This window comes from Miscanthus floridulus, chromosome 2, assembly GCF_019320115.1.
Source record: "Miscanthus floridulus cultivar M001 chromosome 2, ASM1932011v1, whole genome shotgun sequence".
In the NCBI taxonomy this organism is placed as follows: Eukaryota; Viridiplantae; Streptophyta; class Magnoliopsida; order Poales; family Poaceae; genus Miscanthus; species Miscanthus floridulus.
The window spans coordinates 166730793-166801291 of record NC_089581.1 but is presented as its reverse complement, the minus strand read 5'-3'; the positions used below and the strand labels follow the sequence as shown (position 1 = coordinate 166801291).

The window sequence follows — 70499 nt, the reverse complement described above, 5'->3', positions numbered from 1 at the left end:
GTGGATCGCGGCTCCAACGGTCGGGACGACCGGACGCGTCCGATCAGGACGACCTCAGCATCCGGTCAGTAGCAGAAAAGTGAGATTTCGTCCCCAACGGCTACTTTCGCAGTGGGTCTTATAAATAGACCCCCCTACCGGCCATTTGAGTATGGTGGAGCTGAGGAAACATATCAAGGGTGTTGATACACTATTTTAGTGATCTCCACTTGCATAGTGCTTAGTGATTCATTAGGTGATTAGCGTAGGTGCTTTGCGAAGTGCTTAGGTTGATTAGACCACCGCTTATGCGCTTGCTCTAGGTTTAGGCCTAGTGTTTAGTGAGGTTTGCATACCTCTCACCACTCGGTGCTTGCGCGCATTATTGTTGTACATCGGAGGGGCTTGTAGTCTTGCGAGATCACACCAACCGTGTTTGTGGTATGGCTGCCACCGTGTACCGGAGGGAACAAGGTCCGCGGCGTTTCGGCCGGAAACTTGATAGTGAAGACGGCGGGGAGCATCCGCGAGAGGCTTGCCGGAAGGCACATCGGAGACCCACTTACGCGTGGGGGAAGGCCCGAGGCTATCCACCGAGTTACTCGATCGGAAGCTTGGCCCTTGCGAGGGGCTCCAACGAGGACTATGGGAAAGCTTGCGTGCTTCTCGATATCTCGGTAAAAATACTAGAGTCGTCGACGGAAGTTTACATATCTCTACCTTGCTCTTTAGCTTCCGTATTTATATTGACTGTATTACTCCTTTTGCGGTAGAGATAGCAACACACTAGCAAAACCGTAGTTGCATATTTAGATAGTTTATCTATTTATATAGGTTTTGCTAGGGTTAGAAAAAGAGGCCATAGTTTAGAGTTAGAATTTTAAGTTGCCTAATTCACCCCACTCTTAGGAATAAATAAATAAATTCAAATGAGCTCTAGAGATGAAGAAATTATATTATTGGAGGAGGCTAATCATGCTATTGGACTTGTTGACTTGCACCTAGCTGTGAGTCTAGAAATATTTGAGAAGGAAAATGAAGGAATCCTTGCAGGTTAGCTACCTCGGTCGATTATAGCTCGGAGAGGGAGATCGACAGGGCGAGCTGGAGCTCAGAGAGAGAGAGACACACACACTGGAGAGGCGAGAGGAGCGAGCAGCGGCGCAGGATGGCGGCGAGCTCGGTGTCGCCCTTTTTATAGGCGGGAGAAGCGAAAGCGCGACATCGACGCGTCGTAAGGTTAGTGGCTAACTAGCTTGCTTAAAGATAATAAAGCACTGCTTGTGCACGACGTGCTGCTCGGATGAACAATGTTTTCTACGGTGAACACTGTTTTCTATGGTGAATAGTGTTTGCTACAGTGGCCAGTGCGAGACGTGCAAGACACAGTGAACCGTGTTTACTTTGTGCTACAATATTCTGTGATGCTGCAGTGCTGACGCGTGGAAAGGGTGCCTGAGCTGCGTTTGCAGACCAGCGAACGGGCGCCGTGCTCAGCGGGCCGAGCTTGTGAGTGAGATTAATGCGTAGCGTGTGCGATGCTGTTGCTACGGTCGATCGTCGCTGTGCGCGTGCTGCGCGGGCTAAGCAGAGCAGTGTGCCTTGTGCGCGCTCTAGGAATTAGGAAGAAGATGAATAGCGAGAGATGGAGTTGGATCAGGATGACAATAGCGAGTTGAGTTGTGCTGGAGAGTATTTGGACAAGGAATAAATTAGAACTCAAATTGAGAATTAGTGTAATAAAATTTAATTTCTCATTTTACCACATGCAATAATACATAAACATGATGCTCATGATATGATTTTAGAAAAAAAAACTGTACAATATAACACTGATGGTGTTACAACCTACGCTGTACAATAGCAGCACATGTAGGCATACGAAATTACCAACAAAACATGGGCACTTCGAGTGACTTCAGATCACTAATTGCAGAATTTGGTTTATCTTGCTGCCGTCCAAACTCACTGTAAGGAAAATGGACCCTAGGCCCATTTACTTTGAATTTTAGTTTTTGATGACCAACACAACTAAATTGTACTAATGAATTTGTAAGTGGTTGTTTTATAGTTCAATAGGGTACAAGACGTGGCTTGGACGAAGGCGACGTGATGATCCGATGATCAACACCTTAAGCAAGACCTTAGAAGCACAAGGGAAGATCCAAGATATCAAGCAAAGTCTAAGTATGAAGATAGGAACCAAGCCGAACGTAAGATCGCGAAGAAACGAGCTCACAGAAGTGACCGGACGCTAGCAGAAAGTGACCGGACGCTCCGATCAAGAGGCTCGGTAAACAGGTGTCAGTAGCAACGACCGGACGCTGGCGATAAACCGACCGGACCTAGGACAACAGAGTCCGGTCGAGTACAGAAAGGTTCCAGAGCGGCGATACTGCGACCGGACACGTCCGGTGGTATGTGACCGGACGCTGGCAGCGTCCGATCAGTGGATCGCGGCTCCAATGGTCGGGACGACCAGACGCGTCCGATCAGGATGACCTCAGCATCCGGTTAGTAGCAGAAAAGCAGAATTTCGTCCTCAACGGCTACTTTCTCAGTGGAGCTTATAAATAGACCCCCAACCGGCCATTTGAGTATGGTGGAGCTGAGGAAACATATCAAGGGTGTTGATACACCATTTTAGTGATCTTCACTTGCATAGTGCTTAGTGATTCATTAGGTGATTAGCATAGGTGCTTTTTGTGAAGTGCTTAGGTTGATTAGACCACCGCTTATGCGCTTGCTCTAGGTTTAGGCCTAGTATTTAGTGAGGTTTACATACCTCTTACCACTCGGTGCTTGCGCGCACCATTGTTGTACATCAGAGGGGCTTGTAGTCTTGTGAGATCACACCAACCACGTTTGTGGTGTGGCCGCCACCGTGTATCGGAGGGAACAAGGCCCGCGGCGTTTCGACCAGAAGCTTGATAGTGAAGACGGCGGAGAGCATCCAGGAGAGGCTTGCCGGAAGGCACATCGGAGACCCACTTGCGCGTGGGGAAGGGCCGAGGCTATCCACGGAGTTACCTGACCGGGAGCTTGGCCCTTGCGAGGGATTCCTTGCGACGGGCTCCAACGAGGACTAGGGGGAAGCTTGCGTGCTTCTCGATACCTCGGTAAAAATACCGGAGTCGTCGACGACAATTTGTGTATCTCTACCTTGCTCTTTAGTTTCCGCATTTACATTGATTGTATTACTCCTTTTGTGGTAGAGATAGCAACACACTTACAAAACCGTAGTTACACATTTAGATAGTTTATCTATTTACATAGGTTTTGTTAGGGTTAGAAAAAGATGTCATAGTTTAGAGTTAGAATTTTAAGTTGCCTAATTCACCCCCCACTCTTAGGCGTCACGATCCCCCACACTCACCGACCAGTGTTAACCATCGATCATATGAAATCAAAGGTACTTCTTCCAGGTCACTAAATTCTTTTAGCGCTCCACATATGGTGACACAGGATTTGTGAGTGGTAAAGCAGTTGAAACCAATTCTGAAATATGTGGAACTCTGGAGAATACATGGAGTCTTTGTCCAGAAGGTTTTCCTAACTCTACTCTGTCAATCATCATCCTCACTCTTTGCATTCCTCTACCATCCTAGCCTTTGCATAAATGTTTGACAGTGTCATAGAATTTCCAGCATTCTGTGGCTCCGCCTGAACCGGATGCTCTAGTGCAATCCTTCTAGATTACACATTGTTATGCATCCTACTTACAGACACCAAAGCACCCCCAGACAACTGCATTTGGTCTCACTGACATCCGACAGATAAATTCCAAGGCCTCCACGAACCTCCTATCACGTTCAAGCAAATCCACAATGCGGGCACACTGTTCAGTAGTTATGACGAGACCAACAACTGACAGAAAGCGCTGCAATAGTTGAAGCCCTTCATCAACCAAGCGACAATGAAAGCATGCCATGAGAATAGCCGTGAATGTCAGAGTCAGGCTTCATAACACAGTGCAACATCATGTCCACAACTCTGCAAGTTGAACTATCCAAATTGAGCAGCACTCACTAGGTCCTAATGCACATGCGAAGGAGTCAATTCACCTAGCGACACTTAAATAACCATATTGAACTTCGAGTTCCCCTCTTAATGTTACAACAATCTATCCTAAATCCGATCGCGCACTCTATTCGTCTTGACCAGTAAAACAAACACTCTATCTTTACTATTGCCTTGAGCCCATAGGATTTTGTTTCTCTCTTTCTTCTTTTCCAAGATACGAGCACTTGATCACCATTTGTGACCATCACCATTTGTGTCGTCCTTGCTCAACCATGGATGTGGACATAACCTATCTCATCTACAACACTACTAGGATAGAGGTTAGTCACTTGGTTGTCTCAATTATCCAAAACCAAAAACATGGCTTTCAACCTTGGAACATTTAATTGTTCAAATATATTTTTTAGAGTAACAGGGCACTGCCCAAACATAATTTTTTTTTACAGAAGTAGCTAATTAGGTAGCTTTTTTTGTCATTGCATCCAGAAATGCGACACATAGCACCAAGGTAGCTTAGGTATGATGCCCTACCTAATAGATGACCTTGCAAGCCGAATGCTCAATCCTTACCTTGGTTTTTCCTAGCAGAAGGTGCGACAAATTTCGTAGCTAATCTTAAGCTCAATTAAAGAGAAAGGTCATGACTAATATGCGCTAAGCAAAGAAGGGGCGACGTGGCTGAATGAGGTGATAGATTTTGAGGATCAAATATGAACTCGGTTATCTAAAGACTCTGGTATCGAGAGTTTAGAAACCTTCATATGGTATAACTTTTCTGCTGATCATTTGAGATACATATGCAGGAGACCTTTTGCCACGCTCCATACTCATCACGGTTCTTGAGTTTAAGCTAACAAAACATAGCAGAGCGTTTAATGCAACATGCTTTCAGTTCCGGAATCCGATTGATACATAATTCATGTACTGTTACAGGATGGCATGCTCATCTGAGTTCTTTCCATGGTAATACATTTTCCTATAAGCAGGAGAAGATCCTTCAGTTGCACGTAGCAGAGAAAACTAGAATACTTGAGTCAACTCATCCATGAAAAATGTCAAGCCAACTCTTGCAGCAATTTCTCCAGTGCATCAGAAACAAGAGGAATGCGGAGACAATCTTGCCCATCAGAGTGCTTCCTGATCTTAACCAGATCATGATCTTTAAACTCAGTCAGGTGTGAATTCAATGTCACTTGACTGCTTACCAGAAAGCGCTCACGGCATTTTGTATACAAACTGCTGACTGGCATACCTGAGAAACAAAGTAAGTTTAGTCAGTATGCAACATTCCAACTCTTCAGGAAAACATATACACAACAAACTCACCTTCCTCCTTCTCATTTGCCAACTGATATTCAGCAAGAACTCTGAAAACACTTTGTGCATTCGGTGTCAGACTCTGCAGAACAACGAGAGCAGTTTTTGTGGTTTGGGCGTGACCACCACTAGCTAGGATCAATGGGTAGAACACGCCTTCGACTTTGTAATGCGCAAAAGTCGGGACATGGTACCAGCTCCACTTGAACTGTTTGTGCACCATCTTCTTGTCCCACACTACAGTAGTTTCAGTTTATTATATCTTTTACAGTAAATACACTAAAAAAAACGGGCGTACCCAGTGCAGAGAGCTCCCACTCTGTGCGGGGTCTGGGGAAGGGTGTTAGTGGCAAGCCTTACCCTCACCTGTGCAATGCGAGGAGACCGCAACTCGAACCCGGGACCTTCCGGTCACAGGCGGTAAGACTCTACCGCTTGCACCAGGCCCGCCCTTCTTACAGTAAATACACTAGGGAAGGATAAAGCTACATGTGCAAGGAACTTACATAAAGGGGCATTAACATGGTCTATTGATGCAACAACACGGACCTGTGGGCAGCAAGAAATTTGTGCTAGACACTGTTGTGATTCAGCATCACGCAAAGCAGGTCCGTCAACATTATGAATAAGAAGGCACACGCGATCATCCACATCATCTGATGTCTGTCTCATTAGGAATGAGATGATGTCCTCTGTTGATTGTGACGGAAACTGTTGTGACAACTGGGACCTTGTTCCTGGCTGTCTCTTGCGTTTAGCTTTTGTTTGATCCCAGAACATTTCAGCTATTGTTGCTAAGATCTGAAAATGCAATAGATTATGCCAGAACTTAATGGTCCTTTTCAAAGGATGTACAGAGCTATGCAATCTTCACGAGAATAACATCAAACAGAACTCCACAAGCACTTTCTGACTCAAATGGTTACGAATCCAAATCACATGCATATACTTGTGTCAGATTTGGGAATCTAACAAAAAGATTAACCCAGTAAAACTTCCTCACCAGTACACATAAATAAGCCCAGATTTTCAATAGCAATCCGAGCCAGGAAAAATAATAGGCAAAAGCTAACCATTCAAGAATCAAGAAAATGTAAAAAGTACAAATATTTAGGACTAGCACATCTTCTAGAGTGCACAGGGTTTCCTGTCCCAAACTATTTAGGCCCACATCCGGAGTTTTCTGTTCTTCAAATTTGGAAACCTATCCTCAGACAAAGGCTAAAGCAGATTCAAGCATCAAAACAGAAATTAAACTGGCATAATCAGCTTAGAATCACAAGTTCATGCATTCATTCTTCGTGTATACTTTGCCTTTTCCACATGGATTGGAACTCCAATGCATTTCATGACTCATGCTTAAGATTTCAAAGCATTTGAACAGCAGCAGGGCAGTACAAACAATCCTGCAAACTACTGCAGGGAACAATATTGGGCAGACAAGACCATACCTGTTTCAAATTGACGGACGGAAGGTAGCCATTGATTACAACGACAGTGAAATCAGTCAAGGTAGTGGAGGCAAAATCCTCGAGCAATTGCTTCTTAGATCCAAACCCATACATCAGGAGACCAAAACCGCATCTACATCAGAAAAATGCATCTATCACTCACTCACCCCTACCGACAACAATAACATTGGCCAAACCAATCCCAATGTTGCATTAGTACTACGGGTTTGGGAAGAGACCTTAGTTCGAACAGCCAGTTGCGGTACTGGTCCTTGTAGCTTCTAGTCAGAGCCTCCACCTCTTCCTTGTGCTTCGGAGGGATCTCTGCAAGGGATGCACGCAACACCTGCAGAGAATCAAGATATCTCAAATTAGCCAATCATACCCATGGATTCTGGCGGCTAAAGGTGAGGATGTGGTCCGCGGGTGTGGGATGGGACAGCACTATACCTGCTCGTCGACGAGGTTGAGGTCGGAGAGCTTGCCCGCGGCGGCACGGGCACGCTTCTTCCCAGATAATGGCTCCTTCTCCTTGGCCAGGAAGTAGCTCCTAGAGAACCCAGCCTCCTCTTCCTCATCCTCAGAACCGGAACTAGCCGCTGCACGTCCGCCTCTCGGTGCCATCAGTGGTGGACCCTAGGCTTGATTATTCAAATTTGAAAGGGTGTCAAAATTTTTTTTGGCAACCTAATAAACTCATAAAGCCTAATATTTGAGACCTTTGCAAGAAAACCCTCAAATCTATAGTTGCACTCCTTTTTCTCTTCATGTTTGAGACGTAAAATTAAATCCGGAAATAGTAAATTAGACTAGGGGACTAATTTGGGGAGTATGTAATTTGCAGGCAAACTCAGGCTCTCCTCGTTCCAGTTTACAAGTGATTCACAAATTGCAATCCCTAATTTATTGAAAGGAAAATTGGGAAGCCAAGAGACTTAATTTGAACTTACATCGAGAGACAGAGAAGTTCACCCGTCGGACGCTGGACTGCTGGCCGCTCACCGCTCGGACCGTCCTGTGGGCTGCGGCCTGCGCGGGCCGCGTCGCTGCTGGCTACTCTGCTGCTCCGGCACTGCGGTGACTCCGCGACTGGCGGCTGGCGCACTCCTGGTCCCGGGCTCCCGGCTGCCGCCTGCCGCCTGCCGCAGTGCTGCTGCGGGCAGCGAGCTGCGGCGCTACGCGCCTGCACCCTGACTCCCTCACCGGGCGTCGGCAGGGGCTGCCCGCAGGCCGCTGATGTCTCCTGCTGGGGTTGCGGTAAGGAAGAATTTGGACTGCTGGGCCTTATTGGGCGGGCCTTCAGGTGGGGAGAAAAAGGGCTCTGATAGTTTTTAGGATAAGCATCTTTCGTTGATGGAAAAAGTTCACATTAACTTGCTCAACTTTTGCGAAAATCCGCTTTTCCCTCTCCTAAACTTCAAAATCGGGCAAAACACATCCCTCAACTTTTAAAACCGTTCATCTTACCTCCCTGGTCCGGTTATAAGCGGTTTTGAAGGCGGTTTTATCTTTTTCCTTTTTATTTATTTCGGCTGAATCTTTGAAAAATCATAGTAAATCACAGAAAAATCATAAAATAGAAAATCTAATTTTGTTGGACTCCACATGAGTAGATCTACACAGTGAACATATAATATGGTATGCTTTAGTACAAATTTTTTATTGTAGCTTTAGATCTATGTTTTTCTATAATTAAATGGAATAATTCATAGCTGCAGTTTCTATGGTCCAACTGTGATGATTTTTTTATGGTGAGCTAATAATTGTATGTTTAAACTGTAGTAAAATTTTTATATTCATTGGATCATGTATAACTTAGTTATAGATTTTATTTAGGTTTATCCTTGTTAAATATAGGTTTATGCTTCTTAGACTAGAATCTCGCAGCTTACATGCACATACTACTTATGTTTTTCTCTCAAACAAGAAACACTCTAAAAGTTTAGTCTACCATGCCATAATCTGATATGGTTTTGCTTTTAAACATTATTAGTTCGCGATGCAGGCAATGGAGAGATGTAGGAGCGGAGGCAGGGACAAATTGGGTGCTGGCATTGCCACTAGGGAATATTGGTTTATCATATAGTCGCTGCATATTTTTTTAGAGTTACTGTTGCTGCAAAATTGACGTAGTTACAATTTTGGTTGAGAGTTTTGGGCACAGTCGGGTTCTGAACAAGCTGTTCATTTTGGTTCCATCTCTTCCATTATTGTACCCAATAAGATTTGTTTTCCCAAACATCTAAAACTGAAGGTAAAACATATTGTACATGGACGTTAGAAATATATGCTGACACTTCTTATTTCAACCCTCTTTGCCTTTTTTTTTGGCTGAAAATACATCGACCCAAATTTATGGTCTGTTACACGATTTCTCATTCGAATTTTACTTGCACTTAGCAAAGTTTTGGAGCAATGTTTTGTTCCTTGATGACAGTGGATGATCTTTGGAATACGTTTTCATTTTTCATCGTATTTTTTTATTTTTGTACATAATGAAGTGTTGTAAGGGTCTAGAATTGCAAGTGTATTCTGAGTGTCATGGAACCCAGCTACCAATGTAACCTAGTGAAGTACGGCAATCGTACAAAGAAATGGCGCTCAAAGGATAATACACAACTTCAAACTTAAAATATTGTAACAATATACACAACTTCAAACTTAAAATATGTAACAGTATTATATTCTCATTATATTCTCGTTGCAACTTGCAACACGGGCATGATCTTTTTTTTTTTATCGGAACACGGGCATGATCTTAGTTGGAATAATATTGGCATGACCTTAAAACAGCAACACCTCCCAGTGTATAAGGTACGACCCAAAGCTCAGTACAAACCAAGAGACCCTACCAGTAAACAAATAAGGCCCATCGAGGACCGACCAGGAAACGGAAACAAATAAGGCCTCGAAGCCGAAGAGGAGACCCAGGTAACAAATTTGCTTTGCTTTGGTTGGGGTGCGCCGGGCCTTGCCAGCAGTGCAACGGCTGGGCGACGTGCGAGGGCCCCAGTGGCAAGCCACTGGTGGTGGACCCTCCCCCACAAAAAATAAATTTAATATCGAAGTGGACACATGGCCCACGTATCAGATATTAAACTGATAAGAACAGATACTACACTTGATCTTAGCCAAAAGGCCGAGAAAGGTATGAGTTGCTCAGGTGCCGTGCCCCCTGTTTTGTAGCTCCCTCCCTCCGCGCTCCGCTCTCGGTAGCCGAGGTGGTGCTAAACTGCTGCTAACGCTTTCCCTCTCCAGCAAACGCAGCGGCTGCGGGCGGGCAACCAGAGCGATGAGCGCAAAACTGGGCCGTGTTGTATTATCGGGCTTCGCATCGCGTCCGGCCCATTGCTTGTTTGACGCCGCGAAGAGCATCATCGATTGGCCGACCGTCTGTTCTGTTCAGCTCCTCGCCGAGTCTCCGTCTCACAGCTACTCACTCGAGCATTTGACATTTTTTATTTTCTCATCACTCACTCACCAAGTCACCATCAGGCATACATCGAATCATTGCTGGAGGCGACTAGTGGAAAAGATAAGGTCCACCTGATATCATGAAAATTATCTCTAAGGTAATATTTATAGATTGACATTGTTGGGGTTTTTTTTTTCTCTCAGAAAAGAACAGCCCTCGATCATTCAGGTTCCTCTACAAAGCAAACAATCCCAAATAGTGTGACCCCGCTTACTGACGCAAACGATCCCAAATTTAACCACATAGTGTATATGAAAAAACTATTAATATTTTTATGCATAAAAAGTACCACTCGATTAATCGTAGACTATATTTCATAATAAAACTATTTAAAAATATAAATTTTATTTTTGTAACCTATTCAAACTTAGAATTGTGTGGCCCGACTTGATTAGGCCCTATTATTCTGTATTGTTAGCTGGCTAATAACTCATTTTCTGATTTGATCGGGATAGTTGTTATCGAAAGGTACATCTATCAATTAGCTAATCTATTATCTATACCTATTTGGATCCAAAAAGGATAATTATTAGCAGACAAATACTAGTCTATAGAGATCCAAACAAGGCCTTAGTGGTTACATGAGATAGTTCCATATATAATGGATGTATGGATCTGCTTTGGTTAGGCTCTGTTTGGAACACGTGATTTTTTTCCCGTTCTTGTGTTTTCCTGCGAAATTGAACTGATTCTTATGAAATTTCTTACGATTCCTATGAAATTCCCGCATTCCACATAGTGGTCACATGAGATAGTTCAAATAAGATTCAACTTCAATTTCCCTAGGGTAAAACACCACTTCAAATGCAGTAGCCTAACTTACATGAAGAATGCTTTTCATTCAGAAAGCTGCATCATGCTGGTGATGACGAGATAAATTGGCTCTCACGCTAAAAAAAAAGAAAAAAATCTTTCACAGTAAAGGGACAAGGGCGAGTTGCCAAGGAGGAATGTTGGACCAAACTATCAATATAATTTCTTTTACCCCTATATATGTTAAACTGTAGAGGAACGAAACTCCATCTTTCCCTGTAAAATAAACCGTCTTGATATGAACAGATTCAATAAACATCTTCTCGCGGAAGCTTTTCTAATGCCAATACTTCTACCAATAATGCTGAACGCCATGGAGATGAGTTATGTACCACGACATCTTGTGGAAGCTTTTCCATCTACAGTAATTGGACTTCATCCTTAGAAACTTTGTTTTGCCTTCATTTCTCGTTCTCGTGAAGCAATCAGGAGATCAGAACTGTACCGGTGGTTGTGGTAGCATATGCTGATATTCATCTTCAATCAGCTTCAGCTTCCTGGTTGCTGCTGCACCTATGTGGCAAAACCGTCTGAAATAACATGCTTACGGAGGTGCTCGTCTTCCACCAGGCACTAGGCACCCCGAAAGCAAGCTACAGCGGGCGGTATCCGTCGGGCACACCCCAAGAGAGAACCCAAAAGATACACATTTTTCCTAAGGATCCAAGAATGAGAATGAGTTACAATACTTGTCCATTTCATACATCGGAGTTTCTTAAAAGTACATTATTACAATACCAAATATCAGAGTGCGGAATGATAAACAGCGGAATTTAAAATAAACATCTACCGATAAGAACGAGGATCCGTCTGAGCCCACTAGAAGAATCCTCCACATAAAGATACTTCTCATACATCACCTGCAACAGGGGTAAATAAACCATGAGTACATAATGTACTCGCAAGACTTATCCGACTAGTGGGAATAATTTCCTACTCTAAGGAATATGAGAAGTTTTATGGTTTGCTGGTTTATTTTAGCAGAAAGCAATACTAATAGTGAGTCCTTATTTATGTTATTATAATCGGCCGTATTAAGTTATTATATATCCTGTCTATATAAGCACATGTTCTACTTTTAAGCAAGAGTTGAGCAATCAGTTCCATTTCTTCTCCTTCCATCTTTCAGTTCTTACTACGGTGCTAGACCAAAAAACAAGCCTACTGGATCGCCCGGAGATTCGTGAATCAATGCCCCCAGCTAGGTACCTCGAAAACACATGCCCCACTTGTATCCTAGGCACAAGCAGGACTAACCCATCACCCTCCTGTCCTGGATGTCCAGATCCCCGTCCAAACTTGGACTCCAAGCCCCACTCCTGAGTCCTGACTCAGTGCGGTGCAATGACCTCCACTATCTCCGTCCTCCAATCAGTCGGTCTAGAAAGAGACGGATCCACGACAGGAGAGCAACGAGTCTTCCCTACGCCCATACACAAGTATACGCTCGGGATAATAGATCTGTGACTTGCCTCGAGACTTATGCAACGACCGGTCCTTAATTGACACAGACAGAGAAAAAGTGTAACCAAGCTATGTCATGTTGGCCATAGAACACAACCCTTTACACCAACCAGAATCCAACCATATCTCTGCCCGGTCACCATTTTTCTTTCCATCATTTTATCAGGAGTGATCATATTTATCGTCTATCTGTGTGCAACGACAAGTTACTCACGCTACCGACATCCTAAGCATAACAGCTACTCGACCTATACTAGTAGGACTCATGGGTGGATATATTTATGCACGTAGTTTTCATAAAATGCCTATAACATAAATGCACAACACACACATATATATATATATTCAGTTATTATTTAAAATAAGGGTTATGCACTGGGGCTTGCCTTGGGCAGGCGCGGTGTCAGCAAAGTCAGTGATGGGCGGCTCCGAAACGTCCTCCTGTATGAGGATCTCCTCCTCATACTCTTCGATGACTTCATCGTACTCCTGCTCGTCGAAGGTCACGATCTTTAGTGGCTCATTCTCTATATGCATGCAGCGATGATGATGCAATAATTAATATTTAGGCAACCATAACTCTTAAAATAAGAACACGCTTATCATGCTAACAAGCTAGCTCTACTGATCTTATACCAACTAATTTCTTAAATGATTTCATATGCTTTAAATTAGGGTATGTTAGCTACCTTAATAAATTAGCTATTCAGAGGCTACAAAAATTATAGAGAGCATCTAATATTATCATGAGTCTACTGTAAAATTTTTAGGGCTAGCATTTCTACCAATGCAACAAAAAGCCATTCCCTAAATAAACATAATAATAATAAGCAACCTAGAATCAATAAGTAACCCTAAAACATCGTAAAACCATACGAACAAAATACACCAACAGATAGCTCAGGAATTTAGGAATCTAACAAAATTTATTTCACAATAAATAAATAAATTCAAATGAGCTCTAGAGATAAAGAAATGATATTATTGGAGGAGGCTAATCATGCTATTGGACTTGTTGACTTGCACCTAGCTGTAAGTCTAGAAATAATGAAGAAGGAAAATGAAGGAATCCTTGCAGGTTAGCTACCTCAGTCGATTACAGCTCGAAGAGGAAGATCGACAGGGCGAGCTGGAGCTTGGAGAGAGAGAGACTGGAGAGGCGAGAGGAGCGAGTAGCGGTGTAGGACGACGGCGAGCTTGGTATCGCCCTTTTATAGGCGGGAGAAGCGAAAGCGCGACAACGACGCGTCGTAAAGTTAGTGGCTAACTAGCTTGCTTAAAGGTAATAAAGCGTTGCTTGTGCACGACGTGCTGCTTGGATAAACAGTGTTTTCTACGGTGAACAACGTTTCCTATGGTGAACAGTGTTTGCTGCAGCGACCAGTGCGAGACGTGCAAGATGCAGTGAACCGTGTTTACTTCATGCTACAGTATTCTGCGTTGCTGCAGTGCTGACGTGTGGAAAGGGTGCCTGAGCTGCGTTTGCAGAGTAGCGAGCGAGCGGCGTGCTCAGCGGGCTGAGCTTATGAGTGAGATTAATGCGCAGCGTGTGCGATGTTGTTGCTACGATCGGTCGTCGCTATGCGCGTGCTGCGCGGGCTAAGTAGAGTAGTGTGCCTTGTGCGCGCTCTGGGAATTAGGAAAAAAATGAATAGCGAGAGATGGAGTTGGATCAGGATGACAATAGTGAGTTGAGCTATGCTAGAGAGTATTTGAACAAGGAATAAATTAGAGCTCAAATTAATAATTAGTGCAATAAAATTTAATTTCTCATTTTACCACATGCAATAATACGTAAACATGATGCTCATAACATGATTTTAGCTAAAAACTGTACAGTGTAACACCGAAGGTGTTATAAATCTACCTCCCTAAAATAAGATCTTGACTCGAGATTTCATGTGCCTAGTGTGAGAAGAAGGTAGAAAATACATTTCGATGCAGCAACTAACTATCAGAACCAGAGAGGTGGGAGTAATGCTTTAATAGGTAACTTTCTTGTTCCCATGTGGCCTCATCCTCTGAGTGGTTTTGCCATTGCACTTTGTAGAACTTTACCACACTGTTCCTCGTCACTTTTTCTTTCTCATCTAGGATTTTTACACGATGCTCAACGTAAGTCAAATCTGGTTGAAGGGGAAGCCCTTCAATTTCCACAGCTTCATCAGGCACCTGCAGATATTTCTTCAACTAGGAGACGTGAAACACATCATGCACCGTAGACAAGATATCGGGGAGCTGGAGTCGATACGCCACTGGACCACACTGTGACAAAATCTTGTAGGGACCCACATATCGGGGAGCTAACTTACCATGGATACCAAACCGATGCACCCCTCTCATAGGAGACACCTTGAGATACACATAATCTCCCACTCCAAACTGCAAAAGCCTCCTTCGTTTGTCCGCATAAGACTTATGTCTGCTCTGAGCTGCCTTCAAGTGACTTCGAATAATGCCTACTTGCTCTCGAGCTGCTTTGATGAAGTCTGGACCAAAGTAACCACGGTCGCCCACTTCAACCCAGTTAAGTGGTGTTCTACACTTCTTGCCATACAGAGCTTCAAACGGTGCCATACGAATGCTCTCCTGGTAGCTATTATTGTATGAAAATTCCGCTAGCTTCAAGCAGACATCCCACTTCTTAGGAAAAGAAATAGCACAAGCTCTCAACATATCCTCGAGCACCTAATTCACCCTCTTAGTTTAGCCATTAGTCTGGGGGTGATAGGCTGAACTATAGAGGAGACTAGTCCCAAGACACTCCTGGAGTTGCTCTCAGAAGCGAGAGACAAAAACTGATCCCCTATCAGAGATGATAGTGAGGGGAACTTCGTGTAGGGTCACAATTCGATCAAAGTATATCTCAGCATACTTCCTGACTATATATTTGGTGTCCACCAGAATAAAGTGAACAGACTTGGTGAGACGGTCCACAATGACCCAAATAGAATCATAGCCTTTGGATGTGCGAGGCAAACTCACCACAAAGTCCATGGAGATATCTTCCCACTTCCATATAGGAATAGGCAAGGGCTGCAAATATCCTAGAGTACGCATATGATCTGCCTTAACTCTACAAGTGTCGCAATCCACGATGTGCCGGGTGATGTCCTGCTTCATGTTGGACCACCAGTACAAGTGGTGCAGATCATGATACATCTTAGTGCTACCAGGATGGATAGATAGTTTTGAATGATGGGCTTCATTCAAAATCTTCCTTTTCAGCTCATTGGATGGAACCACCAGTCTATCCTTGTATCTCACTACTCCATGATCATCAAAACTAAAGCGAGGGCCACGCCCCTCGGCCATCAATTTTTTAATGTGGGGAATTTCTTCAGGGTCTTGCTTTTGCTCTAGAATAATCTGCTCAAGCAACTCTGAGGTCAAGGCAATGTGAGCCAGCACTTCTGCATGGTTGAGAGATAAAGTTGTTTCCTCAACCTGATGTGACTTTTGGCTCAAAGCATCAGCCACTACATTGGCCTTTCCTAGGTGATAATAGACTTCTAAGTTATAATTCTTTATCAATTCTAACCATCTCCTCTACCTCATGTTCAGCTCAGACTAAGTGAAAATATACTTGAGGCTCTTATGATCTATAAAGATATGCACTTTGTTGCCTAACAGATAGTGCCTCCAAATCTTTAGAGCGTGGACTACTGTAGCCAGCTCTAAATCATGAGTGGGGTAATTTACTTCATGCTTTTTCAGTTGGCGCGAAGCATAAGCTATCGCACGCCCATCTTGCATAAGCACACACCCCAACCCTGTCTTCGAGGCATCATAATATACATCAAAGGGTCTATCAATATCTGGTTGAGCCAACATAGGAGCAGTGGTCAGAAATGTCTTTAGAGTTAGGAAAGCTTCTTCATAGGATAGGCTCCAATCAAACTTAGCTTCTTTTTGAAGCAGCTTGGTCATTGGTTGGGCTATCTTGGAGAAATCTAGAATGAAACATTAATTGTACCTAGCTAGACCAAGGAACTAACAAATTTGGTGCATAGATCTAGGAGACTTCCAATCCAACACATCTTGCACCTTGCTGGAATCTACTGAAACGCCGTCAGGTGTCAACACATGCCCCAAAACTGCACTCGATCTAACCAAAATTCACACTTGCTGAATTTAGCATAAAGCTTGTGTTCTCTTAGTTGAGACAGTACTATCTGAAGGTGTTGGGCACGCTCTTCATCATTCGTGGAATAAATTAGTATATCATCAATGAATACTACCATAAACTTGTCTAGCTCTAGCATAAAGACTGAATTCATCAGATACATGAAGAAGGCAGGAGCATTGATAAGACCAAAGGACATCACTAGGTACTCATACAGCCCATACCTAGTAGAAAAAACTGTCTTTGGTATATCATGTGGTCTAATCTTGATCTAATGATAGCCTGAGCGGAGGTCAATCTTCGAGAACACCTTGACACCAGCTAGCTGATTGAATAAAGTATCTATGCGGGAAAAGGATACTTGTTCTTAACTATTACCACATTAAGAGGGTGGTAATCCACACACATCCATAGAGTACCATCATTCTTCACAAAAATGGCTAGGCAACCCTATGGTGAAGAAATAGGACGGATGAAACCTTTATCCATTAACTCTTCCAGCTGCTTTTTCATCTCAGCCAATTCCCTTGGAGCCATGCGGTACGGGCGTCTGGAGATAGGGGCAGTACCAGGCTCTAGCTCAATGGAGAATTCTACCTCTTGGTCCGATGGCAACCCAGGAAGATCTTCAGGGAAAACATCTAGGAACTCACATACCACAGAGATGGAGGTAAGATCAGGAGAGGCTTCAGCATGGGTAGCAACAGGTAAGACTAGATCTGAGGGTACAAGCAGAGACATCCTATCCTCAGAAGAAGAAAGCCGTAACTCGACAATTCTCCGTTTCAAATCCAAGACTACCCCATGTACCCGCAACTAGTTCATTCCAAGAATAGCATCAATGCCTTGCCCAGGCATTACCATGAACTATAGGCGGTAAGTGTGGGTGGCTAATACTAAGCTTACTGTGTCTGTTCAGGTATTGATGAACATTTACGAACCCGCAGTACGGATTCTATAGACATATGGTATAGCCATAAGTGGTAAGTTATGCCGGTCTACAAATCCCATGCTCATAAATGAATGTGATGCACCAGAATCGAACAACACATAAGCTAGATGGGAATCGATGGTAAACATACCAGCCATCACTAGTTCCTGCTGCAATATCTGCTCCACATTTGTGAAATGCACCTGTCCAGACCAGCTGAGCACCTTCCTCTTGATCACGGTCCGTTTGACCAGCCTAGAGTTCGCCGATGGTTGAGCAGACTGAGCTGACTAGTTCTAGGGACACTCCCGGGCATAGTGGCCATCTTTGCCACACTTGAAGCAAGCACCAGGCTTGTTTCCAAATCCCTAGCAATGTGGGACCTACTGTCCCTAAGGCTACTGGGGCTGCACCTGCTGAGTGAGTGCACGGTACTATATGGAAGAAGTCTGAGAAGTCTGCTGGGGCTATCGAAATGAAGGCCCGCCAGATGATTGATAGGCCCCCCCATTAGACAACATGTACCTTTTGAGTATGAGGGTGGCTAGAAGACCCCACAGCCACCCGCTTCCTCATCCACTCTGCCTGGGAACCCCGTTGCAAGCCCTCCATGGCGATGGCAGCGTTCATTAGTGCCCCGAAGGTCTGATAGTTCACCGTGTACAGCTTCTCCTGAAGGATATAAGAGAGGCCACGAAAGAAGCGGTCCTTCTTCTTCTTGTCAGTGTCCACATGAATGCCAACATACTGGGACAAGTGATTGAACTTATTAACATAATCCATCACTGTCATACTCCCCTGACGTAGCTCTACGAACTCAGTCAGCTTCCGGTTGATGACACCAATAGGAATATAGAACTCTCTGAATGTTGTGGTAAACTCCTGCCAGGTTGCCAAATGATCTGGCTGCTACATGGCATGGAAGGTATCCCATCTTGCACTTGCGGATCCCAATAATTGCTGCACTGCAAAGCGCACCTTCTGCTCATCGGCCATATTGAGCAACAGAAACTTCTGCTCCAGAATGCGAAGCCAGTGCTCTGTATCTAGGGGCTCATCTATCAGTGTGAAAGTGGGCGGGTGGGTCTTGAGGAAATCTGGGTAAGAGGAGGGTCCCTTAGGATGACGGGCACCACCCCTATTCGCACCATTGCACCCGTGGTCTCCGTGGGCGAAGCCCGCGATAGCTTGCGCCATGATTTCCATGGCACAGGCTGACTCTTGGCGAGCAGCCAACAACTCCGCCATCATCTCTGCGTGAGTCATCGGGGGCGACGGTGGCGAAGGAGGAGGAGCTAGAAGTGGAGCCTCATGGCTCTCCCCGTTGGGCTCATGGGCCTGGCCACTCTCGCCTTGGCCCTCACCAAGATCGTGAGCCGCCCCAGCACTGGTGGTCCCGCGTTTAGACCTTAGATTCATCTGTAAGAGATAGGAACCATCCATTTAGAACAACCTTCTCGATCAAAAGTAGGGGATTAGATAAATGATAGCACATCTAATTAAAGCATTCTTTTAATTAACCCTATCACTTTACTAATCCAATTATACGTGTAGGGGGATTTTAGTTTAAGCAAGATGCTAATATCATGATGCATGCTTCAGCCTATACGTTCACTCAAGCCGGAATATAGCGACATTCATAAAATTTTTGGCACATCGCACACTCACTTTCTATATACTAAGCGATTTCTTACGCAACGTAAGTCAGTGTACCTACAGAAAACTAATTAGATAAAACCAATGCCGCTATCCTAGATAGACCATATTGCTAGGGCTTATAATTGTTTACATAATATAATTGCATTCTACTTTTCGCAAAGCTTTTGTTGGTCAAATTTTTAAGTTTTGAAAAAGGGTGATGAAACTCGTAACCATTATTGGCTCTGGTACCAACTATGGTAGAACCGCCTAAAATAACACGCTTACGGAGGTGCTCGCCTTCCACCAGGCACTAAGCACTCCGAAAGCAAGCTACAACGGGCGGTATCCGTCGGGCACACCTCTAAGGGAGAACCCAAAATATCCATATTTTCCCCAAGGATCCAATAATGAAAACGAGTTACAATACTTGTCCATTTCATACATCAGAGTTTCTTAAAAGTACATTATTACAATATCAAATATCAGAGTGTGGAATGATAAACAACGGAATTTAAAATACACATCTAGCGATAAGAACGACGATCCGTCTGAGCCCACCAGAAAAATCCTCCACACAAAGATACTTCTCATGCATTACCTGCAATAGGGGTAAATAAACCCTGAGTACACAATGTACTTGCCAGACTTATCTGACTAGTGGGAATAATTTCTTGACTTCAAGGAATATGAGAAGCTTTATGGTTTGCTGATTTATTTTAGCAGAAAGCAATACTAATAGTGAGTCCTTATTTATGTTATTATTATCTATCCAGTCTATATAAGCACAAGTTCTACTTTCAAGCAAGAGTTGAGCAATCAATTCCATTTCTTCTCCTTCCATCTTTCAGTTCTTACTATGGTGCTAGACCCAAAAACAAGCCGTATCAGATCGTCCCGGTGATTCGTGAATCAATGCCCCTAGCTGGTGAAGGGTCGAGATGGCGACTAGAGGAGGGGTGAATAGTCTTTTCTATGACTTAATCGCGTCGGCTAACCGATACAAATGCAGGAATTAAAACTATCGGTCTAGCCAAGACTATACCCCACTATATGTGTTCACTAGCACCTTGCAAAGATAACAATTATGCAACAAAGGTGCCGGGCTAGCTAGAGCTCTTCTAAACAAATTCTAGGAGCAAGGTTACACAAACCTATGCCACTAGTACTTTAAGCGACTAAGGGAGCTCCTACACATGCTAGTAAGCAAAAGCACAAAGCTAACGATGCTCACTAGCAATGCTCAATAACAAGGCAACCAATGCCTAATTAGAGAGCGCAAATACTTAGCTACACAAACTAAGCAATGTGACTAACAAGGTTACTAAAACCAAATTAGCCACGCAAGGGAGCTACTTCTATGCTACACAAGCAAGAAGGTAATTAGCAAGCTACACAAGCTATCTAATTACAAGAGCAACAACACAAGCTTAATGTATATGAATGTAAACGCAAGCTTGTGTAACGGGGATGCAAACCAACGGGAAGAACAAGGTTGACACGATGATTTTTCTCCTGAGGTTCACGTGTTTGCCAACACGCTAGTCCCCGTTGTGTCGACCGCTCACTTGGTGGTTCGGTGGCTAATTAGCATCACCCGCTAAGCCCGCACGTCGGGCGCCGCAAGAACCAACCCCTTGAGTGAGGGTAGCTCAATGACACGCTTTTACTAGAGTTGCTCTTCGCGGCTCCCATGGGGCGAGCACAATGCCCCTCACAAGCACTTCTCCGGAGCGCCGCACAAGCTTCTTGCGGGCTTCGACGGAGACCACCACCAAGCCGTCTAGGAGGTGGCAACCTCCAAGAGTAACAAGCACCACCGGCCTTGCAACTTGATCACCTAGTGCCACTCGATGCAACCTCACGATGCAATCGCACTAGAATCGCTCACTCACACAATCGAATGATCACTATCAAGTATATGTGTGATGGAGGGCTCCCAAGCACTCACAAGCATGGACACTAAGTCCCTTGAGGTGCTCCACACCAGCCATGGCCGAGGGCCACTTCTATTTATAGCCCCAAGGGCTAAACTAGCCGTTACCCCTTCACTGGGCAACTGGTCAGGGCCGACCAGACGCTCCGGTCGTGTTGACCGGACGCTGGACCTCAGCGTCCGGTCGCTCGCAGACGACCACATGTCCCGATTCCAACGGTCACTGACTTGACCGGACGCAGCAGCTTCAACTGACCGGATGCTGAACCCCCAGCGTCCGGTCGTTTCCAGTAAGCTCCCGAGCATGACCGGATGCGTCCGGTCAAACGCGATCGGACTGCAGCCAGCGTCCGGTCACACTCCAGCTACTGCATCACCGTACGTCAGCCTGACCGGACGCAGCCTTCCAGCATCCGGTGTATTCAGATCCAGCGTCCGGTCAGTTGACCGACGCCGGCATCTTCGCGACCAACTCGTTTTCACTTCTAACTTCTTCACCCTTGCACCAATGTGCTAACCACCAAGAATTTGCATTCGGCGCAATAGAAAATAGACATTCCATTTTTCCAAAAGCCATCTCACCCCTGCAAACACCACCTCCTTTGTAAATGTGCCAACACTACCAAGTGTACACCACCATGTGTTATGTGTGTTAGCATTTTCACAATCATTTCCCAAAGGATGTTAGCCACTCAACTTGCCACGCCACTCGATCCTAGCGACAATGCAAAGTTAGATCACTCGAGTGGCACTAGATGACCGATATGCAAACAAGTTTGCCCCTCTTGATAGTACGGCCATCTATCCTAAACCCGGTCATAAACTTCTCTACACACCTATGACCGGTGAAATGAAATGCCCTAGGTTATACTTTTGCCTTACGCATTCCATTCCATCTCCTTCAACGTCGATGCAACACATGCACCAACATGATCAATAATAATATGATCCACTTCATATCATCACATGATCATATTGGTTCATCGATCTTGACTTCACTTGCTCTTCACCATTGCCATCGTCCATCGGTGCCAAGTCTTGCTCAAGCTTCACCGCCACGCGGTCCATCAGTCCAAAGCCTTCGACTTGCCCTTCACGCTTGCAACCGGTCCATCAAGCCAAGTCTTGTCTTGATCTTCTCCACCTTGATCACATGACTCAATGTCATGTCTCATGTTCATTTAAGCTCCTTCATCCATCACATGTGTGAGCTTCGCAACATCTCCAAGCCATTTTCACCTCCATGGCATATGTTGCTCACACACATGTACCTATGGACTAATCACCTGTGTATCTCACATAAACATAATTAGTCCACCTAAGTTGTCACTCAATTACCAAAACCAAACAAGGACCTTTCAGCTGGGTACCCCGAAAACACACACCCCACTTGTACTCCAGGCACAAGCAGGAACTAACCCATCACCCTCCTGTCCTAGGTGTCCAGGTCCTCGTCCAAACTTGGACTCCAAGCTCCCACTCCTGAGTCCCAGACTCAGTGCGGTGCATAGACCTCCACCATCTCCACCTCCAATCAGTCAGTCCGAAAAGAGCTGGATCCATGACAGGAGAGCAACGAGTCTTCCCCACACCCATACACAAGTATGCACTTAGGATAATAGATTTGTGACTTGCCTCGAGACTTATGCAACGATCGGTCCTTAATTGACATAGACAGGGAAAAAGTGTAACCGAGCTATGCCCTGTTGGCCGCAGGACACAACCCTTTACACCCACCAGAACCCAACCATATCCCTATCCGGTCACCATTTTCCTTTCCACCATTTTATCAGGAGTGATCATATTTATCGCCTATTTATGAGCAACGACATGTTACCCACACTACCGACATCCTGAGCATAGCAGCTACTCGACCTATACTAGTAGGACTCATGGGTGGATATATTTATGCACTTAGTTTTTATAAAATGCCTGTAATGTAAATGCACAATACATATATATATATATCCAGTTATTATTCAAAATAAGGGTTATGCACCGAGGCTTGCCTTGGGCAGACGCGGTGTCAGCAAAGTCAGTGATGGGTGGCTTCGGAACGTCCTGCTGCACGAGGATCTCCTCCTCATACTATTCGATGACTTCGTCGTACTCTTGCTCATAGAAGGTCATGATCTCCAGTGGCTCATTCTCTATATGCATGCAGCGATGATAATGCAATAATTAATATTTAGGCAACCGCAACTCTTAAAATAAGAACACGCTTATCATGCTAACAAGCTAGCTCTACTGATCTCATACCAACTAATTCCTTAAATGATTTCATATGCTTTAAATTAAGGTATGTTAGCTACCTTAATAAATTAGCTATTCAAAGGCTACAAAAATTACAGAGAGCATCTAATATTATCATGAGTCTACTATAAAATTTTTAGGGCTAGCATTTCTACCAGTGAAACACAAAAAGTCATTCCCTAAATAACCATAATAATAACAAGCAACCTAAAATTAATAAGTAACCCTAAAACATCGCAGAACCATACGAACAAAATACACCAACAGACAGATCAGGAATTTAGGAATCTAACAAAATTTATTTCACATTAAATAAATAAATTCAAATGAGCTCTAGAGATGAAGAAATGATATTATTGGAGGAGGCTAATCATGCTATTGGACTTGTTGACTTGCACCTAGCTGTGAGTCTAGAAATAATGGAGAAGGAAAATGAAGGAATCCTTGCAGGTTAGCTAACTCGGTCGATTACGGCTTAGAGAGGGTGATCGATAGGGTGAGCTGGAGCTCGAAGAGAGAGAGAGAGAGAGAGAGAGAGACTAGAGAGGCGAGAGGAGCGAGTAGCGGCATAGGACGGCGGTGAGCTTGGTGTCACCCTTTTATAGGCAGGAGAAGCGAAAGCGCAACAGCGACATGTCGTAAGGTTAGTGGCTAACTAGCTTGCTTAAAGGTAATAAAGCGCTGCTTGTGGACGACGTGCTGCTCAGATGAACAATGTTTTCTATGGTGAACAATATTTTCTACGATTAGTAGTGTTTTCTACGGTGAACAGTGTTTGCTGCAGTGCTAATGCGAGACGTGCAAGACGTGCAAGACGCAGTGAACCGAGTTTATTTCATGCTACAGTATTCTACGTTGCTGTAGTGCTGACACATGGAAAGGGTGCCTGAGCTGTGTTTGCAGAGCAGCGAGCGAGCGTGCTTAGCGGGCCGAGCTTGTGAGTGAGATTAATGCATAGCGTGTGCGATGCTGTTGCTACGGTCGGTCGTCGTTGTGTGCGTGCTGCGCGGGCTAAGCAGAGCAGTGTGCCTTGTGCGTGCTCTGGGAATTAGGAAGATGAATAGCGAGAGATGGAGTTGGATCAGAATGACAATAGTGAGTTGAGCAGTGCTGGAGACTATTTGGACAAGGAATAAATTAGAGCTCAAATTGAGAATTAGTGCAATAAAATTTAATTTCTTATTTTACCAAATGCAATAATACAAAAACATGATGCTCAAGACATGATTTTAGCAAAAACTGTACAGTGTAACACCGAGGGTGTTACAACCTACGCTGTATAATGGCAGCACATGTAGGCATGCGAAATTACCATCAAAACATGGTCACTTCGAGTGACTTCAGATCACTAACTACAGAATTTGGTTTATCTTGCTGCAGTCCAAACTCACTGTGAGGAAAATAGACCCTAGGCCCATTTACTTTGGATTTTAGTATTTGATGATCAACACAAATAAATTGGACTAATGAATTTATAAGTGATTGTTTTGTAGTACAATAGGGTGCAAGGCATGGCTTGGACGAAAGTAACGTGATGATTCAATGATCAATACCTTAAGCAAGACCTTAGAAGCACAAGGAAAGACCCAAGATATCAAGCAAAGTCCAAGTACGAAGATAGGAACCAAGTCGAACGCAAGATCGCAAAGAAACGAGCTCACAGAAGTGACCGAACGCTGACAGAAAGTGACCGGATGCTCCGATCAAGAGGCTCGGTAAATAGGCGTCAGTAGCAATGATCGGACGCTAGCAGCAAACCAACCGGACATAGAACAGCAGAGTCTGGTCGAGTGCAGAAAGGTTCCAGAGCGGCGATACTACGATCGGACGTGTCCGGTGGCATGTGACCAGACGCTGGCAGCGTCCGATCGGTGGATCATGGCTCCAACGGTTGGAACAACCAGACGCGTCCGATCAGGATGACCTCAGCATCCGCTCAGTAGCAGAAAAGGGGGATTTCGTCCCCAACGGCTACTTTCTCAGTGGGGCTTATAAATAGACCCCCCCAACCGGCCATTTGAGTATGGTGGAGCTGAATAAACATATCAAGGGTTGATACACCATTTTAGTGATCTCCACTTGCATAGTGCTTAGTGATTCATTAGGTGATTAGTGTAGGTGCTTTGCGAAGTGCTTAGGTTGATTAAACCACCGCTTATGCACTTGCTCTAGGTTTAGGCCTAGTGTTTAGTGAGGTTTGCATACCTCTTACCACTCGATGTTTGCGCGCACCATTGTTGTACATCGGAGGGCTTGTAGTCTTGCGAGATGACACCAACCATGTTTGTGGTGTGGCCACCACCGTGTACCGAAGGGAACAAGGCCCGTGACGTTTTGGTCGAAAGCTTGATAGTGAAGACGGCGCGGAGCATCCAGGAGAGGCTTGCTGGAAGGCACATCGGAGACCCACTTGCACGTGGAGAAGGCCCGAGGCTATCCACGGAGTTACCCGATCGGAAGCTTAGCCCTTGCAAGGGATTCCTTGCGAGGGACTCCAACGAGGACTAGGGAAAAGCTTGCGTGCTTCTTGATACCTCGGTATAAATATCAGAGTCGTCGATAGGAGTTTGCATATCTCTACCTTGCTCTTTAGCTTCCGCATTTATATTGATTATATTACTCCTTTTACAGTAAAGATAGCAACACACTAGTAAAATCATAGTTGCACATTTAGATAGTTTATCTATTTACATAGGTTTTGCTAGGGTTAAAAAAAAGACCATAGTTTAGAGTTAGAATTTTAAGTTGCCTAATTTACCCCCACTCTTAGGAATAAATAAATAAATTCAAATGAGCTCTAGAGATGAAGAAATGATATTATTGGATGAGGCTAATCATGCTATTGGACTTGTTGACTTGCACCTAGCTGTGAGTCTAGAAATAATGGAGAAGGAAAATAAAGGAATCCTTGCAGGTTAGCTACCTCGCTTGATTACAGCATGGAGAGGGAGATCGACAGGGCGAGATGGAGCTCGGAGAGAGAGAGAGAGACTAGAGAGGCGAGAGGAGCGAGCAGCGGCGTAGGACAGCGGCGAGCTCGGTGTCGCCCTTTTTGTAGGCGGAGAACTGAAAGTGCGATAGCGACGTGTCGTAAGGTTAGTGGCTAACTAGCTTGCTTAAAGGTAATAAAGCACTGCTTGTGCACGATGTGCTGCTCGGATGAACAATGTTTTCTGTGGTGAACAATGTTTTCTATGGTGAACAACGTTTTCTATTGTGAACAGTGTTTGCTGCAGTGACCAGTGCGAGACGTGCAAGACGTGCAAGATGCAGTGAACCGTGTTTACTTCGTGCTACAGTATTATGTGATGCTGCAGTGCTGACGCGTGGAAAGGGTGCCCGAGCTACGTTTGTAGAGCAGCAAGCGAGCGCCGTGCTCAACGGGCCAAGCTTGTGAGTGAGATTAATGCGTAGCGTGTGCGATGTTGTTGCTACGGTCGGTCGTCGCTGTGCGCGTACTGCACAGGCTAAGCAGAGCAGGGTGCCTTGTGCGTGCTCTGGGAATTAGGAAGATGATGAATAGCGAGAGATGGAGTTGGATCAGGATGACAATAGTGAGTTGAGCTGTGCTGGAGAGTATTTGGACAAGGAATAAATTAGAGCTCAAATTAAGAATTAGTGCAATAAAATTTAATTTCTCATTTTACCACATGCAATAATACATAAACATGATGCTCATGATATGATTTTAGCAAAAACTGTACAGTGTAACACCGAGGGTGTTACAACCTATGCTGTACAATAGCAGCACATGTAGGCATGCGAAATTACCATCAAAACATGGTCACTTCGAGTGACTTCATATCACTAATTGCAGAATTTGGTTTATCTTGCTGCAGTCCAAATTCACTGTAAGGAAAATGGACCCTAGGCCCATTTACTTTGGATTTTGGTGTTTGATGACCAACACAACTAAATTGGACTAATGAATTTGTAAGTGGTTGTTTTATAGTTCAATAGGGTGCAAGACGTGGCTTGGACGAAGATGGCGTGATAATTCGATGATCAACACCTTAAACAAGATCTTAGAAGCACAAGGGAAAATCCAAGATATCAAGCAAAATTCAAGTATGAAAATAGGAACCAAGCCTAACGCAAGATCACGAAGAAACAAGCTCACATAAGTGACCGGACGCTGGCAGAAAGTGACCGAACGCTCCGATCAAGAGGCTCGGTAAATAGGCATCAGTAGCAACGACCGGACGCTAGCGGCAAACTGACCAGACGCAGGATAGCAGAGTCCGGTCGAGTACAGAAAGGTTTCAGAGCGGCGATACTACGACCGGACATGTCTGGTGGCATATGACTGGACGCTGGCAGCGTCCGTTCAGTGGATCGCGGCTCCAACGGTCGGGACGACCGAACGTGTCCGATCAGGACGACCTCAGCATCCGGTCAGTAGCAGAAAAGTGAGATTTCGTCCCCAACGGCCACTTTCTCAGTGGGTCTTATAAATAGACCCCCCTACCGGCCATTTGAGTATGGTGGAGCTGAGGAAACATATCAAGGGTGTTGATACACTATTTTAGTGATCTTCACTTACATAGTGCTTAGTGATTCATTAGGTGATTAGCGTAGGTGCTTTGCGAAGTGCTTAAGTTGATTAGACCACCGCTTATGCGCTTGCTCTAGGTTTAGGCCTAGTGTTTAGTGAGGTTTGCATATCTCTCACCACTCGGTGCTTGCGCGCATTATTGTTGTACATCGGAGGGGCTTGTAGTCTTGCGAGATCACACCAACCGTATTTGTGGTATGGCTGCCACCGTGTACCGGAGGGAACAAGGTCCGCGGCGTTTCGGCCGGAAACTTGATAGTGAAGACGGCGGGGAGCATCCGCGAGAGGCTTGCTGGAAGGCACATCGGAGACCCACTTGCGCGTGGGGGAAGGCCCGAGGCTATCCACGGAGTTACTCGACCGGAAGCTTGGCCCTTGCGAGGGGCTCCAACGAGGACTATGGGAAAGCTTGCGTGCTTCTCGATATCTCGGTAAAAATACTAGAGTCGTCGACGGAAGTTTACATATCTCTACCTTGCTCTTTAGCTTCCGTGTTTATATTGACTGTATTACTCCTTTTGCGGTAGAGATAGCAACACACTAGCAAAACCGTAGTTGCATATTTAGATAGTTTATCTATTTACATAGGTTTTGCTAGGGTTAGAAAAAGAGGCCATAGTTTAGAGTTAGAATTTTAAGTTGCCTAATTCACCCCACTCTTAGGAATAAATAAATAAATTCAAATGAGCTCTAGAGATGAAGAAATTATATTATTGGAGGAGGCTAATCATGCTATTGGACTTGTTGACTTGCACCTAGCTGTGAGTCTAGAAATATTTGAGAAGGAAAATGAAGGAATCCTTGCAGGTTAGCTACCTCGGTCGATTATAGCTCGGAGAGGGAGATCGACAGGGCGAGCTGGAGCTCAGAGAGAGAGAGAGAGACACTGGAGAGGCGAGAGGAGCGAGCAGCGGCGCAGGATGGCGGCGAGCTCGGTGTCGCCCTTTTTATAGGCGGGAGAAGCGAAAGCGCGACATCGACGCGTCGTAAGGTTAGTGGCTAACTAGCTTGCTTAAAGATAATAAAGCACTGCTTGTGCACGACGTGCTGCTCGGATGAACAATGTTTTCTATGGTGAATAGTGTTTGCTACAGTGACCAGTGTGAGACGTGCAAGACACAGTGAACCATGTTTACTTTGTGCTACAATATTCTGTGATGCTGCAGTGCTGACGCGTGGAAAGGGTGCCTGAGCTGCGTTTGCAGACCAGCGAACGGGCGCCGTGCTCAGCGGGCCGAGCTTGTGAGTGAGATTAATGCGTAGCGTGTGCGATGCTGTTGCTACGGTCGATCGTCTCTGTGCGCGTACTGCGCGGGCTAAGCAGAGCAGTGTGCCTTGTGCGCGCTCTAGGAATTAGGAAGAAGATGAATAGCGAGAGATGGAGTTGGATCAGGATGACAATAGCGAGTTGAGCTGTGCTGGAGAGTATTTGGACAAGGAATAAATTAGAACTCAAATTGAGAATTAGTGTAATAAAATTTAATTTCTCATTTTACCACATGCAATAATACATAAACATGATGCTCATGATATGATTTTAGAAAAAAAAACTGTACAATATAACACTGATGGTGTTACAACCTACGCTGTACAATAGCAGCACATGTAGGCATACGAAATTACCAACAAAACATGGGCACTTCGAGTGACTTCAGATCACTAATTGCAGAATTTGGTTTATCTTGCTGCCGTCCAAACTCACTGTAAGGAAAATGGACCCTAGGCCCATTTACTTTGAATTTTAGTTTTTGATGACCAACACAACTAAATTGGACTAATGAATTTGTAAGTGGTTGTTTTATAGTTCAATAGGGTACAAGACGTGGCTTGGACGAAGGCGACGTGATGATCCGATGATCAACACCTTAAGCAAGACCTTAGAAGCACAAGGGAAGATTCAAGATATCAAGCAAAGTCTAAGTATGAAGATAGGAACCAAGCCAAACGTAAGATCGCGAAGAAACGAGCTCACAGAAGTGACCGGACGCTGGCAGAAAGTGACCGGACGCTCCGATCAAGAGGCTCGGTAAACAGGCGTCAGTAGCAACGACCGGACGTTGGCGACAAACCGACCGGACGTAGGACAACAGAGTCCGGTCGAGTACAGAAAGGTTCCAGAGCGGCGATACTGCGACCGGACACGTCCGGTGGTATGTGACCGGACGCTGGCAGCGTCCGATCAGTGGATCGCGGCTCCAATGGTCGGGACGACCAGACGCGTCCTATCAGGACGACCTCAGCATCCGGTTAGTAGCAGAAAAGCAGAATTTCGTCCTCAACGGCTACTTTCTCAGTGGAGCTTATAAATAGACCCCCAACCAGCCATTTGAGTATGGTGGAGCTGAGGAAACATATCAAGGGTGTTGATACACCATTTTAGTGATCTCCACTTGCATAGTGCTTAGTGATTCATTAGGTGATTAGCATAGGTGCTTTTTGTGAAGTGCTTAGGTTGATTAGACCACCGCTTATGCGCTTGCTCTAGGTTTAGGCCTAGTATTTAGGGAGGTTTACATACCTCTTACCACTCGGTGCTTGCGCGCACCATTGTTGTACATCGGAGGGGCTTGTAGTCTTGTGAGATCACACCAACCACGTTTGTGGTGTGGCCGCCACCGTGTATCGGAGGGAACAAGGCTCGCGGCGTTTCGACCAGAAGCTTGATAGTGAAGACGGCGGAGAGCATCCAGGAGAGGCTTGCCGGAAGACACATCGGAGACCCACTTGCGCGTGGGGAAGGGCCGAGGCTATCCACGGAGTTACCTGACCGGGAGTTTGGCCCTTGCGAGGGATTCCTTGCGACGGGCTCCAACGAGGACTAGGGGGAAGCTTGCGTGCTTCTCGATACCTCGGTAAAAATACCGGAGTCGTCGACGACAATTTGTGTATCTCTACCTTGCTCTTTAGTTTCCGCATTTACATTGATTGTATTACTCCTTTTATGGTAGAGATAGCAACACGCTTACAAAACCGTAGTTACACATTTAGATAGTTTATCTATTTACATAGGTTTTGTTAGAATTAGAAAAAGATGTCATAATTTAGAGTTAGAATTTTAAGTTGTCTAATTCACCTCCCACTCTTAGGCGTCACGATCCCCTACACTCACCGACCAGTGTTAACCATCGATCATATGAAATCAAAGGTACTTCTTCCAGGTCACTAAATTCTTTTAGCGCTCCACATATGGTGACACAGGATTTGTGAGTGGTAAAGCAGTTGAAACCAATTCTGAAATATGTGGAACTCTGGAGAATACATGGAGTCTTTGTCCAGAAGGTTTTCCTAACTCTACTCTGTCAATCATCATCCTCACTCTTTGCATTCCTCTACCATCCTAGCCTTTGCATAAATGTTTGACAGTGTCATAGAATTTCCAGCATTCTGTGGCTCCGCCTGAACCGGATGCTCTAGTGCAATCCTTCTAGATTACACATTGTTATGCATCCTACTTACAGACACCAAAGCACCCCCAGACAACTGCATTTGGTATCACTGACATCCGACAGATAAATTCCAAGGCCTCCACGAACCTCCTATCACGTTCAAGCAAATCCACAATGCGGGCACACTGTTCAGTAGTTATGACGAGACCAACAACTGACAGAAAGCGCTGCAATAGTTGAAGCCCTTCATCAACCAAGCGACAATGAAAGCATGCCATGAGAATAGCCGTGAATGTCAGAGTCAGGCTTCATAACACAGTGCAACATCATGTCCACAACTCTGCAAGTTGAACTATCCAAATTGAGCAGCACTCACTAGGTCCTAATGCACATGCGAAGGAGTCAATTCACCTAGCGACACTTAAATAACCATATTGAACTTCGAGTTCCCCTCTTAATGTTACAACAATCTATCCTAAATCCGATCGCGCACTCTATTCGTCTTGACCAGTAAAACAAACACTATCTTTACTATTGCCTTGAGCCCATAGGATTTTGTTTCTCTCTTTCTTCTTTTCCAAGATACGAGCACTTGATCACCATTTGTGGCCATCACCATCACCATTTGTGTCGTCCTTGCTCAACCATGGATGTGGACATAACCTATCTCATCTACAACACTACTAGGATAGAGGTTAGTCACTTGGTTGTCTCAATTATCCAAAACCAAAAACATGGCTTTCAACCTTGGAACATTTAATTGTTCAAATATATTTTTTAGAGTAACAGGGCACTGCCCAAACATAATTTTTTTTTACAGAAGTAGCTAATTAGGTAGCTTTTTTTGTCATTGCATCCAGAAATGCGACACATAGCACCAAGGTAGCTTAGGTATGATGCCCTACCTAATAGATGACCTTGCAAGCCGAATGCTCAATCCTTACCTTGGTTTTTCCTAGCAGAAGGTGCGACAAATTTCGTAGCTAATCTTAAGCTCAATTAAAGAGAAAGGTCATGACTAATATGCGCTAAGCAAAGAAGGGGCGACGTGGCTGAATGAGGTGATAGATTTTGAGGATCAAATATGAACTCGGTTATCTAAAGACTCTGGTATCGAGAGTTTAGAAACCTTCATATGGTATAACTTTTCTGCTGATCATTTGAGATACATATGCAGGAGACCTTTTGCCACGCTCCATACTCATCACGGTTCTTGAGTTTAAGCTAACAAAACATAGCAGAGCGTTTAATGCAACATGCTTTCAGTTCCGGAATCCGATTGATACATAATTCATGTACTGTTACAGGATGGCATGCTCATCTGAGTTCTTTCCATGGTAATACATTTTCCTATAAGCAGGAGAAGATCCTTCAGTTGCACGTAGCAGAGAAAACTAGAATACTTGAGTCAACTCATCCATGAAAAATGTCAAGCCAACTCTTGCAGCAATTTCTCCAGTGCATCAGAAACAAGAGGAATGCGGAGACAATCTTGCCCATCAGAGTGCTTCCTGATCTTAACCAGATCATGATCTTTAAACTCAGTCAGGTGTGAATTCAATGTCACTTGACTGCTTACCAGAAAGCGCTCACGGCATTTTGTATACAAACTGCTGACTGGCATACCTGAGAAACAAAGTAAGTTTAGTCAGTATGCAACATTCCAACTCTTCAGGAAAACATATACACAACAAACTCACCTTCCTCCTTCTCATTTGCCAACTGATATTCAGCAAGAACTCTGAAAACACTTTGTGCATTCGGTGTCAGACTCTGCAGAACAACGAGAGCAGTTTTTGTGGTTTGGGCGTGACCACCACTAGCTAGGATCAATGGGTAGAACACGCCTTCGACTTTGTAATGCGCAAAAGTCGGGACATGGTACCAGCTCCACTTGAACTGTTTGTGCACCATCTTCTTGTCCCACACTACAGTAGTTTCAGTTTATTATATCTTTTACAGTAAATACACTAAAAAAAACGGGCGTACCCAGTGCAGAGAGCTCCCACTCTGTGCGGGGTCTGGGGAAGGGTGTTAGTGGCAAGCCTTACCCTCACCTGTGCAATGCGAGGAGACCGCAACTCGAACCCGGGACCTTCCGGTCACAGGCGGTAAGACTCTACCGCTTGCACCAGGCCCGCCCTTCTTACAGTAAATACACTAGGGAAGGATAAAGCTACATGTGCAAGGAACTTACATAAAGGGGCATTAACATGGTCTATTGATGCAACAACACGGACCTGTGGGCAGCAAGAAATTTGTGCTAGACACTGTTGTGATTCAGCATCACGCAAAGCAGGTCCGTCAACATTATGAATAAGAAGGCACACGCGATCATCCACATCATCTGATGTCTGTCTCATTAGGAATGAGATGATGTCCTCTGTTGATTGTGACGGAAACTGTTGTGACAACTGGGACCTTGTTCCTGGCTGTCTCTTGCGTTTAGCTTTTGTTTGATCCCAGAACATTTCAGCTATTGTTGCTAAGATCTGAAAATGCAATAGATTATGCCAGAACTTAATGGTCCTTTTCAAAGGATGTACAGAGCTATGCAATCTTCACGAGAATAACATCAAACAGAACTCCACAAGCACTTTCTGACTCAAATGGTTACGAATCCAAATCACATGCATATACTTGTGTCAGATTTGGGAATCTAACAAAAAGATTAACCCAGTAAAACTTCCTCACCAGTACACATAAATAAGCCCAGATTTTCAATAGCAATCCGAGCCAGGAAAAATAATAGGCAAAAGCTAACCATTCAAGAATCAAGAAAATGTAAAAAGTACAAATATTTAGGACCAGCACATCTTCTAGAGTGCACAGGGTTTCCTGTCCCAAACTATTTAGGCCCACATCCGGAGTTTTCTGTTCTTCAAATTTGGAAACCTATCCTCAGACAAAGGCTAAAGCAGATTCAAGCATCAAAACAGAAATTAAACTGGCATAATCAGCTTAGAATCACAAGTTCATGCATTCATTCTTCGTGTATACTTTGCCTTTTCCACATGGATTGGAACTCCAATGCATTTCATGACTCATGCTTAAGATTTCAAAGCATTTGAACAGCAGCAGGGCAGTACAAACAATCCTGCAAACTACTGCAGGGAACAATATTGGGCAGACAAGACCATACCTGTTTCAAATTGACGGACGGAAGGTAGCCATTGATTACAACGACAGTGAAATCAGTCAAGGTAGTGGAGGCAAAATCCTCGAGCAATTGCTTCTTAGATCCAAACCCATACATCAGGAGACCAAAACCGCATCTACATCAGAAAAATGCATCTATCACTCACTCACCCCTACCGACAACAATAACATTGGCCAAACCAATCCCAATGTTGCATTAGTACTACGGGTTTGGGAAGAGACCTTAGTTCGAACAGCCAGTTGCGGTACTGGTCCTTGTAGCTTCTAGTCAGAGCCTCCACCTCTTCCTTGTGCTTCGGAGGGATCTCTGCAAGGGATGCACGCAACACCTGCAGAGAATCAAGATATCTCAAATTAGCCAATCATACCCATGGATTCTGGCGGCTAAAGGTGAGGATGTGGTCCGCGGGTGTGGGATGGGACAGCACTATACCTGCTCGTCGACGAGGTTGAGGTCGGAGAGCTTGCCCGCGGCGGCACGGGCACGCTTCTTCCCAGATAATGGCTCCTTCTCCTTGGCCAGGAAGTAGCTCCTAGAGAACCCAGCCTCCTCTTCCTCATCCTCAGAACCGGAACTAGCCGCTGCACGTCCGCCTCTCGGTGCCATCAGTGGTGGACCCTAGGCTTGATTATTCAAATTTGAAAGGGTGTCAAAATTTTTTTTGGCAACCTAATAAACTCATAAAGCCTAATATTTGAGACCTTTGCAAGAAAACCCTCAAATCTATAGTTGCACTCCTTTTTCTCTTCATGTTTGAGACGTAAAATTAAATCCGGAAATAGTAAATTAGACTAGGGGACTAATTTGGGGAGTATGTAATTTGCAGGCAAACTCAGGCTCTCCTCGTTCCAGTTTACAAGTGATTCACAAATTGCAATCCCTAATTTATTGAAAGGAAAATTGGGAAGCCAAGAGACTTAATTTGAACTTACATCGAGAGACAGAGAAGTTCACCCGTCGGACGCTGGACTGCTGGCCGCTCACCGCTCGGACCGTCCTGTGGGCTGCGGCCTGCGCGGGCCGCGTCGCTGCTGGCTACTCTGCTGCTCCGGCACTGCGGTGACTCCGCGACTGGCGGCTGGCGCACTCCTGGTCCCGGGCTCCCGGCTGCCGCCTGCCGCCTGCCGCAGTGCTGCTGCGGGCAGCGAGCTGCGGCGCTACGCGCCTGCACCCTGACTCCCTCACCGGGCGTCGGCAGGGGCTGCCCGCAGGCCGCTGATGTCTCCTGCTGGGGTTGCGGTAAGGAAGAATTTGGACTGCTGGGCCTTATTGGGCGGGCCTTCAGGTGGGGAGAAAAAGGGCTCTGATAGTTTTTAGGATAAGCATCTTTCGTTGATGGAAAAAGTTCACATTAACTTGCTCAACTTTTGCGAAAATCCGCTTTTCCCTCTCCTAAACTTCAAAATCGGGCAAAACACATCCCTCAACTTTTAAAACCGTTCATCTTACCTCCCTGGTCCGGTTATAAGCGGTTTTGAAGGCGGTTTTATCTTTTTCCTTTTTATTTATTTCGGCTGAATCTTTGAAAAATCATAGTAAATCACAGAAAAATCATAAAATAGAAAATCTAATTTTGTTGGACTCCACATGAGTAGATCTACACAGTGAACATATAATATGGTATGCTTTAGTACAAATTTTTTATTGTAGCTTTAGATCTATGCTTTTCTATAATTAAATGGAATAATTCATAGCTGCAGTTTCTATGGTGCAGCTGTGATGATTTTTTTATGGTGAGCTAATAATTATATGTTTAAACTGTAGTAAAAAATTTATACTCATTGGATCATGTATAACTTAGTTATAGATTTTATTTAGGTTTATCCTTGTTAAATATAGGTTTATGCTTCTTAGACTGGAATCTCGCAGCTTACATGCACATACTACTTATGTTTTTCTCTCAAACAAGAAACACTCTAAAAGTTTAGTCTACCATGCCATAATCTGATATGATTTTGCTTTTAAACATTATTAGTTCGCGATGCAGGCAATGGAGAGATGTAGGAGCGGAGGCAGGGACAAATTGGGTGCTGGCATTGCCACTAGGGAATATTGGTTTATCATATAGTCGCTGCATATTTTTTTAGAGTTACTGTTGCTGCAAAATTGACGTAGTTACAATTTTGGTTGAGAGTTTTGGGCACAGTCGGGTTCTGAACAAGCTGTTCATTTTGGTTCCATCTCTTCCATTATTGTACCCAATAAGATTTGTTTTCCCAAACATCTAAAACTGAAGGTAAAACATATTGTACATGGACGTTAGAAATATATGCGACACTTCTTATTTCAACCCTCTTTGCCTTTTTTTTTTGGCTGAAAATACATCGACCCAAATTTATGGTCTGTTACACGATTTCTCATTCGAATTTTACTTGCACTTAGCAAAGTTTTGGAGCAATGTTTTGTTCCTTGATGACAGTGGATGATCTTTGGAATACCTTTTCATTTTTCATCGTATTTTTATTATTTTTGTACCTAATGAAGTGTTGTAAGGGTCTAGAATTGCAAGTGTATTCTGAGTGTCATGGAACCCAGCTACCAATGTAACCTAGTGATCGTACAAAGAAATGGCGCTCACAGGATAATACACAACTTCAAACTTAAAATATTGTAACAATATACACAACTTCAAACTTAAAATATGTAACAGTATTATATTCTCGTTGCAACTAGCAACACGGGCATGATCTTTTTTTTTTTTTTTTTATCGGAACACGGGCATGATCTTAAAACAGCAACACCTCCCAGTAAGTCATTATAGCGAGGCCTGAGTAAAAGGACGACCCAAAGCTCAGTACAAACCAAGAGACCCTACCAGTAAACAAATAAGGCCCATCGAAGACCAAAGAGAGCCGACCAGGAATCGGAAACAAATAAGGCCTCGAAGCCCATGTAACAAATTTGCTTTGCTTTGGTTGGGGCGCGCCAGGCCTTGCCAGCAGTGCAACGGCTGGGCGACGCGCGAGGACTCCAGTGGCAAGCCACTGGTGGTGGACCCTCCCCCACAAAAAATAAATTTAATATCGAAGTGGGCACATGGCCCACATATTAGATATTAAACTGATAAGAACAGATACTACACTTGATCTTAGCCAAAAGGCCGAGAAAGGTATGAGTTGCTCAGGTGCCGTGCCCCCTGTTTTGTAGCTCCCTCCCTCCGCGCTCCGCTCTCGGTAGCCGAGGTGGGGCTAAACTGCTGCTAACGCTTTCCCTCTCCAGCAAACGCAGCGGCTGCGGGCGGGCAACCAGAGCGATGAGCGCAAAACTGGGCCGTGTTGTATTATCGGGCTTCGCATCGCGTCCGGCCCATTGCTTGTTTGACGCCGCGAAGAGCATCATCGATTGGCCGACCGTCTGTTCTGTTCAGCTCCTCGCCGAGTCTCCGTCTCACAGCTACTCACTCGAGCATTTGACATTTTTTATTTTCTCATCACTCACTCACCAAGTCACCATCAGGCATACATCGAATCATTGCTGGAGGCGACTAGTGGAAAAGATAAGGTCCACCTGATATCATGAAAATTATCTCTAAGGTAATATTTATAGATTGACATTGTTGGGTTTTTTTTCTCTCATAAAAGAACATCCCTCGATCATTCGGTTCCTCTACAAAGCAAACAATCCCAAATAGTGTGACCCCGCTTACTGACGCAAACGATCCCAAATTTAACCACATAGTGTATATGAAAAAAAACTATTAATATTTTTATGCATAAAAAGGATCACTCGATTAATCGTAGACTATATTTCATAATAAAATTATTTAAAAATATAAATTTTATTTTTGTAACCTATTCAAACTTAGAATTGTGTGGCCCGACTTGATTAGGCCCTATTTGTATTCACTATCTGATAATAGTTAGCTGGCTAATAACTCATTTTCTGATTTGGTCGGGATAGTTGTTATCGAAAGGTACAACTATCAATTAGCTAATCTATTATCTATACCTATTTTGATCCAAAAAGGATAATTATTAGCAGACAAATACTATCTATAGAGATCCAAACAGGGCCTTAGTGGTTACATGAGATAGTTCCATATATAATGGATGTATGGATCTGCTTTGGTTAGGCTCTGTTTGGAACACGTGATTTTTTTCCCGTTCTTGTGTTTTCCTACGAAATTGAACTGATTCCGCTGTACAATAGCAGCACATGTAGGCATGCGAAATTACCATCAAAACATGGTCACTTCGAGTGACTTCAGATCACTAACTGCAGAATCTGGTTTATCTTGCTGCAGTCCAAACTCACCAACCAGTATTAACCATCGATCATATGAAATCAAAGGTACTTCTTCCAGGTCACTAAATTCTTTTAGCGCTCCACATATGGTGACACAGGATTTGTGAGTGGTAAAGTAGTTGAAACCAATTCTGAAATATGTGGAACTCTCGAGAATACATGGAGTCTTTGTCCAGAAGGTTTTCCTAACTCTACTCTGTCAATCATCATCCTCACTCTTTGCATCCTCTACCATCCCGGCCTTTGCATAAATGTTTGACAGTGTCATAGAATTTTCAGCATTCTGTGGCTCCACCTGAACCGGATGCTCTAGTGCAATCCTTCCAGATTACACATTGTGATGCATCCTACTTACAGACACCAAAGCACCCCCAGACAACTGCATTTGGTCTCACTGACATCCGACAGATAAATCCCAAATTTCCAAGGCCTCCACGAACCTCCTATCACGTTCAAGCAAATCCACAATGCGGGCACACTGTTCAGTAGTTATGACGAGACCAACAACTGACAGAAAGTGCTGAAATAGTTGAATCCCTTAATCAACCAAGCGACAATGAAAGTGTGCCATGAGAATAGCCGTGAATGTCAGAGTCTGGCTTCATAACACAGTGCAACATCATGTCCACAACTCTGCAAGTTGAACTATCCAAATTGAGCAGATACCAGAACATGTAGCCACAAAAAATTACCATACCATCAAAACATACAGTCACTTCAGAACAGATCACTAATCGCATGATTTGGTTTTCCCAGCTGCAATCCTTTCTTGCAAACCAACATTAACAATCAATCATATAAATCAAAAGTAGTCTTTCAGGTCACTAGATTCAGTTAGTGTTCGACAATTAGGGTGACACGAGATTTGTGAGTAGTAAAGTAGTCGAAGCCTACCCTCTTTGATACGTGCAACTCTGCTGAGTCCATGGAGTCTTATGCTTTATTACAAAACTTCCACGCAGCTTTGTCCAGAAGGTTTTGCTAACTCTACACCATCAATCATCATCCTCACTCTCTTTGCATCTTCTACCATCCCAGCCTTTGCATATATGTTTGACATCGTCACAAAATTCCCAGCATTCTCAGGCTCCACCTGAACCAGCTGCTCGAATGCAATCCTTGCAAATTCCATGTTGTGATGCATTCTACTTGCGGACAGCAAAGCACCCCAGACAACTGCATTTGGTCTCACTGACATTTGACCGATAAAATCCAAGGCCTCCATGAACCTCCCAGCACGTGCGAGCAAATCCACAATGCAGGCACACTGCTCCATGGTTGGGATGAGACCAACAATTGACACAAAGCGCTGGAATAGTTCAAGCCCTTCATCAACCAAGCCACAATGGCAGCATGCCATGAGAATGGCCGTGAATGTCACAGAGTCTGGCTTCATACCACACTGCAACATCATGTCCACAAGCTCAAGGGCCCTTTCTCCATATCCATTCTTCGCAAACGCTCCGATCATCACATTCCATGACACAACATCCTTCCTTACAGTCTCCAGGAACACCCTCTCCGCATCGGTGACACAGCCGGCACGCGAATACATGCTCATCAATGCATTCCACAAAATGGCTTTCGAAGAACCACCGTGACTACTCACTATAGTCCCATGGACCTGCCTGCCGGACTCCATGTCACAAGACCCCAGCACCACCACAGCTGTGCGGGCATTCCCTCGAACACCTCTCGAGCGCATCTCCCGGAAGCAGACCCACGCCTCACCGTCCATCCCGGCACTGGCGAACCCGCCGATCATGGAGTTCCAGGACACCACGTCCTCGCCGTCCATGTAGCCGAACACCCTCCTGGCCGCACCGACCTTCCCGTGTCTCGCATAGAGCGCGACCAGCGCCGGACCTGCCGAGGCGTAGAAGGCCAGCGCCGCCACGGTTTTTAAGCCGTAGGCGTGCGCCGCGCGCGCGGGGAGTAAGGCGGACGCGCGGCGGCAGCATGAGACGAGGCAGGAGAGGAGCTCGGCGTCGGGCGCGACCGCGGACGCGGCGGCGGCGAAGAGGGAGAGCGCCTCGTGGGGACGGCCGTGGCGGGACAGCGCGGAGAGGACGGTGGTGTAGGAGGCGGTGGAAGGGTGGCTGAGGAGGTAGAAGGCGCGGAGCGCGGAGGGGAGGAGGTCGGCGTGGGAGTAGGCGGAGATGAGGGCGTTCGAGGCCGGGAGGGAGGCGGGGAGCGCGCCGAGCTTGAGGCCCGCCGCGTGGAGGGCGGAGACTGCGCGCGCGGCGAGGAAGGAGGAGGTGCAGGAGGTGGCGGAGAGGAGGAGGCGCGGGAGAAAGGACGGATCGAAGGGGATGCCGTGGCAGTCGCCGACGGCGGGCGGCGCGATCGGGCTCGCGGGGTGGTGTTCGTGCATAGGTGCGCGCCGGGGCCGCGCGGGGTTGGAGAACACGAGGATTTGGATTGGTTGGGTGGACTGTGTAGTAGTGCTATAGATCAGAATCAGAAGATCCATCAAACCGAACGGATCAAGTTTATTTCCACGTTAATCCAACGCCCGACACTAGCAATGAATGAGTGAAAAGTAAGGCTGGATCAAAAACTCGAACCTCGTTAACTCGCTCGGCTCGTGGCTGGCTCGACTCGGCTCGGCTCGGCTCGTTAAGATAACGAGCCGAGCCGAGCCAAGATTTTAGCTCGTTAGCTATAACGAGCCAACTCGAGCCAGCTCGCGAGCCGCTCGCGAGCTAAACGAGCCAGGCTTTCAGAAAAAAGTACTATTTAAGGTAGTTAGATGCATGAATACTATAATATTTTATTATATTTGTATATATATTAGCGCAGATTAATTTTTTTATTCGATTTAAGGTTGTTAGATTCATTTCTTTTGTATTATTATTATTCTCAAACTTTAGATAAATGCAAATATTATATTTTGTGTATTTTTTATACCTGGCTCGCGAGCTTAACGAGCCAGCTCGAGCTTTTAACGAGCCGAGCCGAGCTGACTTTCTGGCTCGTTAGGATAACGAGCTGAGCCGAGCTAGCTCGTTATCTTAACGAGCCAGAACGAGCCGAGCCGAAACGAGCCGAGCCGGCTCGTTATCCAGCCTTAGTGAAAAGGCTTGAAACCTGGAATATTTGATTTGCTCAAGGCATCGTTCGGTTACGGGGAAACAGTGCCATGGAACCGTTCCTATTCTGGTAGTTAAATTTATATAACGGTGAATAAGTGAAACGATTTCTGGCCAGAAATCTCCCTAACCGAACGGACCCTAAGTGCTTTATTCAATCCGATTTTGGCATTTTTCAATTTATGCTTGAACAAAAAAGTATCAATTCGATGGCGTCGCGCGGGTCGTCCAATTTAGCTCAAGAAGTTCTGCATTGTCACGAGACTCATCGTATGTCGGGCGGTCGATGCGTTTGGATCTTTAGGCAAGGGAGAGTATCGAGCTATATATACGACTAACATTTAGATACTGATGTGTGAGTTTATACGTGAAATGATTGACACTGGACAGGCTGTTGTGAGACCTCGAGTGGAACCTCGACTTGTCTCCTGCTCCGTCAAATTCCAGCCTTTGGAATTTGGATAGGATTAATCGCCGCCGAACTTTAGACAATCGGTGACAATAATGTACGAGTAGATGGCAGACTGGGATGCCTTGCTGGAGTTGCGTACGCGACGAGGCCAGCTCGATCAAACGTGGTGTAATTGAGCTGGCCAACTTATCCGCAGTCCCGGGCCCTAGGCCACAAACGCAGCAGGATGTGGGGAGCCGGAGCCGGAGCTCGTAGGAGCTGCACTTGCTTGCGTACCAGGCCTGGCCACAGGCACAGCAAAATAGACGCATCAGGGGCATGTTTGGATAGGACCTTGGACGTGTTGCCTGGGCTTTTGAGCTGTCTGTGACTTGTCTGTGATCCAATAACAAAACTGGCTGGTCAGGCAAGTCTGTTTTTCATATCTTGTTTGGTTGACGTCTTGGAAGTAGACAGAGGGACGGGGCAGCGTTTGGTTGATGTGTCTCACGTGGCTTCCTGTAGGGTGATTAGGTCTAGGCAAGTTGGATTCGAGCCCAGGCAGTTGATTTCCTACGCTTGCTCACAGGCAATTGTCACAGGCAACTCGTAGCAGGCAGATTTCTCAGGATGCCAACCAAATGAATCACAGGAAGATTACAGGCAAGTCTCCAGTCCAGTCATTTCAGTCCAGGTCTTTATCAAACATGCCCCGGTTGCCTGGGACAGTCGCGTATACTCCGTCCGTGCAAATCATCGTATCGTACGCACGCTGAGGATACTCCGTCCGTGCAAATCATCGTATCGTACGCACGCTGAGGGAGGCGTTCGGCAGCTTCGAGTTCGAGCCTTCGAGGTCGAGGCCAACAGGCCCTTTAGGTAGCCCATCAAGCGTCCAAGCCCAAAAAACCCGCTTCGCTCTTCCGTCCCGTTCCCGTGGACCGTCTCCTCCCTCCTCCCTTTGCCGCACCGGAAAACCGCCTCTCTAGTCTCTCTCCCGGTCTCGCCTCCCTTCTCCGGCGAATATTCCCCGCGCCGCGTGCCCTCTCGCTCGCCTTCCTCTCCACGGCAACAGGACAACCCCGCCCGTCGCTCGCACCGCCCGAATAACGCAGATAATCACACCCTACCGAAGAGGAGAAGCCACCCCGCGCCGGCAATGCTGCGACGCGTCCTCCTCCTCCGCCGTTTCCACCACCACCGCCACCGGCTCCGCCTGCTCTCCACCACCCCCACACCCACCCCACACGCCTCGCCCGCCCCCTCCGCCCCCTCCACCTCGGCCTCCTCCCTCCCGATCGCCGCCACGCCCGCGCCGCCGCACCACCTCGCGCCCCACCGCGGGGGCGCGCGCCGCCTCGCCCCGCTCCTCGCCTTCTCCACGCTCTCCCTCGCCGCCGCGGGCGCGGTCTACCTCACAACCGACAACCTCGAGGAGATGCTGCAGCGGTCCAGGGACTCCGCGGGCCGCGTCGTGGAGCGGATGCAGCACACGTGGACGGCCGCGCGGGTGCTCTGGAAGTCGCTCCTGTCCGTGCTCTCGTCTGCCAACCATGAGGTGCGGTCCGGGTTCGAGCTGCGGGTCGCCGCGCTGCTCGCCGACATCGCGGCCGCCAGCGCCGCGCGCCGCGCGGCCATCGTCTCTGCGGGCGGCGGCGCCGTCCTCGACTGGCTGCTCGAGAGCGTCGTGCGGGGGGCCACGCAGGCCGAGGCTGCCAGGGCGCTCGCGCACCTGGTGGCGGACCCCTGGGTCGCGCCCGCCGTTCTCGGCCGCCCGCACGCCGTGCCATGCCTTCTCCAGTTCATCTTCTCGTACCAGCCCACGCGCGGCAAGAAGGTAATGGCTGATCTTACTTTTGGAGTTCTATTTTCTGATTGCTTTGCTTTGTCTGATTGACATAATGTAGGTTGGTCGTAGAAGCTCGGAATAGGTGATTATGTGCTGTAGTTGTATCCAATTTGTGATTGTTGCTGTAACCATTCCATGAAATCGATATGTTAAGCTGCAATACTTCTTCATACTTTTTATATACCCCGTAGCATCAAGTGATGTTTATGTTTTCTAGCCAGGCATATTGATTTGGCGTTGCCCAGTTTGTAGCAAGGACGTAGGGTATGCGTAAGCTGTGTCGTAGGATTCAAATGGTGAGATGTTGTGTGAATATAACTCGTTGCCTACTGCCTAGCTCATAACAAATGGAAATGAGTTTGAGCTCATTTTTTGCAATGCCATGTCTTCAGTTGGTATTGAATCTCTGCCTGGTTGCTTGAGTTATTTCTACTGAATGTAGCCGAATGTGGTTCCAGTTCTGAACCTGCAAATTGTCTGTGCAAATTTGTCATTGTTGGCTTTGTCTTAGGGCCCTTAAACTTAACACTTGGAAATGCTTTTTCATGTACGGAAATTACAAACTTATCAATTATGAAAGGCAAAGGCAAACACAATAGTTGACATGATGTGAGGCAAATTACAACAAGAGAACTAGTGTGATCTGTGGGCAGCATATTTACATGTCCTTTGCTTAAGACGATTAATCTACTAGGAAGTAGTCTAATGTCGATCTTATACTTCTTTCATGTGCTAAAATGATCTGGCATCAGTAGGGGAGTGTTGATATTTTTTTCCTGTATGTCAATTAGTTGCAAAATACAGAAAATAGCATAAACAGGTTTTTATTCTGTTTGGTTTCTACAAGGTAAAAACTGTATGAACATTTTTTAAGCTTAATTATTTTATTGAATATATATCAATCTTCTCAGGCACAATTTATTTTCTTAACATTCTAGCTTTTCCACTTCCATGGACACTTATCTGCTTGTACCCAAAATATTTTCAATTTCGAAACAGAAATCTTCATTTGATGGTTCAGATCATTCTAAAGGGAGGAGCATGCTTGTGGCTGCACTTATGGATATCATCACGTCTAACTGCGACAATGCAGACTACTCGTTTAAGCCTTTGCTGCCTGCTGATGCTGATACAAGAGATATTGCAACAGCAATTGAAGTTATTGAGCAAGGGGGGATGCATTTTGATGACCATGAGGATAATGGCAGTAATGATGGTGACACTGGATTAAAGGGGATAGGTATTAAGGTGCTTGGTGGAACCACAATATTGGGATTCTCTAGAGGAAATAACTCATTGGAGTTGGATAACTCAGACAATGATATTTTGGATGTACCATATGATAGTAGAAGATTTGTGGTGGAACAGACTGCTGCTGAGTCTCCACTGCTTGGGAAATCAAGCTCTTCTGCTGTCCCAGGGCTTTGGGATGATTTGCAGAGGGAGCATGTAGCTGTACCTTTTGCTACATGGGCTCTTGCAAACTGGGCTATAGCTTCAGATCTGAATCGCACTCGTATTCAAGAACTTGATAGTGACGGGCATGCAGTCGCAACTGCGCTGAAAGCAGCTGAAAGAACTGTAAAGTGGCATGGAACTCTGGTGGCTCGAGCTCTTTTAGAAGACCAGAATTTGGCCTTGGCTCCATCAGTTCCTGATTGGTGCTCTAGTCTTCTTTCTACAGCTTCTCAGGCTACTGCAAACAATGACATGCCATTGGGTCAATTGTCATTATCAACGTTCCTATTATCTATGATGCGGTGTAATGAGTCAAAATTTGTGATAAGGCAGAAGGGCCTTCATCCTCTTCGTAGTATTGCAAAAAAGATAGAAAATCAGAATGGCCAGAACAGTATGAAAGAATCAATAGCAAGTGCTCTGAGTTTGCTATATGCTGGTGAAGTTCCTTTATCACTTGAGGAATCTCAAAGATGGTCTGGCATTCTTCTTAGATGGCTTTTTGATAAATCTGTATCAGATAAAACACATCTTACAGCTGTGAAAATCCTTTCATGCATACTTGAAGATTATGGTCCAGCTTCTGTGCCAATTTCTCAGGGATGGTTAGCTCTTGTCCTTTCTGAGATTCTTGGAGACAACAAGGCCCAAAGTTCAAAAGGAACCACACAGCCTGAACCAGAGAAAGTGAAGGTACTCATTTCTTTTATATCAGTACAAAATATATTTTGGATGAGTGTTCGGTACATTTTAAAGATCCTAAGCATATGTACATACAGTCATAGCATTAAAATGGATAGGTTCTAGCTCTGACAAAAGTACTGTTTCAATCTATAGATATTGCCTTAGACATCATCACAGTTTGCAATACCTTTGATGATGTTTTTTCTGGTAGTTTGTTAGTACACATTATAAAAACGTAACAGTCATAGCTCTTTATATAATTATAATAGATTGTTAGAGTTATCTCATCGTGGACATAGGCATGTTCTTTAAAACATTCAGTCTTTGACAGGAGACCAGAATCCCTTTTGATTAGAATGTTGGTTTTGTAACAAAGTTATCATTTGATTGTACCATCATTTATTGTCAATACATGTAGGCATAGGCATGTGCCTGCTGTCATGTTTTTTGATCTAATATTACCATGCTACATTATAAACTTGATCTGCATTGTACAATTTATCGTGTTACCTGATAATCCTAATGACTTTATACTGGTATATATCTTTCTTTTTTGTTCACATTCTTGTTCTTCATCCTACCATCCTAATACAACTTGTGTTATTGACAGAATCCGGTTGATTACCATAATGCTTCAACTGCAACTCAGGTCTTGAATCAATTAGGTAGTGCTGTTGTTAAATTAGCAAGCGCCCAATCGAACTATGAACCCGGGTCTGTTGACAAAGATAACGGGCCACTTTCTGATTTTCTATCTCTTGAGCCATTTGCTACAGCTCTAAAGAATATGAACAAAAAGAATCCACCCAAGTTTGATGCTGCTGACTCAGCATCAGCAATGCTCAAGGGAATAAAAGCTCTAGCTGAGCTTTGTTCCGAGGATGGAGCATGCCAAAAGAGAATAGCTGATCTAGGAGCTCTTCCCTTGTTGAGGCACATCCTCCTGGGTGATGATTATGAGAAACTTGCTGCAATTGAAGCATATGATGCATCTCGTATTCGAGAAGTGCAAGACAAGAATGTGTCTTCTAATGTTTCATCTACTGATGCTACCACTGATCCCTCAAGTGTACGGGTTCCTCCTGCAGCACATATCCGAAGGCATGCTGGACGGCTGCTTACCATTCTCTCTCTTCTGCCCAATTCAAAGAAGGAAATTATTTCTGATGGTGTATGGTGCAAATGGCTCGAGGATTGTGCTAGTGGGCGAATTTCCTGCAATGATATAAAACTAAAAAGCTACTGCAGGTTAACATTATTGAACATATTCTGTTCCGAGAGTCCAAATACAAGAAAACCCTCTGATGAATATCCTGATTCAGAAAGTGAGTATAAAAGAAACTGTCCTCAGTTTGGAGATGCACTATTCTTGCTAAATCCGGAGTTACCTCTTGAAGTTCATGTGGACAACAGTGGTTTTGGGATTTTAAGAGTTTCAAGAGACAATTGTAAGGAAGATGGAAGTATTGAAGATCCTGGCTCTGAAACTGCGAACTCTGTAGATGATGCCGAAGCTGCATCCAAAAGTGTCCCTTTGATGGATGTTGTGTTTGTCCATGGCCTTCGTGGTGGCCCATTCAACTCATGGCGAATTGCTGATGACAAATCATCAACTACCAAAGCTGGTTTGGTGGAAAGCATTGACGAGGATGCTGGGAAAGAGGGCACATGCTGGCCAAGAGAATGGCTTGCGGCAGATTTTCCTCAAGCACGTTTTTTTACAGTCAAATACAAGGTTTGTCTTTGATGCCTCATCAATTCCCTTCACCTGCTATTCTTCTCACACTTAGATATCTGTATTGGTCGCTTTCTATATTTGAGTTGTTCTGGTACATTTGAATATTTCTGTTGATACCGACTTTGTTGGTTCTAAACTTTTCAACGTCCTTACCAATTTCGAATAACTTACGCAGACAAATTTGACCCAATGGACTGGAGCCAGCTTGCCTCTTCAGGTAACTTCTGAGATTTCTTTAGCTTTTTATGCTGTGTGCATGGTCGCCTCCTTCTCGACATTCTCTCCTGGGCCAACTAAAGAACCTTGGGTTTTTGTGTGCCCTTATATACCCTTTATATGTGGACCTGGACCCAGCTTGTCAACATTACAAGTTACACTCCAACTATTTTGAACTTTGTAGTGGCATATGTGGACCCTTTTTTTTGTTATTGCTGGAAATTTTCGTTGTGCAACTGCAGTGATTTCCCAACATAATTCTAGATTTCAAGATTTTCTGTCCAATGCTATATATGTTGGTAGCTCTTTTCATGTTACTGATTATTTGTTGGTTTTCTCACTCGAGATCCTATTTGTTTTATAGGAGGTGAGCTCTATGCTGCTGAGGAAGTTGGTGGCTGCTGGGATTGGTAGTCGGCCTGTTATTTTTGTGACACACAGGTAAGGATTGTTGTTCAGTCTATGATGCTACTCGGCCATGCAATTGTTATGGCGTGTTGCTATATTTGTTGTGCTAGCTCCTCACTTATATAACTGCTAGTTACTGAAATAACTTATGACTTGCTTTCTCCTCATTTTCATACTTGCAGCATGGGAGGACTGGTGGTTAAACAGCTTTTATATCAAGCAAAGCTGAATAACTATGACAAGTTCCTGAATAATACTATTGGGCTGGTATGTATTTTTGTGTGTTGAATTTTGTGATTATCTGTGTGCCTGTGAATACGATCTAACTATTTCTTCATCACAGGTTTTCTATAGTTGTCCACATTTTGGCAGTAAACTTGCAGACATGCCATGGCGTATGGGTTTAGTGTTTCGTCCTGCTCCTTCGGTTGGTCTTCCATTCCTCATTTGATAAGCTTGCTTACAAATTGATAGTTTTCGTCTTCTCTATATGTTCTGACATTTAATTTCGATAGATTGGGGAATTAAGAAGTGGATCTCCAAGACTAGTTGAACTGAACGATTTTGTGCGTCAACGCCACAACAAAGGATTTCTTGATGTTCTTAGTTTTAGTGAGGTAGTAACATTCATACTGCCAAGTTCCACTTCCATAATGCTAAGTTATATATGTTAATAATTGGTTCCATGACAGACCCAGGTCACACCGATTGTTGAAGGATATGGTGGTTGGGCACTTCGTATGGAGATAGTGCCAATTGAATCTGCATACCCAGGCTTCGGGGATCTTGTCGTAAGTATTTTTCACAATTCATTGCACATGGAATTATTGTTGTTGTTTTGCAAATGATGGAATTCTTATTATCGCAAGGGCCTTAACATATCATCACATGTGATGCAGTCCAATATCCTGATTATGTCAATGTTAACTTATGTTGATAGTCAAAACTAGTTTTGGATAGCACTGGAAGAGTCAAGGTTTCTTCGAATTTTTTTTTTAGATCACATAGACTACTAAGCCATATGGACGTTTCCCACAATTTTTCCACCATTTTTGTTCCTTGTATGCTTCCATAATTTCATTGGTTCTATTTTTTGCAAATTTCAAGCGATTACCGTTATGTTCTGTTTATTTCTCTGCAGGTTCTACCGTCCACTGATCATATAAATTCATGTAAGCCAGTTAACAAGAACGATCCTTCTTATGCGGAAACCTTGGCATTTTTGGAGAAGAACTTTAATTTGCGTATGAAAAGAGCAGAACCCTAGGCCGGTCTTGTTTCAGAGTGCACCATGCAGTTGGATGTTAATGGTGCCGCGAAGTTTTCACCAATATGGAGGCTTCATTTCCCCTTTTCCTCCAGAGATTTTTTCTCCCGTTAATGGCAAATGGTGGTTGATCTGACGAAGTGATTTGGGCGTGATGTGTTTTATCGCCCTGTTCGTTTGGGCTTGTTTGGCTGATAAGCCATGGCTGAAAGTATTGTTGGCTGATTTGGTGTGAGAGAAAAATATTGTTCGTTGGCTGATAAGTCATGGCTTATAAGCCAAACACGACCAAGCGAACAAGCTGTACGAAGCTCACACCAAGCTGTGTATAATAATAAATTGCACATAGCAGTTAGGCTGTAAATATCTGTCTTTACCTTTTACTAGTTGACATGAGAGTTGTCCCCTTCACCCCGTGTAAGATGAAGCTATATATGCCTCAATGCATGTATCATCTCAACAATTTTCAGCAATAGCTTTTTACAAAGGGAATCTTATATTATACAAGTGATTTTCATAAAATGAGAGTGTATAAAATCTTTGAGTCGGATTTCTTTTTGAGGGAGGATTTTTAGAGTTTTTTTTTTTAATCTCAGGTTTTTTAGAGGGTGACGGTCAAAGTTAAAGAAAATGTTTATTCATAGTTCGCATTCCAAAACTTTAGGGGATTCCAAACTTTAGTGGGCTATGCAAACAGTATGAAGACGGAAACAAACTTTCGGCCCATTTACGGCCCGACGATCGTAATCCCCTCCCGTCTCCAGCCACACCCTCCTTTCTCCCCCGCAGAACAGATTGAAGCGGCGCCACCTGCCGTCCTCGCCTAAAACCCTCGCCGCCTCCTCCGGCTCCCCGCCTCTCGTCGACCCGTCGGTAAGCAATCAGTCCCTCCCAAGGTGCCACCCCTAATTCTCCACCTCTTTCTTCCCCTTGTCGCCTCACTATTTCTTCTGTGGCTCTTGGGATTCGACCAAATCTGATCGTGCAGCCCCGATTTCCCCGCAGACTTGCGAAGCGATGGTGGACGCGTGGTGGCCTCTGCTGGGCGCGGCGATCCCGGCGCTGGTGGCGGGTCAGTTTGTCCGCATCAAGCGCCGCCGCGACGAGGAGCAGCGCCTCAAGGCGGCGCGCGGGCGGGAGAAGAGCTCCGATGAGGTCTTCGTCTGCGAGCGCGTGTGCACTTCCAAGCGTATGCTCAAGAAGGTAGGGGCCTTCTCCAAGGACCCCATACCGGATACCTGCGTCACCGTCTGCGGCGTCTCTGAACTCGACGCCTGCGCCGACGCCTGCGCGCGCACCGTCTGCGTCAACCAGCACCAGGTGCCCAACTGGAACGACGTCTGCCTCAAGAGGTGCCAGAGCGAGTGCCTCAAACTCTCCTCAACCCTCATGTAATGGCCATCTCGCTATCGTGCGACACTCCTTAGGTACCACCAGTCAGGTTCTTATCTGCTTTTATCCATATCATGGTTGACGAACTTCAGACATTGATAACCGTCGTTATCTCAAGGAATCGGAGCGAGTGAATGTTTCTGGTCATGGCTGTTATGTCTTTCGTTCCATTAGCTCTTGCACATTTCTACCGCAGAATTTGTTTCCCTTAACTGATTGTGCGTACTAGGTGCCATATCCTGATTTTTGAGTCACAACAGAGCCTGGGAGTCCTCCAGGATGAATGTTGGTTTCTGACATTCATTTTTCAGAAATACTATACAACACACGCGTGTTTTAGCGCAAAAAATACATGGATTTTTTTTATCTCTCTCCCTCTCTCTTTCTCACCGGTGGCCACTGGCGCCGGCGCCGGCGACCGATGAGCTCGCCCCGGCGTCCGTGGCGGCGGATCTGTGATTTGTCCTTCCATAGAAAAAAAAATTGTAATATGTGATCTGTGGAGGCTGGAGGTAGAAGAAGGGTGGAGGCTGTTGGATCTTAATCCTATGGTGTAAAAAAATTCATGTGTTGGAACTGCATAAAATATGTTTTAGCAAAAAAAAAAACACATGGATTTTTTTTATCTCTCTCCCTCCCTCTTTCTCACCGGTGACCACTGACGCCGGCGCCGGCGATCGGCGAGCTTGCCCCGGCGGCGGCGACGGCGAATCTGTGATTTGTCCTTCCATAGAAAAAAAAATTGTGATCTGTAATCTGTGATCTGTGGAGGCTAGAGGTACAAGAAAGGTGGAGGCTGTTGGATCTTAATCCTATGGTGTAAAAAAATTCATGTATTAAAACTGCATAAAACATATGGTTGTGTAGTAGACAGACTCTTCATTTTTAGTAGGTTGCTTATGTCTTCTAATAATTAAATTATTTTTGTGAATTGAATATTATAAGTTTCTAGGGTGGTGTGATGGATGTTGCACAATGACATGTATCACCCTTCACAGTTTAAGCTAAGAGGTGAACTCTGAAATACTTGTGGGCTTCATATTCAAAATCTTTAATAACTCATATTCAAAATTTTAGATGTGTGGATTTTAAGTTTCTGAGAGTTAAAATTTCAGTACCATTATAGATTAATCCTGATTGTTGGAGTACCTACTTTCCAGTGCAAAATGCAAATGTCCAAGGTTGTGATCATGTTGGTTTAGATAATTTGTTGATTAGTTGATGCCATGCCTCATTTTATTTGACCATCCTGATTGTACCTCATGTTTGTTGTTGAAAAGCAGTGGCAATACTATCTTCAAATTGCATTTGTCTAGTAAGTCAGATGGCTGTTTGGGTTAACCTTTCTAACTCAGTACAATTATGGTTTCTGAATTTTTGGAGCTGTATTGATAGCATAATAAGCAAGTCTTCGTTCTTATTCTCGTAACAAGATCACTGGTTTTCGAGTGAAAAGAACAATGGCAGATGTGCTGTCAGGAACTTGGGATAGTGGGGTGGGGCATAAATTATTACTATGTTCAAGCTGACCACAGATGAGATCCAATCAGCCTGTTCGGTTGGCTGGTTCGTTTCATTGCTGGTTCGTGAAGAAGTACTGCTGGCTGGTTTGTGTGAGAGAAAAATACTGTTTCGGCTGGAAATTTACGATCATTTGTGACGAGCCACAGCCAAACGAACAGGCTGAATACTGTTAAGACTTTACTAGTTTGCATTTTGCAATAACGTGTACTTCTTTGAATACATTTAGACCCTGTTTTGACGTAGATATTTAGACCTGGACATTGGAATTGGAACTCAATTCTGTTGTTTGGATATCTTTGGCATTGAGGGATGGAATTGAAGGCGTTTCCGTGGTATTCACCTACAACCAAATCTGCCCACCTTCAATACCGAGCTCAACCCCTCCGTATTGGACTGAATCGTGAGAACATACTTCCCTTCTCTTCCTCCCCGCAGCCGGCGTCGATCGCCCCTTCTCTTTTCCTCCCGGTGGCCAGCGGTTCGACGCCCCTTCTCTTCCTCCCCGCAGCCGGTAGCCCCAAGACCCTTCTCTGCCCGAGCTGCTCCTCCTCCCTCTCTGCTCGAGCTGCTCGTAGCTCCGACCCGCCATGGCCGTCGTCGGGCTCCTCCCCGCCATGGCCACCGCCAAGGGGCCTAGCTCTTCTCCGCCATAGCCGCCGCCAAGGGGACCAGATCCGCCCCGCCATGGCCGCCGCCGAGCTCCTCCCTGCCATGGCCGCCATCGCGCTCTAGTCGAGCTTCGTCCCGCCATACCCTCCGTCAATCTCCGCCCGAGCTACGCCTAGCTCCGATCCGCCAGCTCCTCCGTGCCCGAGCTCATCGCAGTAGAGGCCGAGGCCGCCTTCTCTCCGTCCGAGCATGAGCACATCGCGGTCGGGGCAGCCTCTGCCTGCGCGCTCGAGCTCGTCGCAGCCGGGGCCGGGGCCGCCTCCGCCTCCCCCTGCGCGCTCGAAGCCGAGGCCGGAGCCACCTCCGCCTCCACCTGCGCATGCCCATGGCTGGGGCCAAGGCCGCCTCCACCTCTGCGCTCGAGGCCGTCGTGCGAGCGGTGGAGATTGGGGAAGAAGACAGTGAATTTTTGGAGGTGTACATCCAAACATGAAATGGTATTTGATGTGTCACTCGATTCTAGCTAGCAAATTCATCTACATCCAAACAACATATTTAGTATTTAGTCAATTTCTAATACTAGCCTGATTTAGTAATGGTACCAATTTAATTCTAGAGTCTCCAATATCCACATCTAAACGGGCCTAGGCATTTCTTATGCATTTGGTTCCCACCTGCCGAAGGTTCGTAAGGGTGTATGAATTGCACGAGCTGCGTGTCACCTAGTTGCAACAAGAGTAGCCACACCTCACCTTATTGCCTTATGAACATTGCATCTGTCAAATTTCAGTGGGTTAAACATTGTCTCTGGTTTGCAATAATGGTTAATCAACCATCTTGCTAATAGAACTGAGAATATAGAAGACCTGCTCAATAAAGAACGTGAATGAAGAAGAAAAAATGGGATGGACCCATATCCATGGTAATAAAGACTGAAAACATAATTCAGTGTATAGTGAAGTTTATGTATTTGGTGCTTGAAATTTTTGAATGGAGAGCATAGATCGACAAATGCATGCTATGCTTGTTAATGCAATCTTGTTCACCAGATTAGCAAAATTGTTTTCTCTTATATCCAGCGAAGGTATTTTTTGGTGTATAAGGCCTACACCCTCCGGTTATTAATATATGACGTGAGGACTTAGACAGAAAAATGTGATGAAATTTAAGTCAATATATATCTGGCTGTTCTAACGTCATATAGTATGACTGTATGAGCGTGGGCGTTAGGAGAAGCCTTTGACCAGCAATTACTCTGTTAATGTAGAGTATTTTGACACGAAGTCAATGTTATTAGTTTTGTATTCAGAAAGACTTATGGTTATAGCTTCACATTATATAGACTATGAAAATACTGCCAAATCTTTCCGAAATGAGAGAAGAAGGGAAGGCGCGAAATGCTAGTGGAGTAATTATTGGTTAAATCTTGTCCCAATGAAATGAAATGTGCCTAAAAGACAGTACGGGCCATCCGAAATCCATGTGATGAAGTTGGTGCATCAGAATCCTCAACTATTTCTCCTCGGCTGATGTTATTGATCTACTTTAATATTTTCACTGGACTTTCAACTCAAATTTAGAAGCATTATCAGCAAGGCAGAGCGCGACAAGCGCGATGGGATGAGCTATGAAATGTTAAGGGGAGACGTGGGTGGTGTAAACTGGGTAGTGGAGATTTGGAATGGAAATGTGCTTGACCAATCTGCTGGTTACGGATTAAGAAAAGACCATTCCTTGGAACGAACTGTCGCATCAGATATCCGATGGCCTCTGAAATTCAGTAAACACTTTTGTACCACCTCTGTAAATAATAGGGGCTATCTTCTATCAGCACCCGATGTTTTGTTTCATTTCACAAATTATATAAACAAAAAAAGAGCACAAGTGGTACAATGAGAGCCACCACATGTTTTAGTAGCCAATTGCAATTAATCAATCATTCAGGCCCGTACAATGAGAGCAAGTGGTGCGATGACACGTCACAAAAAATTAGGGACCCTAAAATTTTATCTAAGTGCATACATACTTAACTGGATTAATATTAATATATAATACAGATGAGTCGAGAGGATCAGATGGTTTATTCTTCTGTATCAGAGTTCAGAGGAAGCAACGCACCTTATCCTTCAATCTTTTGCCCTGCGCAAGCGTTTCTCTGTTCTCTCTCCTAATCAATTATTTAATTTGTGGTACAAAAAATTGGATCACAAGAAAGTATTTCCAAGTAAAATTCAAACTGAAGCGAAGAGACGACCAGGAGGGATAGGAGCCAAAACAATTTCTCTAATGAAGAAATTTGGCCTATGTCCTAAATATCCAAAAAAAAAAATCGTTTCTCAGCCAACTTAAGTTCCTATAGTCACGATGAGGCTATTGAACTTATGTATAAAGCTGGGAAAGCTAAAGAACAAAGCAAATGCAAAAACAACACTTAACAGACAAAGGTCGGAGGTTGGGGTTGGAAGTTTCCACACAGGGTCAGAAGTTCTGACTTGCACAGGTAATCTCGGAGGTTTGAGGTTGGAGGCTCCGAGATATGGTAAGTTCTCAGAGCCTAGAAAACACCCTCCAAAACAACACTACTACTACAAACTTAACCAAGGCGGGCAGAAATGATTAACCGAGGTGGGCATCGCAACCGCCTCGGCCCAAAGTACACAGTAAATAAAATATTTTCCGAGACGGTTCAAACGTCCGCCTCGGTTAATCAAATAAAAAACACAAAAAAATAAGAAAACCCATTGACAGGCCCGCCGAGCCCATCCATAGGCCGCCGCCACCGCTCGCTACCGCCGGGACGCGTACTCCACTGTCGAGCCGGATCCGACCTACCATCGGCAGTGACGGACCTAGGTTTTTACCTCTGGATATGCGCAGCAAAAAAATTTCTTGTGCAATTCGGTGAAAATTTTCTTTTTTTATTTTTTTACATTGAAAATTTCTACCTATCTCTATGACTGGCGGACCCCAGGGTATGCGGTGGCCCACCCTGCATACCCTGTGGGTCCGTCCCTGACCATCGGCAGATCCAGCCTCCCCGACGCCGGATGAGGAGGAGCGCCGCCACCTCGCCCGCGCCTGCCCTCAATTTGCCACCAAAAGGCGGGTCCGTCGGCAAGCTTGCCGAATCCGCGAGCCCCGAGGCCGGATCTAGACCTGGAGGTGATGGAGATGGTGGAGGTCGCTGAATCTGGAGATGGAGGTGGTGGAGGTCGCCGGATCCGCCTGCTCCTTGTGCGTGCACCACCGCGACCCGCGCCACGCACCATCGCGACCCAGCACCAGCGCACCACCGCAGATTGGCACCGCCGAACACCGCCCCCCACCGTGGATAGAGAGGGAGCGCGTGTGGGGAGAGAGGGACCGGAGAGGAGGCAGTGGAGAGAGGGAGGCGCGACGACTGGGGAGCGCGTGTGGGGGAGAGGGGAGGGGCACCGTCGACTTGGGGAGGGAGGAGCATAGGGGAGACGGAGGGACCGGAGAGAAGGAGCACTCGGGAGGGAGAGAGACGGGGGGAGCGAGGGAAGGAGCGTAGAGGCTCGAGCCTATAGGGGAGCAGAGGAAACCCTAGGGTTCATTTTTATACTTGGTGGTGCCTATCGAGCTTTGTCTAGGCCGTTTAGGCCTCGGCCTTTTTTTAGGCGGGCCATTTAGGAGGTCCGCCTCCGAAAATGGACGTTTTTTAGGAGTGGTCCGTCTCGGTTAATAGATTTTCGGAGGTGATTATTTTTTAATCGCCTCCATAAATCAATTTTACGAGGCGGTTGATTGTGCCCGCCTCGGTTAATAAAAACGTCCACCTCGGTTAATCTCAGGCATTAACTGAGGTGGTTCAAAAGCCTGCCCGCCTCCGAGCCCCTTTGCAAACGCCTCGGTTAAGTTTTTTTTGTAGTAGTGCAAGATGAAAAATACCAAAACTTGATCAAACGATCTCCAAAAATTCCAAAACTTTGCACACACCTTCCCTAGAGCATAGTGAAGATATCCCCAAAGGGTCTTGTCAAAAAGATCAAAACTTGAATATGAATTTCAAAATCCCTCTGTCAAAATAGGGTTTTATCAGGAATTCTCCAAAAGGTGATTTCTAGGTGCTTGTGAGGAATTTGTAAAAATATAGTGCCTACATAAGTTCCCAAGGCCTCATACAACCTAAATATCAATCAAGATCAACCCAAGACCTTCATATCAAAGATTTCCAACAAAATCACCAAAAGAAGCTTGAAAGGAGAAGTTTTGGGGTTTGAAAACTTGGAGAAAGATGATGGGCTTCAAGCCATGATTTGATCAAGTTCCAAGGGTCCCAAAACAATCCAAAATCGAGTCTACAAACCAGCTAACATAGCAGAAGGAAAAACTCTTAAAATTAGCTTAAAATCCACAAAAAGAGAAATTTGGGGCCACACTAGAGAGGAGATAAAGGGGATGAATTCAACTCGATTTCTTACTCCATAGTAACCATGAATTCATCTATACAAATGAGGACTAGCTTCCATCCTTCATCCTCCCTCTTAAAGTAGAAGATTAAAGCAAGAGGATCTCACTCTCTCTACTTTTAATTTCCCTAAGCAAGAAGCACTTGGCTAGCCTAAGCAAGAATGAAATGGTGGTGCTAAGGTTGCAAGGTTCAGGTCTTTGTGATCTGAAGTCAGATTGGTGTGTCATGCCTCTGCCAAATCAATAGTTATCTCCACCTGATGGAAGATCGGGAACCCTGTCCCTGTCAGTAGGTGGATCCGATGGTGGATAAGAAATAAAGTAATCGGTGGTTTGGTGGACCCAATGGCACCGAATATTGTTGGGTCAATATACAACCTGGCAATGATGTCTTCATTTTGTTGTTGGGTCAAACCCTAAACCTACAATAATATCTACCAGTTTGTCATTCAATGCAGTAGCTGTCAGTTTGTGGCTCTACCCAACATCAATAGGAGCCTTCATCGTCGGTTAAATAAATTTCCCAATCTTTGTTCATATTCTAGGTTTACTGTGATTGCATATTCTGTAATGGTGTCTCTCTCCTAAGTGTTTTGAGATGCAATGGTTCAAAGGTGCCGACAAACATGCTGACATACTTTGCTCCCTTGCATGCACTACTAGAGCTCCAGGTGAACTCGTGGTAGTAGCCATAGAACACAACTTTTTTGGCCATGAATCTTAGTGTGTGTAGGCTCCCGTCACTGTATTGCGCTTGTAGGAGGCCAAACTCTAATGTATAGAACACAACAAAGGAGGGGGGGGGGGAGAGAGAGAGAGAGAGAGAGAGAGAGAGAGAGAGAGAGAGAGAGAGAGAGAGAGAGGTGCAAGTGCAAGAGACAAGAGAGTGCTTTTTTTTTGAAATAAGAGAGATGATAGTGCTAATAGCTCTATAGTGTTCATGTGCGTGTTTTTTTGGGCGCGCAACCGAACTGGTCAGCTGGCCGCTCACCAGCATACTGGTTGGTTGTTGCCTTCAAAACTTTGCATATTCTCTTAATGAAATACAAGCTTAAGCGTGTTCTCGAAAAGAGAGAGAGAAGAGAGTATTCCTATAGCAGGAGGAGGAATACAAGGGAATAAAGGATATCTACCACTTTCTGTCTCAAATTCTAAGAAATGATATTATATTTCTTGTAGTGTTCTATATTTAAAACCATAATTTCATAATGTTACCTGATATAAATATGATATTTGCAGTGTGAAATAGTCAATACCATATTTTTTATGTCCCACGATGAAATTGTCTTAAGACAAATAATTGCTTGTTAAAGATAACAAAGTTTGAATCTTTAAATACTTACATGTCTTATATTTTGGGATGGACGCTACAAGAAATAGGGCTTTACATGACGGTTTACTTCTGACATTTTAAGAAATCATCGTAGAATTCTATTGTCTGTGACGGTTCATTTCTGAGGTGATACATCTATGACGAGGTTTAGTTGTCGTCAAGGAAGGTGGTACCCCACCACTGAGATATAGTGTTGTTTCTCATGAGTACTGATCTATTTCAAATTTTGTCCTCTGCTAAACAAATTATAGTACTTTGAAATCCTTAGTCTGCAACGTTTTGTGTTTGAGCGCACAGAAAAAATATTTCGCAAACTTTCGTGGTCCGCGCGCGCCTCTAGGACTCAAAATTTTTCCTCAAGTGACTCCATCCCTCTTATCCTCTCCCATTCTCCCCGCAGCAACACACATGTCCTAGTCTCCAACCTCTCTCCACCTTCCCTGCCATCCTCTCCGACCATCCCTCCCCAGTCCACCTCTCTCCATCCAGGTGCGCACGACGCGGGGCTGTGGCGGCATGGATCTGCGGCATGGGGCTGGGGGCTGAAGCTGCGAGCGGCGTGGGGCTACGAGCGGTGTGGATCTACGGGCAGCGCGGGGATGCAGGCAGCGTGGATCTGCGGGCGGTGCGGGGCTACGGGCGGTGTGGATCTACGGCGCGGAGCTTCGTGCTAAAGCTGCGAGCGACGCGGTAGCTGTCGTCAGGGCGATCGACCGTCCTGTCCTCGCGAGCAGGGTCATGACTCCGCCGAGTCACCCGGTCCTCCACCGATGGCTAGTTGCCCTGCGCCAGCACGCCCCCGCCTGGCCACCTCAGCCCTCCAGCCTCCGCCCTTGGCCGGCGCTCGGAGGCCACAGCTAGCCGCCCAGGCACCCACGTCCCATGCTCTGCAGTTGTGCTGCTCCTCTCTCCTATTGCCTACTACAGTATGCTTTTGTCTCTTAAACAATAGTAGATTTTAGCTGAACCTAGCTCTGAATTTGGTATCAAAATTACAGTGTTTTTAGCCGAATATGAGCCCCTTCAACTTCTAAACGGTGTAGGTTTTGATCCATGTCCTTAAACAAGATCGGTAGACCTTTATGTCCAGAACATATTTGTTTATTGTAGGTTGAATCATGTACATGTGAATTTAGGAGAAATTCTTTGATGAACATAGTATCTCAGTCTCAGTTATGAGGTCTGAACTTATAAATTGCAGGTATATTATTATCATAATTTTGACATTAGTTCTCCAACCTAAGGCCCTGTTTGGTTGGGCTTTTCAACTTGCTTTTGCTTTTGCAAAAGCCAACCAAAGGGCTTAGAAACCACAACCGCTTTAGGTCAAAAGCTGCTTTTGCTCTAGTACAAAATTGAAAGCAACCCTCCCCTTGCTTTCACATGTTTTTGGGGCAAAAAATTACCCACCTACCACTGGTTATGGAACATACCGTTTCGTTTTTTGTTTCTTCTATTCTCGTCAGATGCGAAGGGAGGGGAGGTTGCGCTGGTTCGTAAGCTATGGCCGAGCTCCGCCGCCCTGTCACCGGCCGCTGCTCCTTCACTGGCCGCGCGAGGTCCTAGATCTAGTTGCGCAAGGTCTAGCTCCTCCCCTCCCCGACAGTGTGTGGGCCTCTGCCCCCTCACCGGCTGTTGCTTCTTCCCGGCGGCGCGCGCGGGTACGACTTCTCTCCTTCCTGGCGGGGCGCATAGGTACGGCTTCTTTTCTTCTCGGCGGCGCACGAGGTCCTTCCCAGCGGCAGCGCGAGCTCCGTCCCCTTGCCTGGCGGCGCACGAGCTCCTTCCCCTTGCCCGGTGCGAGCTCTTCCCATGGCCGGCGTGAGCTCTTCCCCTTCCAGTTGTGCGAAGTCCTAGGTCGGGCCACACGAGGTCCGACTCCTCCCCTGCCGGCCGGTGCTCCCCATCCCTGGCCTCACCTTCCTATGCACGTACGAGAAGAACGAGATGGAACAGTGAGAGAGGGCTTTTCTGAAGCCAAAGCTGCTGAACCAAACGGGCTTTTGACTTTTTGACAGCTACTTTTCTAAAGCTACTTTTCTAAAAGCCACAGCCCAACCAAACAGGGCCTAATGTATATTGTGTGCTCTGTAATTAACAAGGTATGGCGCCAATTTGCAGCAATCTAGATTAGAGAAGATAGCTAGCCGATTTGATTTTTTATATGCTATGTTACCAATATGATTTCGGAGAACTTGAGATGCACAAATGACCTTTATTCTAGAACTTGTCACTTATATTGCAAACTACAATCAGTAGCAATAGAAACTTTAGTTCCAGATAGTTATTCTAGGAACTCAATACTTAAGAGTTTCTAGTGTTCATGGGATCTGTTCCTCACATTTACAGGCACGTATGGCTAACGTGAACTTGTCAGCATAGGCCTAGTGAAATCGTGATGCAACTTTCACTAGCTATTTTAACTTATGCAGCTGCCATTAGTGAGGTATCCCTTTTCCAAATTACTATACTAGCAGTGCAAATTACTATACTAGTTGTGTTAAAAAAAATACTATACTAGCAGTGCAAATGCAACTGCCAAGCAAAATTGTTTTGGTTATGTTTCCAGCTTTGGTGTGCATAGGATAAATTAAATTAGGAGATTTGTAGAACACAAGTGATAGATTATGCAAAGATTGGACAAAAACATATGTCGGTTAAGCAAGAATGCAAGTATATTATTATCATAATTTTGACATTAGTTCTCCAACTTAATATGTATTGTGTGCCATAATTGTATAATAAATAATGGATGCTTCCATGGATTGCACAAATGTCAGTTTCATGCTGCAACATCGATAGTTCTCAGTAGCTTGTTTGCTACTATAGATTTTTATTTGATCAAATGTTACTCTCATTTCAGACTACAGCCCTTTTATTTGATCAACTCTGAACTTGGCACATGTTTGTTCATAACTGATTGATATTAGTCTATGAGATTTAGTACAGCTGGTGAAATATTTTTTCCATACTTTTAGTACTGAACTTGTCTTATAACTAGTTCAACTATGTTTCTGATTTGTTAACGAACTGATCTGCTAAGTTCAGCTATGTTTTCTGATGCAAGTCTATGCATTCTGTTTATCCTGTACCTCAAAGACTAACTGTGTTTTCTTTTTCTTTCTTTACCTCTACAGATGATGCCTCATGCAGAGAAAACCAAATGATTGTTCAGGTGAATATCTTCATCGATCCATTCGTTCATCAATTATTTTACAAAAGTCTTAAATATAGAGATCTAGTGCAAACATTTGACTAAGTGCTATGCTGTTATGTTCACCTCATGTCGTGTAGACCTATCTAGGCTCTCAATATGCTCCTGTCTTCTTCCTATTAAGTTGACAATCTTCAAATAAATAACAGTTGTGATGTAGAAGTTTTAACTTGGCCAAAACACCCTTGTATTTTTTTTCAAAGATAGTACCTTTGCACATGTGAGTTTTATTATTGATCAAGCATTCTTTACAGATATTTGATGAGGCTATCTGTGAATTGCGGCAAGAGGATCAAGGTGCTCATGGTGGCTATTTTCATTAGTCACGAAAGATTTTGTTGTGCAAGCAAATTATATGAGTTGTTGCTGTACAAGCCAACATCTTAGTTTTGTAGGTACTTGAGTGTAGCTTGGTTATTGCCTTAGTATTTCATGTGAAATATTGTACAAGTACAAATGTTGATGGTTTCAATGAAAATGATGATCAATTTTTTATCAATTGTGAGCTTTGTTTCAGTTTATGTGTGTTTCATGAGTTTGCTTTAATGTGTGACATGGTTAGTGTTGATTGTATGGTTAATGCTGTAATGATTTGTCACTAATTTATGATGTTTTTTTTGTCACTATGGTTTGGATCTGGGCTTAGATATGGGTTGGTTATAGGAGACAGACAACTAATTTATGACGAACAAAAAAACCAATCTATGACGGTCCATTTTTGTCCAATAAATGTATGACGCGGGATACATGACATTTTTCTCGATCGTCATCATGAGTTAACCGTGACACATTTTTACTTGTCTGTGACCAAAGTAAATCGTCATGTATAAGGGTATTTTTTTAGTGAGAGGGAGTAATGGTTTAGAACAATATTTTGGCTATTGCTATATTTCAAATATAAGGACTCAGTTCGAGTTTTGCACCTACAGGTCTCAAATTTTTAGGTATGGCCCTGCAATCATCACAATGAAGCTTTTTTTTGAAACATTATCACAATGAAGCTAGTGAACGCAACCGAAACCATGTTGTGCGTCGTAAGCCGTTTGATCAATCGATGGAGTGGCAGATCTGCTCAAACGTGTCGACATGGCACTCCACGATGGCCATGAACAGGTCGACACCGCCCTTTGCAGTGCGCGACGGCATGAAGATCATGAGCCCCTCGATGGGCAGGTCGGGTGGCAGGAACGCGCAGGATGGCCTGGCGCCGAGGTCCATCTGGTGGAACTGGAACCCTAGCCAGCTGTCCACCTCCAGGTCCAGGCTCAGCATCATGTCAGTCGCCGCTGCCGTCGCGACGAGCTCCTCCCCGTTTGCGTCCGCCGCGGCCCCAAAGTCGATGAAGGACTAGATGTACACTACCCTAGATCTAGACATCATTGTCGGTTCAAAAACCTCCTTCACTAATTTTGAACCGACAGTGGCATACCGATGGGGGGTTGACATCACTGTTGGTTCTTAAAAACCGACACTGATCTATAGGCAACAGTATCGGTTCCTAGCTCCACCCAACAATGTCTAGTTGAACAACACTGCCGGTTTATAGTCCCAACCGACAGTGATGGTTGCATCAAGAGTGTCAGTTCTTGGCTCAAGCCAACAGTGTTGAACAAGTCAACACTGTCGGTTCATGGCTTAAGCCGGCAGTGTTGAGCAAGCCAACACTGTCGGTTCATGGCTCAAGCCGGCAGTGTTGAGCAAGACAACACTGTTGGTTTGTTGATAACTGACAGTGATGATTATGACAACACTGCCGGTTCGTTGCTAACCGGCAGTGATGACCTGTTCATATTTTATTGTTTTATAATTGATTTTAATTTATATTTTTCATGGAATTGGGTTTCGCTTTATATACGCTACGTAGACGATAGGTCCATCAATATTAAACATTACAAATGTTACGGTTATAGTTCAAATGTTCTTAACTAGATCTCGATCCCTCAAAATAAAAAAGAAATATTCTCAGACTTCACAGATTGTGCAATACTTCTTGGACTTCTTACAATAATCTGGCGAGCCACTCTAGGCCATACTGGTCCTTCTACTTCATGGATTGTATAATGGAAAATACTCCATGTTTTTCTAATACCTCGGCTAAGATGAATTTTGCGAGCTTCGATTGTAGTGCGACGATCTCCATGTCTAACAGCCTTTGGTGGTTATATTTCTTGCGCTGTCGTTCAAAAAGATGATATCCAAAGAGGAACACTAAATCATTTTGTTGAATTATTAACAGACATAAATGAAATGGGGATTATACACACCAACTTATCGGCTTCTTCCGATTTCCCACCGATGCAGCGAATCATTGCCCACATTATATAAAACCCGCATTCATTGTTTCCCGCCGGCTGTGATAGGTACTTCCTCTCCATTTCGACAACCTTGAATGGGACCGACATTCCACCGATATGTCTTCTTCGGACACTAAGCAATATTAAAGGGAGAAACATTAGAAAGCGGTATGTGTGATTAGAAAATAATATGTTATTAGGACCGCTTACTAATTCAGCACTGCCACCAGTGCATCCACCTCGATTAGATTTTTGGCAAGATTGACACAAATGAAGACAAAATGGTTGTTGCAATCATAGAATCCTAATTATTGAATAATCTTAACAAAAAAGAAGCATAAAATTAAAAGCCAAGAACATATACTCATAGTTGTAGGCTAGAAGTATGTGGGTTTTCTTCTTCATCGTGAATTCATCGAAAACAGCAATCAATCTTTGTTTTAGGTCTTCCACGTCACATCCATGGAGGCCTAGACATGACCTCTCATTGACTCGCAAGGAGTCCAAGAAGCCTATGTAATCCCATTTGCTTTTTAGAATGCAAAATTTTGCTATACACCTATATAAAATCATAGGAAGTACTCAAAAGTTATCAATTTGTGTCTCGAGAGAGTAGTTAATTGTAATATCGTACGTGTAGGGTATTTACATAGTCCACAGCGTCAACATTTGAACATTGAGAGAGCATTTCTGGTATAGCTGGAACAAACACTCCCACTTGACATCGAATTTCTCTTCTTCAGGATAATGGAAAACATGTGGCGAATGGTTAATAACCTCAAAACCAAAGTCATCCGTCTCTGTTGCTTGAGCCATGTAATATTCATGTAACTGGCGCATATATGTTGTTAGATTTTTATACTCATGATCGGGAACCAAAAGATTGCCCCTTTCATACTTTATTGCTGGTGTTCCCGTCCCTCGTACATCATAATAGATGTTCGCAGCCTCTTCCATGGTTAATCCTAAGTTGTCTTCGACGTACTTCTATATGTTCTTTAAATCTTTATTGTATATTTCTTTGTCTCTTGTTGTAGCGTATTTATTTTGTGTTTGCCTTTCAAATTCGGACTTCAACAAAAATGAAGGCAGTGAGGCATAAAGATTGAAGAAACTAACACAATCTTCCTTCAAGATGTGTGCTGTAAATTTTTCTTTCATCAAGGTGGTAACGCTGCCACTGAACGACCTTTTTCTTTTTTGTTGGTCCACTTTGGGAGCATTAGCGACCGAATCCAAGGACCTTTTCTATGACTATGAGAATGTCCTAGATCTTGTTTTAGGCTAAGGTGGAGGAGGCGGAGGAGGATGACGACAAGAATTCTATTTTCCCAGGCGCTCATGAAGATGGAGGAGGAGGAGTCTCTTTTCTCGGGGCTGATGAAGATGGAGTCGGACGAAAAGGAATAGAAGGAGACCTCTATCTTCTCGGGGGTGATGGCTCTAGATGAGGAGGAGAGTGATCTCTGTTGGAAGATGGTGAGTGATCATCGCGGGTGGGCGAAGACTCATAGTCGTCCTCATCATCAGAGGACAATTGATAGTCAAGCTTAATAAAGCGCTTGTGCTAGGCCACTCGAGAGCCCTTGTTTTGACCAAGTTTTGACCTGTCTTCCGCTATGGGGTACTCAATGGGTATCTTGTTATACTTCTTATTAAGTATTCTATCAATGGTGATGCGAGCATACCCCTATGGAATTGGGTGGCCATTAATTGTCTCATCTCCCATAGGCTAGGCCCAGTCAAGCGCCACCTTGTCCTTTGTCTATTCCTAACGGATGTACAACTTGACATTGATGGGTTCAGTGATGTCTCCACCAGATGAGGCATATTCACCTCTTCTTCATTGAGCAGGGTCGATCCGCAGCTGCTGCGACCCCTAAACTATGGGCTAAAGGCAGTAGTAGGGTTTTGTGGTACTCCTGACCCCTTGGACAGCAAAATTTGCTCAACTCGCGCTTCAACAGTCACCTCAATCCGTGCTTCTATTTTGTCTTCTATCTCTTTTAGTCACCTCAAATACTCTGCCTCATGTTCTGCTCTACCCCTCGAGCGGCTCCGGTAAGTGTTAGATTCTTGGGGGAATGCTAGTTTCTAAGGAACAACACCGATTCCTCTAGTGCGACCAGGGTGCTCCTTGGTTCCGAGTGCTTGGGTGAGCACGTCTTTCTCCCTATTAGAAGTACGAGTCCCTTGCCTCACCTCCTCAGTTACCTAGGAGATCCTCTAGATGAGTTTGCTCATGGGTTGATTTGTGGAGCTAAAGCTCCCGTCCTCGACGTGTCATACATTCCTCCCTATACAGTATAATATCGATCTAGCCTCCCAATCGAAGGTCTAAACCTGAACGCCTTCCTCAGCAAGGCGATCCATCTTTTGAAGTTCTGCTTCAAATTCTGGTATCTTTTTGGCGTAGCCACAAGCCGAGATGATGAGGATTCATCGCTTTCTGCGAGTTCTCCTTATTCTTCCTACTCAGTGCTAAGTACTCCTTGGATAACCTATATTCCTTGAAATCATGCTAGAAGTCCTTCTGTTTGCTAAACTGTCCACCATTAAAATCTGGCTCTTTATTTTGGAGGATAAAATTCTTGTATAATGTCCCCTTGAAATTCTTGAAGCATGTCCCCATGATTTCTTTTGCTTTTTTCTTTACTAACTCCCTGTCATACTCGGTTGAGAAAGTGAAATACTCTAGGATCTTGATATCCCATATGTAATCCTTCTCACTTTTGAGAACCCTCCATGGGTCATCATCTTTCCTAATCCACTTCTTATACCTAATCGGGATGAAGTCCGTAACAAGTAACCCAAGGATAGTCTTGTATTTGGTCAAAGCTATAGGCGGTGAGAGTGGATCCCTAAATTCATCGAACTCAATAATGTGCCAGTGTGCATTCCTACCAACATGAATTTTTGACATGCCTCGCTTGGATCTGGCCTTCCTGCTACCTGAACCCTCTAGCTCCTTGGTCAGCGGAGGCTCCTGCTAGAGACACCAAGTAAGTTATGACCCTCTCAATTGATTAGCATGTGTGGCTACATAGTCACATGATACCAAAGTTACCTAGCCATCTTGGTCATTTTAACTCAGATCGAGCAGGCCAGACGGGGTCCATGGCTGCTCGTTCTCATCGTCCTGATTGACACCATCACCGTATGTCGGATCATGCGGCTCTCCCATCCTAGCGATATCAGCCGCTTCTTGTTGTCGATCTGTTCTTTGGCGATAGGGTAACATACAATGATGAGTCATGGTTGTGACATGATCGTGGTTAGTTTTGGCTGCGGACAACTACTAATAGCATATGTTCATATATATATATATATATATATATATATATATATATATATATATATATATATATATATATATATATATATCTATATTAATATGTTTAAAGCAAAGTCTAATAATAAGTCCACATACAACAAAGTCAAATAATAGCATATGTTCAACTAGAACAAATTCATTGTTTGATTGACCACATACAACAAAGTCCATCTACTGTTCTACGAAACTAAGCCTACATCAACTTTCAAATAAGAAAAGCAATAACCATAACCATAAATAAAAGCATGACATATTTCTAAGACCAAGGAGCAATTCTCCTAATCTTCACATCTCCGGCTAGTGGCTTCTCTTCAATCTCCAGAGCTAGCGGATGGCCATGGTTTGTATTCATTGGACCATAGTAGGCTGGTTGCCCATGGTTTGCAAGATAGGCCGAATGACTATAGTAGGCCCTTAAAGCTTTAGCTTCTGTGTTATATTTTTTGTGTAAATTATCAGGGTAGCGATTGACTTAAGCATAGCAATCTTCCCAGGTTCGATAAATCACAGGCACGTTGTTTACACCAAAATTTGGAAGAAGGGTCACAGGAACTCGAAAGCTCCCAAGATCAAGTCATCAAGGAATCAATTGCATAATCGAAACTAGCTGATTCAAATATGAAACTAGAATCGGCTTTCTTTAGATAGCGCCAGCGGATAATGACAAAGGTTATGATCGGCGCCAGGACGAGACATGTTGGACTCTACAAAAAGGGAAAGATTAGAGTCCAAGTTATCTTAAATTAGGAATATTTTCTCTAGGTTCAAAAATTATAATGAGTCGTGCTTAGACAGGTGTCGTGCACAGGGCCCGGGTATAAATATCAAACCCCGACTATTGTAAAAGAACAACAATCAATCCAATATACAAGTCATTTACTTTTTCGCCTCCAGCCACCCCTTAGGAGTAGGAGTAGAGTAGATCTCGGTGAGTTCTTCAGCAAGTACGGCTATATCGATCCGGTCGACCTCCACTACTTGTTGTAAGTACCATCATGGCTTATATCTCTGTTCATATGGCTGCATCGATCCGGTCAACCTCCACTACGACTCTGGTATAAGTTAGTTATTGATTCTTGCCTAGTTCAAGTACGGCCACATCGATCCAATCGACTCCCACTGCATGAACTAGATCAAGGTCAAGTTATTGGCTCTACCTTAGAATGACAGTCTTTGGTAGATTTATTAAGTTACCGATATTGCTTATTGCTTTCATTATTTATCTAAATTATAGCAATATCACTCTGCCTAATTGGGATTGATCTAGATCCACCTTATATATTGTTTAGCCTATTGTTTGTTAATCTAAATCTAATCTAATCTATGTATTAAACGATGAGTTACGTTTTATCGGCTGTTTTACATTAATCTTGATCGTGCATAGCGTGCGGTTAGAGCATGTTGCGTCTTGAGTAGATTTATTGGCTAGCGAAAACCATTCCATGGCCTATTATCATGGTCTGTGTGATTCTGCCTCACACCCCACTGTTAGCACCATGGAGTGGGGATCGTTATTCGGTAGATCTATTCCTGATAAGACATGACTTTAACTGTGCGCTATGCTTGAATCAGCTGTTCCAGCCGATATTGAGTTCTTTCATGAACAGTTCGCATCACGAGACCGTTGAAGTAGAGATAGGTTGAAAGATTTGTTAGCCCCATGATCTTATTATTGTATTACGGTCTACATGATTCTGCCTCATGCCCCACTGATATTAGTAATGAGTTAGGGTCGTTGAGTCTATTATTATTTCTACGGCCTGTATGATTCTGCCTCATGCACCACTGGTCATAGCGATAGATGAGATCTAACATGTTTATTAGATTTATCTTTATTAAATGGTGTTGAATTGTTTCTTTATATAAAAAGGGGTTCGGTTGCTTGTAATCATTAGCTCAGCATAAATCAATCATTGTTGACATCTTATTGCCATTGATTAATATATGCTCAAATAACAACATTTATCTTGAATGATAACTGATTCTTCTTATACAATCCAATGAGTTTTAACCTTTTTATTCTCATGAATATGCTAGAATTGACTATTTAGTCGATCTCCTTTCATATCGGCTCTCAGAGCTGCATATTCGAGACTGTCTAGCAACACCGACATATTCTATCCTTAATTACTGATAAGATTTCTCTCCTTGTCAATTACAGGGTCAAATTGACTAGCACATCTTAGGAGGAGCGTGCAGGATCGACCATCCCTACGCTAAAGCTAGGCAGATCTATAGCTCTATCGAGCAAACCCTTCCGACTTGCTACGTGTGTCCTCAACATAGGACGAAAATTCTATGTCGACACATGTTTTTAGCACGCTCGATGGGACCTCACAATCGTCATGGCGGTTCACAATAACAACGACATCCTTATGCTATATTATGAAGATCTACCTAATAGGGATAAGGGTATCATCAGCAAAGCTACAGAAGAGTTTCAGAACAAATGTTTGTTGTCCTACACCAAAACACATGACAACACAATTGTTCAGAAATTTCCACTATCA

General features: G+C 44.6%; 5 protein-coding genes and 2 non-coding genes across 10 annotated transcripts; 2 read left to right on the top strand and 5 right to left on the bottom strand.

The window, feature by feature from the left end:
- Positions 1-4826: 4826 nt before the first annotated feature.
- LOC136535599 (origin of replication complex subunit 2-like) lies at positions 4827-8444 on the bottom strand. 2 transcript variants are annotated; one of them, XM_066527914.1, is made up of 7 exons: positions 7721-8444; positions 7221-7406; positions 7010-7116; positions 6771-6903; positions 5826-6120; positions 5329-5556; positions 4827-5254 (listed from the first exon to the last, which is right to left on the bottom strand). In XM_066527914.1, exons 2-7 carry the CDS (start codon positions 7392-7394, stop codon positions 5058-5060), a joined length of 1134 nt encoding a protein of 377 aa, XP_066384011.1. In that variant the 5' UTR covers positions 7395-7406; positions 7721-8444; the 3' UTR covers positions 4827-5057. The 2 variants fall into 2 exon arrangements, with proteins under 2 accessions (XP_066384011.1, XP_066384010.1); XM_066527913.1 differs by having other exon boundaries at positions 7221-7411; positions 7721-8436.
- A 1280-nt stretch (positions 8445-9724) lies between these two features.
- Positions 9725-9922, bottom strand: LOC136540941 (U2 spliceosomal RNA). Its single transcript, XR_010780058.1, has one exon. It is a non-coding gene; the product is annotated as a U2 spliceosomal RNA (small nuclear RNA).
- A 22623-nt stretch (positions 9923-32545) lies between these two features.
- Positions 32546-37194, bottom strand: LOC136535605 (origin of replication complex subunit 2-like). Of its 2 annotated transcripts, none has more exons than XM_066527923.1 (7): positions 35440-37194; positions 34940-35125; positions 34729-34835; positions 34490-34622; positions 33545-33839; positions 33048-33275; positions 32546-32973 (listed from the first exon to the last, which is right to left on the bottom strand). In XM_066527923.1, the coding sequence occupies exons 2-7, from the start codon at positions 35111-35113 to the stop codon at positions 32777-32779; spliced, it is 1134 nt and encodes a 377-aa protein (XP_066384020.1). In that variant the 5' UTR covers positions 35114-35125; positions 35440-37194; the 3' UTR covers positions 32546-32776. The 2 variants fall into 2 exon arrangements, with proteins under 2 accessions (XP_066384020.1, XP_066384019.1); XM_066527922.1 differs by having other exon boundaries at positions 34940-35130; positions 35440-37190.
- Positions 37195-37422: 228 nt separating this feature from the next.
- On the bottom strand, positions 37423-37620 carry LOC136540963 (U2 spliceosomal RNA). The gene has a single exon (XR_010780080.1). It is a non-coding gene; the product is annotated as a U2 spliceosomal RNA (small nuclear RNA).
- A 1029-nt stretch (positions 37621-38649) lies between these two features.
- On the bottom strand, positions 38650-41181 carry LOC136535601 (pentatricopeptide repeat-containing protein DOT4, chloroplastic-like). Its single transcript, XM_066527916.1, has one exon. The coding sequence runs from the start codon at positions 41124-41126 to the stop codon at positions 39696-39698; it is 1431 nt and encodes a 476-aa protein (XP_066384013.1). The 5' UTR covers positions 41127-41181; the 3' UTR covers positions 38650-39695.
- A 1970-nt stretch (positions 41182-43151) lies between these two features.
- Positions 43152-50360, top strand: LOC136535597 (uncharacterized). Its single transcript, XM_066527910.1, has 10 exons — positions 43152-44072; positions 45084-46235; positions 46837-47961; positions 48140-48181; positions 48545-48621; positions 48771-48855; positions 48932-49015; positions 49104-49205; positions 49281-49379; positions 49730-50360. The coding sequence occupies exons 1-10, from the start codon at positions 43395-43397 to the stop codon at positions 49853-49855; spliced, it is 3570 nt and encodes a 1189-aa protein (XP_066384007.1). The 5' UTR covers positions 43152-43394; the 3' UTR covers positions 49856-50360.
- Positions 50361-50587: 227 nt separating this feature from the next.
- On the top strand, positions 50588-51532 carry LOC136535598 (uncharacterized protein At5g64816). Of its 2 annotated transcripts, none has more exons than XM_066527911.1 (2): positions 50588-50728; positions 50861-51520. In XM_066527911.1, the coding sequence occupies exon 2, from the start codon at positions 50873-50875 to the stop codon at positions 51248-51250; it is 378 nt and encodes a 125-aa protein (XP_066384008.1). In that variant the 5' UTR covers positions 50588-50728; positions 50861-50872; the 3' UTR covers positions 51251-51520. The 2 variants fall into 2 exon arrangements, with proteins under 2 accessions (XP_066384008.1, XP_066384009.1); XM_066527912.1 differs by having other exon boundaries at positions 50618-50751; positions 50861-51532.
- The last annotated feature ends 18967 nt before the right edge of the window (positions 51533-70499 follow it).

Bases quoted from the DNA above. Each gene is read 5' to 3' on its own strand.
- LOC136535601 (XM_066527916.1), bottom strand. From the start codon at position 41,126: ATGCACGAACACCACCCCGCGAGCCCGATCGCGCCGCCCGCCGTCGGC.
- LOC136535599 (XM_066527914.1), bottom strand. From the start codon at position 7,394: ATGGCACCGAGAGGCGGACGTGCAGCGGCTAGTTCCGGTTCTGAGGAT. The intron at 6,904-7,009 runs GTCTCTTCCCAA...TTTCTGATGTAG, and splicing joins AACTGGCTGTTCGAACTAAG to ATGCGGTTTTGGTCTCCTGA. The intron at 5,255-5,328 runs GTGAGTTTGTTG...TTTGTTTCTCAG, and splicing joins GGCAAATGAGAAGGAGGAAG to GTATGCCAGTCAGCAGTTTG.
- LOC136535605 (XM_066527923.1), bottom strand. From the start codon at position 35,113: ATGGCACCGAGAGGCGGACGTGCAGCGGCTAGTTCCGGTTCTGAGGAT. The intron at 34,836-34,939 runs GTATAGTGCTGT...GATTCTCTGCAG, and splicing joins TCAACCTCGTCGACGAGCAG to GTGTTGCGTGCATCCCTTGC. The intron at 32,974-33,047 runs GTGAGTTTGTTG...TTTGTTTCTCAG, and splicing joins GGCAAATGAGAAGGAGGAAG to GTATGCCAGTCAGCAGTTTG.
- LOC136535598 (XM_066527912.1), top strand. From the start codon at position 50,873: ATGGTGGACGCGTGGTGGCCTCTGCTGGGCGCGGCGATCCCGGCGCTG.
- LOC136535597 (XM_066527910.1), top strand. From the start codon at position 43,395: ATGCTGCGACGCGTCCTCCTCCTCCGCCGTTTCCACCACCACCGCCAC. The intron at 44,073-45,083 runs GTAATGGCTGAT...ATTTCGAAACAG, and splicing joins AGCCCACGCGCGGCAAGAAG to AAATCTTCATTTGATGGTTC. The intron at 49,206-49,280 runs GTAGTAACATTC...GTTCCATGACAG, and splicing joins ATGTTCTTAGTTTTAGTGAG to ACCCAGGTCACACCGATTGT.